At 49.0% G+C, this 71644-nt stretch overlaps 1 protein-coding gene across 1 annotated transcript; it reads left to right on the forward strand.

The window, feature by feature from the left end:
* Nucleotides 1–14057: 14057 nt before the first annotated feature.
* Nucleotides 14058–53444, forward strand: Ube2ql1 (ubiquitin conjugating enzyme E2 Q family like 1). The gene is made up of 2 exons (XM_038323668.2): nucleotides 14058–15180; nucleotides 52093–53444. Exons 1-2 carry the CDS (start codon nucleotides 14380–14382, stop codon nucleotides 52222–52224), a joined length of 933 nt encoding a protein of 310 aa, XP_038179596.1. The 5' UTR covers nucleotides 14058–14379; the 3' UTR covers nucleotides 52225–53444.
* The last annotated feature ends 18200 nt before the right edge of the window (nucleotides 53445–71644 follow it).

Here is a 71644-nt window from a genome sequence, read left to right on the forward strand (position 1 = left end):
GCTGACTTACACCAGTTTTTAAGTTTCCTCCTCTAAAGGGCATGTGTAGCAACCATGAGATCGATGACTGGAGGAGTGGGTCATGTACCTTGCAATGGGGGTGTGAGGAAGAACTTGGAGGGGTCGAGGGGCACTGGACTTACAGGTTCTAATGGGGTTCTTTTTGCTTCCCTGCCTTTATTGGCATTTCCAGTCCCATGCCTGATGTTATTGTCCTTACTGCCTTTGACAATGGTAAGACACTCCCTTTTCATCTTTGGCACTCACAGTTGTATTCCCGAAAGAGATGCCAAGCAAGGCAAGTCTAGTGTTTCTCGGCGCCCACCCGTCTTTACCTCTACACCTCTAGCTGGACTCACTCCTAGTTCCCTAGCTATAAAATATTTCATAAAAACAAGTGTCTTGTGGGTGTGTGAGGAAGAATGAAACCTACGCTGAAGGCTACATGCTGGATGAAATTAATGCATTGACTGTTTTTCTTGCCACGGTGACCAAATACGAACACAAAGTAACTTAAAGAAGAAAGGGTCCATTTCAGCTCATGGTTTGGCACTTGGCCAGCAGGACAAAAAAAAAAAAGGCAAAACAAAACAGAATGGCGATAGGAATGAGGTTTCTAGCCGTACTGCATCTGCGGTCAGAAAGCAGGACACAAACACTGGTGTTTAGATGGGTTTCTTCTTCGTGTTTGGTCTGGGATCCACCTACATTCAGGGTGGGTCTTTCCTCCCTTCAGGTAAAGCTTTCTAGATATACTTGCTTGCGCAGATGCAGTCTCCTTGTTCAAATCCAGACAAATTGACAAGGTTGGGGATAAGACAAGCGGGAACACATCAGTACCTCCCTGACAGAAAGGATTCGAGCTGTTGATGTCGTTTTCTGCTAATACACAATGTACTGAGAAGACCTGCAATGTGGCCCGAAGGAGTAAGTACCACAAGGCAGCAAGGACCGGGGAAATTCTGCTGGAGTGGGAGGTTCAGGATCATAACTGCTTCCTCTCTGCCTGGGCGCGCAGAGACAAGAAAGGAGCCACTGGCTTTGTTTGTGTCTGGAGCTGGTGACAGTGGGGTACAAGAGCAAGGCAAAGCGTAAAGCATGCTGCCCCTCAATGCATGCATGTGTACTAAAGATAGATACAGATGCTATAGCTCTCTTCAGACTCCTTGTACTTCCAATGAAGGGCTGCAGATCACCACGACCCCTGTGCATCTTACAGCCTACTGTGTACCTCATCTGTACAAAATACATTTCTTGCCAAGAGGTTTACAGTGAAAATTTGAATTTTCACAAAATAAATGACAAAAAAAATTAAGCTCAAGTATGGGCGTGGAGGACAGAGGTAGCTGCAGCTCAGGAAACCCAAGAGATCGTTTCCTTGAGGCCTCCTGCACACCTGCACACTACCATTTAATTGTTCTCGAGCTGTGGTAACTCTAAATGGGATGACACGGCCGTGTTCTAGAAAGCCCCTCTGTTCCACTGTGTCCACTGAAATCATTGCTGTGTTGGACAGACTAAGATTGTCCTGTCTTTTATTCCTAGTTAACATCTACTCTAGGTTGAGGCAAAACCGAGTTTGTTTTCCTCCCTCTCCTTCGTTTGAAAGGATTCTATCCTAGGCTCTCCTCTCTGCCAATGTGTTCATCTAAGAGGCTCTCACCCCTCAGGTACTGAACCCTTTTCTCAGTCCTGTGATAGGAATTCTGAGGAACACAAGCACCAAAGGACGCCATGGCACTGCTGTAGTTTCTTCTGTCCAATAGCAGCTGTTGCCTTTCCTCACCAGGGATTTTCAGTGGTGATTGCTCTACACTCAGTGCCAACTGACTGTGGGGTTATGTCTCCCACATCAGTGAGGGACTCCCAGGAGCTGACGGCCTGGACTGAGACACACTGGAGAAAGGCTGCAGAGACAACACCATCCATTCATAACCCAAAGGTGAGTCAGGTGAGCGCTCCGTGACAGCTGCTGACCTGCCTGTCTGATAGCCTGAACTGTAGGAGAAAAGCTACAGGGACGTGTGTCTGGAAAGTGTGCCGCAGGCTGAGGTGTGACCAGGACGCTGGTTTTCCACTGGAATATTTGTTCTTGAAATAGTTCATTTCCTCCAAAAAAGACTCAACGATTCAGAAAAGCAGCTCCAGCAAAGCTAACACACGGCATCTTTCCTCACCTCCCTTTTCCGTTCCTTCTTTGAAAGCCTTACACTGTACACAATGTATTTTGAACATGTGCACTCCTGACTGCCCTAATCTCATACTGTATACAATGTATTTTAAACATATACACTCCCAGTTGCCCTAATCTCATACTGTATACAATGTATTTTAAACATGTGCACTCCCAACTGCCCTAATCTCATACTGTATAGAATGTATTTTGAACATGTGTACTCCCGACTGCCCTAATCTCATACTATATACAATGTATTTTAAACATATATACTTTTGACTGCCCAAATCTCATACTGTATACAATGTATTTTGAACATATACGCTCCCAGTGGCCCTCAAGCCTTTCCTGCCACAGTCCCCTCCCAATTCCATGCTTTCTTTTCATGACCCACTGAGTCCAATCAATGTTGTAGCTATATTTATGCATGGGAGTCAGGTTATCCACAGAAGTACAATGTACCAGGGATCGCGGCCCCAGAGAAAACTGAATGCCTCTCCTAGGACACTTCAGCTGCCAAAGCTCCTCACACAAGGGTGGAAAGATATTCTTTCTCTCCCTTCTTCTTCCTCCCACCTACCCATTTAGCTCTGTTCTTCAGGCCTTGGATTGTGGTTCTTCTCTCTCAAATGTTTGGCACTATTTTGATTGCTCTTTTGTTCCTGAGATATTGACAGTTTGGGAGGCTTCACTCACAGTCTTTCTGGGGATGGCTCTGAGTGAGAACTGGTGCACTTCCAGAGGGGGCAAAGTGATATTTTTCCTGTGGGTGACCAATTTTCAGTTGCTGCTGGGTCATGCAGCTGCACCCATGTTTTCTCCTAGAATTGAATGCCTGACAGCCAGGGGACAAGAAGCCTCCTCCTCTGCTTTTGTTTGGTTTTTACTCTACCCACATCCTCATCTGTCCTAGCTCCTTTTCTACTGCTGTGATAGAAAACACCAAGGCCAAGGAAACATAAAAATAAAGCATTTAGTTGGATCCCCAGGTTCAGGAGATTGGCACCCATGGTGGTGGAGCAAAGGCGTGGTGGCAGGAATAGAACTCACATCTCAAACCCCAAGCTGGAGGCAGGAAGCAGGTTGGGAATGGTAAGAGGGTCTTTTGAAATGTCAAAAGCCCACCCCCAGTGACACACCTCCTCTAGCAAGACCACACCTCCTAATCCTCCCCAAACAGTTCCACCAACCGGGAACTAAGCATTCAGACATATGAACCTATGGGGACTATTCTTATTTAAAGAGAGAACTTCTGCTGTAGACAGTCTGGGATATGTTCTCTGCATTTCTAATTTTTTTTTCTGCTGTGGTCCTCCAGAGATTCCTCTGAGATCCATGCTCACAGACAAGCTTCTTTTCTGTTCTCTTGCATTATGTTAATGGGAATGTAACATGCCACAGTCACCTTGGAAGTGTCTTGAGTTTTCATACAAATTTAAATATATACCTACCCCTTTGACACAGTCTGGCCATGCTTTGCCAGCAATGAAGAGTAAAGATACATCCTTGAACAGGGTCATTCCAGGAGCCATAATGCACAGTAGCCCAAGCCAGAAGCAAGCCGAATATCCTCCGATAGCAAGATTGGTAAACAGTCTCTGGTGTCTGCATCCAAAGAACATTTCCAGCCGTGCAAGCAAACCATCCCACACCCAAGAGGGGCCAGTATCAGCACGAGACTATAGACTGGTTGAGAGATGCTAGGTGTGTGAGTGCACATCTTGTGTTGCCCCATTCACAGAAACAACATTAGGATGATAGGAACCAAAGCAGGGTGTCTATGGTGATGGGGGAGTATGGGCTTGACTTGATCTTTCTAGAATGATGGAAATCCTCCATGTCTTGATTGAGGTATTTCTTAAATTACATATGTGCCTAGTTTTAAAAACCCAGAGTTACGCAGTTCAACCCTGGGCCTCCCAGTGCAAGTAAATGATTGCTCTATTTTAAACCATTTTAAAATCAGAACTAAGCTACTAGCAGAGTTAGAGCATTTATTTTTGATTGTATTTTTCAGAGCTGACATTGTAGCAACAGACATAATGACAGCAAAATAAACAGCAAAAAAATCTATTCCATTCTAATGCTCTGAGAATATATAATATAACTAAGATACACATCCCTCGTTTCAACTAATTATGGGATTTCACTCACCACCCTCAGCAACCGGGAAGCCGAATCAACTTTCTTTTCTCAGAATACTACGTTAGAACCTATATTTAGACCTAGCATTGAAGGTGACATGGAAGAGAGACGCTATCTTGACACAATGTCAGCTGTCATCTTGCACTTCCACACAACCTGAGAGCAACTGTCTTTGCCGGAAGCAAAGATGAGAAGGACAGGAGAAATGAGACTATGCTTCTGGAAGTCTCTTTAGGATTAAGCCATTTCCTCCTCGGAAAAGAACGTGTGAGTCATCGCCCCACTCAACTGCCAGAGAGAAGCTACACTCCATCACGACAAAATCTTCTCAGATCCCTTCCTCCCCGCTCAAAAGCTAAGCACAGCCCACAAGGAACAGCCGAGAGAGCCACTAGATACTAGGTCCTCCAGGAGGCCACAGAGCCAGCTGTACTAGGACCTGACCGCTGGACATTTGTGGGTCACAGATGGACAGTGGGGACGTGGTGCTTCTAGCAGATGCCGCGGTAAGCACGAAAGGCGCCATCAACCCTGCAGTGCTCCATGGTAACTCCAGGGTCATGACCTAGATAGGGGCTTGTGTTCTGAAAGAGTGTCAGCGGAATTCTCAGGATTACAGCCCCGTCTACCTACTTCTTCTACATTCTTATTCTTTCTTTGGTCCTTGAACATCCCAGTATTTTAGGACTGGATTAAACTCCTCTATTAGAATACACAGGGTACCCTGTGTTCTTGGTTAGAGTCAAATCAATTCAGGGCTAGGCATAAGGAATGTACCAAACACAGAGAGCTAACTAGTTTGACTTTGAACCCAACCTTGGTCACTGTGTAGGTGCCATTTGGAGAGGGCAATAGTTAGGGAAAAGCAGCTGCCTCAAAATCCCATGTTTAGCACCAACTGTGGTGGCCCCAGGTGAAGGCTGAACCAAAGGGACGTTCTGGGAGTGAGTAGCTGCTGCCCTCGGCTGCTATGGAAGAAGGGATGTCGATATGGGAAAGTGTAGAATGCACAAGTTGAGAAACAGGCAGAAAATTTGTGATTGTTTATATTGGGGGAAGAGAGGAGAGAGAGAGGAGAGAGGAAGGAGAGAACAAGCAGAGGGACAACCTGGAATGTCCCTAAGAAATAAGCATAACTTGAAGCATTACAGCACAAACCTTGTTGAAAATCAGCATCTACAGATTTGAGTCTTGAGAATTTATAAAGTGCCTTGAAGCTGCAGTCTTGTCAAGCCAGTCATCAAAGGGGTAGGTTGTGACCTGGGAATAAGAAAGACACCTGAGATGGCTTGGCCTTTGAGAACGCACATCCTCACACTGCTTGCCCCCATGGACCCACAAGTCATCCCTTCCAACCTGGCAGGAAGAGACCTGGGGCTGTGTAGCTATTTCCTCCAGACGGACACATGCCCTCCTGGAGGGAAGGAGGTAGCTCATAAAGCTCACAGGATTCACCAAGCTGATCCTGGAGTTACAGTAGTAGGCACCTGCTGGGGAGAAAAGGTGAGTTTTGGAGGGTCTGCCTGTGAGTTACATGGAGGTTCCAGTGACGCAGCCTTCATGAATGACCACCCCAGCTGGCAGCATTCGTGAAGCCATCCCAGCTGGAATGGGGTTTTTGGTGATGTTCCCGCTCAGTTCGCCCCTGCTCCTGTAAGTAACAAACTCATTGGCTCATCAAGCCAGGTTTAGAATTGTTTCTTTGGCCTCCAGTGCCCTCTCTATCTGTTGTGAATAGGAATAGAATACCCAGTAAAGGAAACACATCACCCCGTGCTGACTGTACCCTCACAAAGGGTTTACCAGTTCTCTATTGTCAAGCCAGAATCCAGCAAACCACCAGGCAGCAATACTGCTTGTGCCTCAAGAAGAGGTAGCTTACCTCCTCAAGGAATCCCACTGCGGTGTCAATCAATCCTGGCAGGAACCTGTGTCCCAACCAAAGGCAGAGGGGGAATCGCTCTAGCGTAGGTAAGAGGAAAACCCAACAAGGAAAAGGCCGTGTGTGGTTGGACCCGCAGCTTCTCTCTCTGGAACGGAGCTGTGAAAATGGAAGAACACACCCACTAGTGATCCAATACCAAAATGCTCCACGCTGAAAACATACAGCCAAATGACATTATACAGACCGAGCAGGTTGTATCTGCACATTTAAGAAAACATATGCATGTCCACACATGTATGTAACAACAAATAAGGAAAAAGAAGCCATGAATTTTAGAGAGAGCAAGAAGTATATGGAAGGGTTTGGAGGTAGGAAAGGGGAGGGATAAATGACATGATTGTAATCTCAAAAAAAATACAAAAAATATTAAAGTCCACTTAGGACAGTCACAGGGAAAGACTGTTACTGCCACCCTATGTCCATGCCCCTGATTATTTCTGGTGAGAAATCATTTGGACTCATGCTGTCCTTCCCCAGGTGGCTCCATAGCTAGATGGAAGTGGAGTCCACCACAGGTGCCCTAGAAATGGCCAGGTTCTTTAATTACAGTGTTTTATGAAAAAGCCAGTGGCTGCGGTCTCAGGGAAAAGGGTTAACTACCTTCTCCTATTCGGTGGGAGAGAAACAAACTTTCTTGCTTGCCTGTTACTAAAGCAACAGAACATGCACTATTGAATATGAGATGATTATTGCAATGTGTGAGTTCTGCTAGGGAGCTATGTGTTACCTAAAGTCCATATGACTTATGCTAAGCACATTTTCTTCTAGATTCTGTTTAGTCACTTCAGTCCAAGTCCAGCCCTAGAATACACTCTCCTGGAAGCCTCCCTCACCAACAGCTGTTGCCACTTCCGCTAACTGGTCCAAACTGGTGAGGTGATAAATACCTTCCCGAGTTAAGCTTGGGCGGAAAACAGCAAACACATGACCACAGAGGTGAAGGTTTGGAGACGTTAAAAGCAGGTGATAGCCCCATGTACTGGGGAGGAATGAGTGATCGCTAGCACAAGGCATGTGTGAATGTACACCAACACTATTCCAAGCAGGAAACATCCGGTGCACACAGTAGGTGTGAAATAAGTCCTGGGTCATAAGCCATGGGGCAGAGGGTCCTCTCAGCCATTGTAACCAGAAAGGACCACACAAAAGTCACCTTAAGAATTTATAACAGACCTAGGTGTGGGCACACCTTTAATCCCAGCACTCAGGAGGCAGAAGCAGGCAGGCATCTGAGTTCCAGGCCAGCCAGGAGGCATACATAAGGCACTATCTCCCTGACCCCCCCACCCCAAAGAATTGTATAATAGGTCAGAAATATTTATCTGGAAACTATGAAGCCTAGAATGCCACCCAGGCTGATGTGGAGAGGATGCCAGAACCATCACCCCTAAACTTCAAAGCCCTGTGAGGACTCTGGATACTGCTGCCTCCAGAAGCAAGTGGTCCCCACCAACACCCCCATCACTCCTTTTGTACTCCCCGAGTTTCACTGTAGGAATCAGATTGGCCAAAACCAGATCACGTGTCTGCCTGTCTGCAAGGAGACCTGGGAAAGTGAGTGCTTGGCTTCTGAAAGGAGTGGCTGTAGCTATACACGCTCTGTGTGATTTACCCTCTATTTCATAGTGAATGGTCCCAAACACAATGGCTTACCCCGACAGGATTTCTTTTTTAACCTCTCACAGTTTCTGTGGCTGAGGAACTCACTACAAGATGAGGACCTCCTCTGGGATGCTCAAGGCTGAGGACTGGAGTCATGGATATGCCTGCCAAGAACTGCCTTGGGCTGTCTTTAAAGACCTCAGGGCTTGGGCTTGAGATTCCTCACACAATAACTGGGTTGCAGAGACAAGAGTTCCCACAGAAAACAAGTCAGCTTGTCGTCCTGTGGTGACGACGACCTCAGCGGTGGTCACCTGGCTTCATTGCAGACCTGTCCTCCGCTGGTTAGATCAGTCAGTCCCAGTCTGGAGCTGATTGAAGGGAGCCCAGAACCCACTTCTCCCCATCGAGAGCAGTGAAAGAAGGAACGAGATGGGGTGATATGTGGGTGTGTCCTCGGAAGATGCATCAGGGGAATTCTCCAAGGGTAGGAAGAATTGCTGATGACGTTCCCGGGGCACAAACATCGTCCCTGCCTAGTTCAGGCTACAGTAGCTGCCTCTTGAGCCTCTTCCTTCTCCTCTTCCTTCCTTTGCCCTTTACCTTGATACTCAGAAGCCTGCAGAACATGATACCACAAGACAGATTCGGAGAGGCTGTTAGGTCTGGGGAATCAACTCCTCCCTCCCTTGACCTCTATGTATTCCAGGCAGGACACAGTCTTCCCTGATCTCAGACATCTGTGTTGGGAAATGAAGAATTAGGCTCTTAATTCAACAACATCAACAAAAGTGATGTTTTCTATGTGTCCACCCCATTTTGAGCAAATGCAGAGCGACTGCATCACGTGCCCCGGAGTTCCCAGGGTCTCTGATGAAGCTGGGAAACGATAGAGATACCCCCCATGGGAAAGTAGCTCCAGAACAGCAGGGTTTTCCTCCAGCAGCCCCACAGTGACAGCTTGCAGAGGGCCTAATGGAGCTGTGGGTGCGAGCACCACCCCGAGCTAAATAAAGCTGGGGACTTAAATCCTGGCTCCCCTGGGACAGCTTGACGTCTTTGCATTTCAGTTCACCTGACTATAAAACCAGGGTGGACTCAGTGCCTACCCAGAATCATTCTTGGGGGAATTAAACAGGATCTGTACACAGTGCTTGGGGTGCTTAAGACACGGTGTAATGGCAACTAAATTCAGACTTTGCTGATGAAGTCATGAAGGATTTTACCTGTGACCTTGTAATACCACAGATCCATACAAAGAAGCATTTATGTCAATGTTCACAGTGACCGTAATACACGTCCATGAGAATAAACACCATGTGCAAATGTAGGGCAGGTATTTCTTGACATGATTATTGTTAATGTCTTACTGACCTTGAGATTGGAGCTTGCATAACCAAAAGCACAGGAAGGCAGTCCTTTTTATTCCTTATTGTCTGCTCACTCACTGAGATAGGCTTACCTTGTAGCTCAGGCTGATCAGGAACTCACAATTCACCTGCCTCGGCTTCTCAAATCCTAGGATTACAGACACATGCCACCACACCTAGCTCTTGGAGGCCATCCTTGTAGGCAAAGAATAAATGCACAAACCCTGCTCTGTCTCTTGTAAAAGCTTCCGCCAGAGAGATGACATCTGGGGCCACTGATTAAAGGCTCACGAGAAAAGCCATGGGCAGGTGCAGCTCAATTCTCAGATGCTCGGCCTGTAGGGAACCATCTCAGTTCCCTCCCACGTATGTTTTCACCCTCAACTGTTCTGTGCTCTGGCTGTAGACTCCCTAGCCACCCTTTCTCTAGCTACCACTGGAGGAGAACAGTTCTCCTTTGATGTTATTATGTTCAACTAGATGCATTCCGCTCAGCTCTTCTAAAGTCATAAGCTTAATCATTAACAGAATGGGTTTTTAAGCTTGTATTTGTTTTCCTTGTGAGTATGGAACTCCTTTCTGAAACGGCTGGAGTAAGCGGGGTCAACTGTATGTAGCAAAGTGAGTCTCGTCGCACATTTGGATGGAGTTTGAACTCTTCATTCCTCCTATAAAGTAGAGCTTTCTGGAATCTACCAGATTAGGAGAAAGGCAATGATGAGCCCCGCAGGCTCCCCTTTGCCTCCCTTGACCAGCCTCCTGCAGCTCACATCCATTGGCTGGAGGAAACAAAGAAGCAATATCCACCCTCTCTTACATAGTAACTTCTGCTCAAAGCGCCCTTCCTGGCCCTTTCTTCTCAGTATGTCATAGTGTGTCATTGTAGCTACTGTGCAACACTGCAGACCCAGATCTTCACTCTACTTGCTGGCTTTAAGGTTCTGTGTGAGCCGTAAACACTTCCATCCCCTATATAATCTGTGTGACTATCGTGACCCTGCTATACGGGAAGTTCCCAAATACAATGTGTGTGACTCTCTTAAAAATCTCCACTTACAAATTTTGGTTATTTTTATACTTTAACATTTTAAATAACATTTGGCTTTAGAGATTTTGTTTAAGATTTTGTTTTCTTTTAAATAGTGTGTGCATGTGTGCATGCCTGTGGAGGCCAGAAGAGGGCGTCAGAATCTCTGTGTCTGGAGTTACAGGCGGTTGTGAGCCGCCTGACCTGGATACTGGGAATCAAACACAGGTCCTCTGGAAGAGCAGCATGTGCTCTTAACGGCTGAGCCGTCTCTCCAGCCCTGGCTTTAGACTTTTATACAGTTGGTGGTCCTGGATTCTGCAAGTGAGGCAGATGACCCATGAGTTAACCCTGGTGTCTCTGAGTGCGCCGGTCCTGATTGGGCCTCTTGTCCCAGCATCAACATCAGTCCTGATTATTTCGCTCTCTGACAGTGTCCACGACCAGACATCTTATGTCAGTGCTGTACCACTCTGCCTCCTGCTGCTAGAAGGAAACTCCTGGGCCATTTGCAAAGAAAAGAAGCTGTTTGGTGCAACACTGAGCAAGCTGAAAACCCAAACAGCAAGGCACAGCCCTTTCATTCAGCCATACTTTCTCATCTTTTCTGCTGGGGCTAAGGCACAACAGATCAGTCTCGGGCCAGCTGGTTAACAGCAAGCCTGGACACTGTGGATTCTTATTATTTATCATTGATAATAAAAAAAAAAAAGCTGGTTGGATAGTAGCTGGACAAGAAGAGTTTGAGTGTGAGGGAGAGCCAGAGGAGGAGAATTTTGGGAAGAAGGGCAGAGTCAGAAAGTTGCTGGCAGGCACACAGAGAGCAAGATGGGCACACTGTACTGAGAAAAGGTGCCAAGCCATGTGGCAAAGCATAAATAGAAATGTGGGTTAATTTACGTGTAAGAGTAAGCTAGTAACAAACCTGAGCTATTGGCCAAGCATTTATAATTTATATTAAGCCTCCGAGTCAATTATTTGGGAAACAACTGCCAGATAATTGGTAACAGGCAAATGGGAGAGAAACATTCAATTATACCTGAAGGTCTCAGGGTCTGGGGATCTGGGGGCCTCGGGTAGAGGGCCACCATAATAGGGGTCTCAGCTAGACCATCCCTGTTAGCATATGGCATTGTGGAGCCAGCAGCTAGGAGTATTTAGAATTCAGTTTCTTTACCAATAAAATGTGTCTTTAAAAAAAAAACTTGGGAGGTTAAATCATACAAAATCATGAGGCATAGACCTGTGATAATTAATATTGATTATCAGCTTGGTGTGATTTAAAATCACCATGGAAACATACTTCTGGGCATGTCAATAAGGGCATTTCCAGAAAAAGTTTAACTGAGCAAGGAAGAACTACCCTGAATGTGAGTGGCATCATGCCATTAACTGAGTACATATGGGGGACAGCAGAGCAAGCTGAATTAGATCAGCATCCATTTCTGCTTTCCGACTGTGGATGCACTGTGACCACCTGCATCTGGCTCCCACCCCCATGCCTTCCCCCACCATGACTAAAATCAAGTTAGGGAGGAAATGGTTGATCTCACTCACAGCTCCATGTAACAGTTCATCATCAAAGAGCTTGAGAGCAGGGTCCCCCACAGGGCAGGAGCCTGGAGGCAGGAGCTGATGCAGAGGCCGCCATAGAGCAGTGCCGCTTACTGGCTAGCTCATCATGGCGTGCTCAGCCTGCTTTTCTTAGAGAACTGAGGACCACTAGCCCAGGGATGGCACCACCCACCATGGGCTGGGCCCTCTCCATCAATCCCTAAAGACACTCTAGGTTTTGCCTGCAGCCATATCTTACAAAGACGTTTTTTCTTGATCAACATTCCCTCCTTTTTGGTGACTCTAGCTTGTGTCAAGTTGACATAAAACTAGCCAGTGCACCTTTCCTGAGTTGCCTTACCAGGCATTTTGTCAGAACAAGGAGAAAAGCAGTTGGTACTGATGCCTGCCCAGCCTCTTTCAGGGTCAGCTTTTCACCATTCGATGCAGCCTGCGTGCTTGAAGGAACTCTCAGGTAGTTGCAGGCAGATACTTCTACCCTCTTGCCCTTCCTTAGTGATGAGGATGATGATGATAGCAGTGGTGGGGGCTGCTGCAAATGATAAAAATAAAAGAACGGTTATAGAATGAAGTCATAAACAAACCCATCAGGAGATCGGGGCAAACAGACCTTGGGTCCTCTTCGCTTTGATTTCACCAATAGTCGGAATTGTTCTTAGTACAAAACACGGTGTAGGTGCCGCTGAATCAAGACTCCCAGGGCCTCCCTGGAACCCCCCTCTCCTAGTGCAGTGCCAGGCGGGCATGTACCTTCTGCTCCTCTGTACCAGTTAGGCTGGCTCCCCCATTGCACATCTATCCTCAAATCTGACTTCCTTCGGGTCTGTGTCTTCTCAGTGACCTCACCAGTTATTTTCCACGTTGAAAATTCAAAATTTAGTAAAAGATGTCAGAAGTAGAAATGCAAGGTGCTGGCATCCAAAAGGAACAAGAACTGAGCAGCCCCAGCTCCTTAGCATCCACAAACCGGCAGCGGCAGTATAACCTGACGCCAGTTAGGACGGCATAGGGATATACTCTGCACTTGAGGGATTGGTTTCGCCTTCGCAATTGGGCCACACTCGCAGCACACTGGAACCTTCACAGTTCGAACTAATCTGGAATATCTTTTAGTTGAAATTTTCACCGGATTTCAAATGTGAGTTTCCAAGGCTAAAGGAAAAAAAGAGGCAGGAAGGTCTGGGAATCTGCAGGTGGAAGACGGATCCCTCCCTTATTCGAGCATTGGGAAGGTTCCTAACGGAGAACTGTCTTGGGGATGGGGGTGGTGCTGCTCAGAAGATCCTTTCCCGCCCTCGGCGCCGTTCAGCACCAGAGAAGGCATTTGATATGCTTCTCCGTAGCATTTTGAAAAGCTTCCACTGCGCACAGCCTGGCCACGGAGAGCGGAGAGTCTGTTGCCAGCAGGCAGGAGGGGAGCGGCCCAGTGAGAGCTGGGTGGGTTGGCTAAAAGGTTTGCTCCAAGTCGTGACTTGGAGGCTGTGCTTTTAGGTTTGGGACTGGTCTGGCCTCTCATCCCGCTCTCGAGTTGGACTCTTTGATCAGTCCTTAAGAAAGTGTCCCTCCTGCCATCCTCCGCTCCCACCCGCCCCAGAACTGTTGCGTAGAAACATTGGGCTCGTCCGTCCGATTGGAAGCATTAATAAAGAGGTAGATTTCCGTCGTTCCCCTCAACGTTGTCCTAAGGAGGTTAAATGGGCTATGAGACCGGGACCCCAGACATAGCATCCAGAATTGGGGACAGAGAACGCAGTGATTCCGAGACCCTATTAGCGTGCTCAGGCCAAGCCATCTCCGGCTCCCCAGCTCAGGCAGCTCGTGCGCAGCCCAGAGCCAACGATGCGGGCGCGCACCACTGTCTCCCCCCAGCGGCCACGCGTGTGTCGCCACAGGAACCCGGCGGCGGGGGTGGCACGGCGCAGTCAAACCCGCGGCTCCGCCCCGCGCCTCCCCCCTCCCGGACGGCAGTGCCGCCCCCTCCGCGCCGCGCTCGGCTCAGACGGAGCAGCCGCCTCTGCAATGTCAGCAGCCGCAGCGGCGGCGGCGACGAGAGCGGCAGTGGCCCGGGCCCCGCGGTAGCCGCCAGCGCCGCACGGCCCGGCACGCGCACAGCGCGACTCCGCGGCCACCTCGCGGCCTCCGGGGTGCCGTGAGCGGCTCTGCGCTCCTCGGTACTGCTCTTGGACACCGGGCCAGCCGGTCTGCAGCCACGCACAAAGGACCACGGACACCGGGCGTCCGGGAACTGCGCCCTGGGACCGGCCAGGGGAAGCAGCGGCTCCGCGTCTCCACGCCTCTCCTCCTTGGGCGGCCGGAGCCCTCGCCGGAGCGGGCCCGTCATATGACAGCGGCGACACAGCGGCCAGCGAGCGCCGGTGTTACCAGCTCCTCCGCTGCGCCACGGCCGACCGCTCCTGGGGTGGCCCTCGCCGCGCCCCGCTGAGCGGTCGCCTGCCGCCGCCCCAAACCCCGCGCGTCCCACCTATCCAGCTCCGGTGTCAGGAGACCCGGGGAGCCCCCCGCCAGAACCGAGCCTAAGATGGCCACGCTGCTCCGTAAAATCGGGCTCATTCGCCTGCACAACCGGGACACGGAGGACCCCAAGCACCACCATAACCACCGCGGCGGAGGCGGCGGCCAGCAGAGCGCTTCGCTGCGCGGCAAAGGCGGCGGCAAGAGCGGCGGCCACAAGCAGCAACAGCAGCAGCAGCAGCAGCAACACCCCGGGGGCGCGGGCGACGCCAGCCCCGGGCCGGGCAAGGGCAAGAGCAAGCGCTCGGCGGAGCTGGCCGCGCGCGACAAGCAGCCGCAGCCGGCCGCGGGGGCGGCGGGGGCGGCGGGGGCGGCGGGCGCCGGGGGGCCCCGGGAGCGGGCGGCGGGCGCCAGGGCGGGGCCGGGCCCCGCGGTGGCCGCGGCGGCGGCGGGCGGCAGCCTGGTGCCCGCGGCGCGCCAGCAGCACTGCACACAGGTGCGCAGCCGGCGGCTCATGAAGGAGCTACAGGACATCGCGCGCCTCAGCGACCGCTTCATCTCGGTGGAGCTGGTGAACGAGAGCCTCTTCGACTGGAACGTGAAGCTGCACCAGGTGGACAAGGACTCGGTGCTGTGGCAGGACATGAAGGAGACCAACACCGAGTTCATCCTGCTGAACCTCACCTTCCCGGATAACTTCCCCTTCTCGCCGCCCTTCATGCGGGTGCTCAGCCCGCGACTGGAGAACGGCTACGTGCTGGACGGCGGCGCCATCTGCATGGAGCTGCTCACGCCGCGCGGCTGGTCCAGCGCCTACACCGTGGAGGCCGTCATGCGCCAGTTCGCTGCCAGCCTGGTCAAGGGCCAGGTAAGGTTGCGGAGCCAGGAGCCAGGGGCCAGGGGTAGGGGTGGGTGGGGGTTCGAGGCTAGGCCGGAGATGGGAAGCAATGTCTGACCCCTCCAGGGACAAATGAGAGCTGGTCCATCTCATTCTGACTAAGTCTGCCTGGGAACACTTGGTCCCACCGCCTCTGCTTCTTTTCCCTAAGGAATTTATTTCTTCCTGTTCGTTTCTGCAGCCTAGCCCCCCTGATCTCCAGCGAAGGTCTCTCTGGTTTGTTGGTTCTCTTTCTTGCTTTCCATTTTCTGCTCACTGTCTTCTGCAGGATCCTCTCTTTTTTCCTCTACTTCTTCCCCTGGCTACACTTCACTCCCTCTTTCCCTTTCCCTTCTGATGGTCCTTCTTCCCTCCCCTCTTCCATTTCCACAAGTTCCTTTTCTGTTTTCCACCCTCCTGAGTTTCCCATATTCTCCTGCCCTTCTCCAATTCTCCTCCTCTCCACTGTCTAAGTCTCTGGTCAGCGTGATTACCACAAAGGTGCGAACTTTTCCTGAAGCCTAGGATCTAAGCATCCAACCCAGCACATCATACACAGGCACATGCGTGCACACGCGGGCAGACACACACACACAGACAGACACAGGCGCACACACATAAAAGCACATGTACTCATCCACTTGCACACATACACACACATATACAGGTGTACACACATAAAAGCACATGTATACATTCACTCTCACACATGTACATGAGCACACACACATATACACGCCCTCGCACACACTGCACGAGCATACACACACACACACACACACACACACACACGTTTCTTCTTCAAACCTCTCAGGTGGACTCTATTCAGACCACGCCAGCTGCCTACTGCTAAGTCCTCTCCTCTACTCCCTCCTTCCCTCCCTCCCAGCAGTCCACCCTTGTAAAGGTGAAAGTTCTCTGGAAAGCCTCTCTTCACACAGAAGTGTGGTCTTTCCTAGTGTTAGATAAGGCCAGACTCCATTCAAGGAAGGCTGCCCTGCCCAGCCCCCATCTCAGCCTGGTACTTGCCCCTTGAAGGAACACCTCTGGTGTATATGCTGGGCCCCAGTCTCTTTCAGTCCTCCTCTCTTCTCTTTGTTTACTTGTGCCCCCCCTCTACCCCCCTCCGTGGGTGTCAAAGCTAAAGATTCAACCAAGCACAGAAAGGAATGCTAGGCAGATCTGAGCCTCTCACATATTGCATCATGGGGCCACTTTACAGAGAAACAGACCCTAAACTTACAGAGATGCATGGCTTTTCCAAGATAAGCCTCCCACCCAACTGAAGGGAAGGACCTGCTGGGTCTGTTTTCTTATGTTCTGTGTTCTTGACCACACTCAAATCCATGGTGGGCATTTTCTAACATCGTATTATCAAATCACATTTCTATCTGGCTTGGATAGCTTCCGCATGTACAGAGAATTCTTATTTCCTTTAAAAAAAAAAAAGACCCCCAATGAACTCCACATGGCCTTTGTACAGCCAGCTTATCATAGTGAATCATTTCTTCCTCGATGCCTGTCACCACCGTTTGACTGTGGGTACACACACTAATTAAACACGCTAATCAAATGGGGCTTATTCTACCCATTTCCCTCACGGCGGAACGCCTGGGGTTTAGAAAAGAATGAGAAAGGAAAAAGAAAGGCATCCCAAGGCCTGCGAAAAGGTCGCTGCATCCTGAGCCATCCTGCCAGTTCACCTTTTCCAGGGGTCACAGTCCTGGTAGGAGTAGGCTGGGCATGAGGACCCCAGAGTAGGCGCTATAGCAGAGCAGCCAATACTTTGACAGCCTGCTTCCTTTCCCTCACCATGAGACACTGGCCAGAATACAGTGTGTATGAGATTGAGCGTCTGCCCCGGGAGATGAGGGCTAGCTCTGTTTCCCACTGAGCTTTATACAAGTGCGATGGGAGGACGGTCCCCAGAAATGCCGTGGTCATTTGTTTCTCAATCACTTCTCCTCAGGGAAGATGATGTGGAAGGTCAGAGAAGAGGAATGAAATTTGCTCCATAGACTCAAGTCTGTGGCACTATAGACTTGGGGGGTATTTAAGCTCCAGTCTGCGTTCTGAAGTTCAGGGAAATAATGATTTTGAATGAGGAAGTGCGATTTGTGAACTGAAATGCCTTGATAAATAGTTTTTACTTAATGCCGCAAACAATAGCAGCTCCCTCGGTGTCTGTCCCCTTCCAGGTCTCTGTGTGTATGTTCTATTTCCTTATAGAGAAACCGAATGGCATTGCAGATGAGAGGTTTTCTCACTGAAAACAAAGTTAGCCGCATTTTCTTCATTAGTTTGATAAGCAATCACACCCTGCCCTTCCACCTAGCAGGTTGCCTCGTATTATCTGATGAGACGTGGTACTTTTGAAGTGGTGGCCAAGACTTGGTGCTTTTGAAAACAGCCATTTACTCTCCCTGTATTTCCTATCCCCTGGTTTCAACACACAGTCCTCCAAAAGGGGTGACAATGTGGTACCCATGAAATATTCAGAGGCAATGAAAGAATTGAAGAGATGAATAGCCATTAAAATTTTAAGGGCCTGGGTATGACGGGACAGCAGCATCTCTGGTAACCTGAGGACTGTGACGTCTTGGTCCCTTTGCAGAGCCGTGGCCAAGGGCTGCTGGCCACACATGCGGTAGACGCCGACTATTTCCATAGTTACGGGTAACCTGCTTTGGACCCATCCAAACACCTGATTATCTGTTCCGAGGAAGCAGGACTGCTGTTCGCCCATAATCACCTAAAAGGACTCTTACCCCCTAGTGGCGCTGTTCCTCTGTTTGCATTTCAAATTTTTAGGGCTTGTGTCCTTAAGCTGCAGTCAGAAAAGGCTTGTTTGTCCCTTTCCTAGAGGAGAGTACTCGCTTAGCTTTCTGAATTGAGGAAACACCCTTCCGGTGTCTGCAGAAGCAGCTCAAGGCAGCTTTAAGAGTTTAACGTGTAACATTCAAAAGTATCTGGTTAATAATGTTGTCTGCAAAGTTAAAGCTCAAGTTTTTTCTGTGTGTGAGGAATTCAGGAACTTCACGAGGCTTTTCCTGTAGTGAATGTGCTTCTTGTGTTTCCAACGTGACCTTCACGTTGCACTGTGCATGACTCTGAATTAAATCAACATATTTGTTTCTTATATGCTATACTCTGTGTATAAAGAGACGTAAGCCTCTTACCTGTTTATGGCTAAATCAAGGGATTCTAAACAGGGAATTTTTTTTAAAGATAATACTGGACCTCGAGACAATCCTCTTGCATCAACCTCCTGAATGTTGGGGGTTACACTTGTGACCCTTCACACTCAGCAAGAGAGATTTTTGGCTAATGCTTAGTTCTCTACAGTTGGATGAACAATTTCTGGGCCTTTGAAATAATCCAGTGCAAATGTTAAAAGCTTTTAGAGCAGCGTTTGCCTTCTCTGTCGTGCACAGAGCCATAAGAACACAAGTCGCAGCTCCACGGTTGGCAGTGTTAGCTTTGGATAGCTTTCCGAGTTTTGCTTGAAACTGAAGGAAGCTGCAGTGCCAGCAAAGAGCTTGCACTAGCAGGCATCACCAACAGTTTGCACTAGCAGGCATCACCAACAGCTTGCACTAACAGGCATCACCAACAGCTTGCACTAGCAGGCATCACCAACAGCTTGTACTAGCAGGCATCACCAACAGCTTGTACTAGCAGGCATCACCAACAGCTTGCACTAGCAGGCAGCGCCAACAGCTTGCACTAGCAGGCAGCACAAATAGTGAAACTCAGTGTTCTGAGATCACTGAGAGCAGAGCCTGCAAGCCCAGGCCCACCGGCTCCCAGAGTGAAGAGGAGAGCCTGGTCGCAGCGTGCCTCCAAGCTCACCAGCATCTCCAGGTGGGGCACATTCCGTGGTTGCATGAGTGGCAGGCAGCCCTCCCATGGCTGCAGATAAAAGGCACTTGATTACGCCCTAACTCAGGACTCTCTTCCGATGCTTGCACACCTCCTGAGTGTCCCCATTTTAATTAATTAGCTATGATTGTCCTCAGAGAACCAGATGGCCCTGAATGACAGTTCCTCTCCCTTCTCCTGTCCCCCTCAGAACTGAGAGTCTGCCTTACAGACAGTAGTGACAGCAACAGCTAACATTTCCTGTTTTCAGTGCCACAGTCTGGCCAAGCTGAGCACAGCAGCCACAAAACCTTCCCGGGGCTACAGGTGTGGAAACCACAGCTCTTCGGAGCCAGCATGACTTAAGTCTCCATTTCAGCTTCTCCTAGCATCTCGCCAGAGGTCAGACTTCTGAGTCAAAGGTGAAAGAAAACACTGCTTACAGGTGGTCGTTCCTTCATTGTCACCTGCATGATCATCACAGTCGCCCACGCAGAAGCAGCAGTAGCCAGCTACCTGCAAAAGGTCCACAAACCCTCAGGACCAAACCATCCTCCAGTCTAGTGCTCGGATAACAACTGATCAGCAGCAGAAAGAGTGTCACGTTTCTAAGACTGTATTGATGAGGGAACCCGGCAGAATGGTCGCTTGTCTGCGTGTGACGCCTGGGGGGGAGGGGGGGGCTTTGCATCCCAGCTGGCCCAACGGCAGCCCTGGAAGGGGCCCAGGAGCCATATTAGAGCTTGCAGCCTGCAGCCAGGCCTGTGCAACCTTCTTAGAAATTAGGTATTTTATTAACTTTCTGAGAATTTTATACATGCAGCCAGTGTAACTCCTTCCAGAGCCGTACCCCCATCTCTCCCAGCTTCATATAACCAGCTCTCTAGTTTGTGTCCTATATACTCAGGGATGTGAACCCATCCGTGGATGACTTACCAGAGGTCTTAAATCGACTCTCCCTCCCGCAGAAACCATCAGGTGCCAGTGGCTTCCCGGGTAGATGTGTGAGTTCACAAAACCCCCACCCCCACCACCTTTGGTGGATTGTTTACCGGTTAGATCTGGTAACCAAAGTCGCTGCGAGTTTATGAGAACAGGAGCCCTGTCGTGTTTTGATCCAATCATCCCTGACCTATGGCTGCTTCTGCGTGGTCATCACATTGACTAAGTTTCTCTCTCTCTCTCTCTCTCTCTCTCTCTCTCTCTCTCTCTCTCTCTCTCTCTCTCTCTCTCTTGCATGCACACACACGCACACACCCTCTTGCAGCCGGCACAGGTAGGGACCGCCTATCTTGTGGGCAGTCATACAGGTGTCCCGTCTATAGCGGAGCCCTCCACAGTCACTGACTCTCCGCTCTGACCAGTTGGGAATTTCCCTTCTAAGCGCCCTCTGTCCAATCTTTTGACATTGTAATTACCATGTTGTCATCTGCAATACTCACACTCAAGAAGGGCACACTCAGTCAAGTTACAAAGGCAGGTGGGCAGATTCGATGTTGTGTTGGGTCGTGTTCAAAACTGTCCTGGAACATGTATGGCCTGTATGTAGACCTCAGGTTGGACGTACGACACTGGCAGAGAGTCCAAGTTTAGGTGCACACACAGGGTCAGAAGCAAGACCCTTCCTGAGACCTCCCTCCAGAGCAGCAGACCGACCAACAGCATTTGCACAAATCCACACCATCATAATGAGTGACCCAGGCCACCAGCCACTGAGCTCCTCGGCCCTATGGCTTCTAACCCGCTGCAATGGACATTGTGTGTCCAAAGCTTTGTTAATTTGCAAGAGTTGTCTCTTGGCCTGGTGGTTCCCATGACAGACCTTCATTTGCCCACGACTCTGAAAGCTAGACATCAATCAAGGTGCGACAGAGCCTGCTTCCCCTGAGGCCTCTGTCCTTGACTTGTAATGGCGTCTTCCCTCCTGATTGTCACCCCATTCTCCCTCCACGTGTGCCTCTCTTCTGGCCTCTTGGGATGATATAACCCTAGTGAATTAGGGCCTATTGAGGACCTCAACTTAACCTGATAGCCTCTTAAAGGCCCTATCTGCAGATCAGGTCATGTTCCCAGGGTCTGAGGGCTGTGGGCTCAACATTTAAACTGGGATGAGAGAGACAAACCCAAAGCCAACCCCTATGTGGATTTATTAACTAGTTGGACAACTTGGTTCCAGAGAGCCTGTGGCTGGTTTGTAAGGCATCATGAGTGAAGCCATGCTGTGAGGGCACAGGACGGTGAAACCTGACGGCAGTGCCAAGCCGAGAAGTGCCAGCATGCTCCAAGGGAAGCCAGGAAGTCTGCATCCTGCATAGCGTCAACTAGGGTTGGGGTAGCAAGTATGTCTGATTCACCCCAAGAGACAAGGGTTTTATTCTTATGAGTCACTGTGCCGTTCGGTCCTGTGCTGCAGGGAAGGGACAGAGATAATTACCAACGACGATGACTGTGCAGCTTGGAATATCGATATGCCTGACTATTTGGAGAAAAAAATAGCTACTTGTTCTCCTATCAAGTAGGGCAGGAGGAGGACACAGACAGGACTCTGCATCCTAAAAATAGCCCCACACGAACCCCAGTGCTCCGTCGAGAGCTCCCGCCCCCAGTACCTAGCACAGTTAATAATAGGAGTACCAATCTCCTGCCTTGGGAGTCAGGAGAATCAGAGTTTGCTAGGACAGGATGCTAGTGTTTGCTCGCCTCTCTGATTTAACTGATGAGGGAGAGACTTCTGTTTGAAGAGACGGCACACGGTTACTATTGTGTCATGAGATACTACGTTGAAATTCTGACAGTAACACAGCCTGAAGACTCCATTGTCTCCTCTTCATCTCTTTTATTAATCGCCAAGAATAATTCCTCTGGATCAAAGTTTGGAGGGAGAATGACTACCCTGGTACCCCAACCATGTTGGGGACAGATAAGGAACCAAACGTAGTGGTTATCACATGAAAATAGTAAAAATGATTAATAATAATAATAATAATAATAATAATAATAAGTAGAATAAATGAGCCACTTATATGGATTCTCTATGCCACATTTCAACTATACTTATGGTGGATTTTGCTGCTTGGTTGATAAGGGAAAAGAAGAGAGGTGGCCACGTGACTGTGTTTTCTGTCTGCCCGCAGTTCTCACACGTGGGAACACATGTGCCTGACGATCTTGACTCTTCCTGTGTCGAGGCCCAGCCCTCAGAGCTTAATGTCATGGTCTAGGTGCAGACCCTGGCAGAGGCTGCTGGTAAGCCTCTCTCTGGCCACTGTGAAAGCAAACCTTTCCTTCCCTCTGACCGCTTACACGGCCCAAGGAGGAGAAGGCTGGAGAGAGACTGTGCTCGGGTCAATCCACCCAGCATCCCCAGGTCCAGCTAGGCAGAGCTGGGGACAGGGAGGGGACACCATCTGCACACAATCTATTTGTGAAAGCATCCTCAAGGCTGTGCACACTGGGCCCTGGGGCTTCCAGGTTCTGTTGCTGGAGAAGTCTGTGGAGGACCTACCTCAGAGAGCTCCCCATCAGTTAGTGCACAGCCCGTTTGTGGCCCTGTTTGCCACTTGAATGGAAAGTGTCTCCAGCTACTCTAAGTGACGTTTTCAAAGGTAACATCCGACTAAAGGAAGCCAAACCTTGACGGGGAGCTGTTTATTCTTCCGGTGTGTTTGGTTGCTAACAGTCAGAAAGAGACATTTCCAACAACTGACCAAGAGCTCACCGTAATGGCAGCACGGGGCCACACTTTCCCACCCAGTCAGTGGATGTTGTGGCTCAGTTGACCTGCTAGTTCCTCACTGCCACCTGGTGAGCAGGTCAAGGTTTAATTGATTAGCTACTTCCTCCTTGCCCCCCCCCCCACACACACACACGTCAATCATGTCACTCCCAACATTCCTGTGGCGTCTTTTTTCTACTCTATGCATGGCCTCTGGTCCCCTCACGGCTTGTTAATCCTGTGAGTCTCAGGAACTTCTGTGAGCAGGGGCACAAGGATACCAGACTGGGGAAGCCAGGGGGAGCAGATTTGAGAACATCCAGGAGAAAAGGCTGACAAGTGAGGATGGGTGTGGCTGTGAGAGCAGGGACGGAGTTAGTGAGGTTTGCCCTTCTCCAGGTAGCAAGGCAACTGTCTTCAGGGGACACGGACAGGAAGGGACCGCCCTGTGTGTTCTCCCAGTCTCCAGTCTCCCAAGGGCTTCCCTCGACCTCACCTTTTTGCATGGTGTCTCAAAAAGGCGGACCTCTCTTGTTCAGACTTTGCATTATGAACTTTCTAGAACACAGCCGTAGGTCACCAGTATCACTCAGCACAGTGGCAATCCTCCCTGCTCCACGGCCCCGTTGGGGGTCTCACCAGCCCCTCATTCTGGAATGCCTTCTGGCCCTTTTCCCTGGAAAGGGCCCCTGTCCATTCTTCAGAGCTCTGCCAGCATGCCCTGGCTCCTTGGGCCCCAGCGGTGACTTCCTCCTCTTTTCCCATCTACTCTAACTGTAAAACACTCCCTTCCTGCATGCCCGAAGAGGCGCTATGAGTTGGCAGTCATATTTTCCTTCTCTTCGTGGCGTCCCACTCCGTGAGCAGGTGTCCGCAGCCTTCACAGCCCCCTTTCTGCAGCATAATCTAAGAATGAGAATATGCGTCAGGTGCTTCTGCTGTCAGTGGAGGAGGACTGTGGGTAGGCAAAAGAAAGCTCAACTTTGGCTGTCCTGGACTTTTCTGTTTTGAGGGTCCACAGACTTACAGCTCCAGTCCCTGAGAGCTGAGGGCCTATGGCTCCAAACCTTAGAAGCTGGAGACTTACAGCTCTCGCCTCTCAGATTGGAGGCGAGCAGTGGCAGAGCGTGCTTTTTGGTGTCCCAGCACAGTGGAGGCCTCAGATGCGGGGGCCCGCAGTGTTACAGTGACTAGCATTATGGCTCTGAGATCTAGGGTGTCACGATGCTCAACCCTTGAGAGAGACTAGTGTGGCCACTCCCAGGCCCGAGGTGCCTGAGACCTTTTTGGTCCTTGCGCAGCTTCACAGAGTTCTTCCAGAAACCGAGTCCCACGGCTTCTTCACCGCTCCCCAGTCCTCTGCCGCTTCTGTTCCCCGTATTTCTACCCCGAGAAAAATCGCTCATTTGTGCCAGCTGGTCTCTCATCACTACACTGATGCGGCTAGCTCTGCTACCACCTTCCTTTCTGCGTGTTACCAGCTCAGCCCACTGGACTAATGATAAAGATCACGTGTAGGTAAGGGAAGGCTGCTGGTAAATGCCTCTTATTGTCTAAGTGTTGCAACCCCAGAGGAGGGCACAGGAGGCTTCTCCTTGCTAGTTCCAAGGGTGAGGAAGCTGCCTGCGTTAATAACTACAAAGGGAATCGGGTAAGGGCACCGCCCCGTGGTCCTGGATGCAAATGAAAGATTACATTTGCCCCAGTTCCTGTGGTCTCGTGCAAATCAGCAACTGTGTGTACCAGCTACCAGCCTTCTGCTGGGCCCTTTGGGAAGTGCTTAGCCTCTCGCCTAAGCAAAAATGGACTGCCCGGTCATCTAGAGCTCCCCACAGCTCGCGATAGCAAGAGGTCTGGCGCGAGCTGTTTGGAAACAGTCTTTGGCAGCAAGCAGCTGTGATTGCCGTGTTGCTTCCTCAAGGCATCGCGGTGTGTTCAAAGCAGCCCATGCTGGCATGAGGAGAGTCCAGCTGGCTGCTTGGCTGATAATCCTTGGCTTCAGACACCTGCATCTGGGGCACAGATAAGTGTCTAACAGCTGTCAATGGGAAGTGAAACTGTCCCAGCATTTTAATTTATTTAAAGGAAAAATAAACATTAAGAGGCGTGCTTACAGTAAAGACGTCTCATCAACATTAGCGGTGTTTTGAGAGTGTTTGACGGTGCTCTGGCAACGCCTACATAATTATCATAGGGAGAGTGGGGTCCCTCTAACTGGTCCCCTTCCTAGGAAGCCAGCCCCTTGCACAGAGCTTCCACGGACCATTTCATTAAATCCTGGCAGCAGCCCGTGAGGTAGGTGTTGTTTTTATTCTCACGTCACAGAGGAGGAAACTGAGAACGTGCAGGTGAGGACTCGTGTGCCAGAAGCCAAGGGGGATTGAGAGACAGGGCTGAGGCCCCAGCACATGCCCCAGGACCAGAGCCATCCTTTCTAGCGTCCACCGAGTGCCATACAGAGCTGGCTTGTTCGCCATGGGTGATTGTGGATGACAGGGTGGCCTTCACACTCAGAGTGCCCGTGTGGCTTCAGTTCTCAGGTCTGAGCCAGGCGAGGGACCACTGTGTGTCCATCAAATTGGGACCACGGCTCTGAAGTGTCAGCAAAACCCAGATTCCATGGAGGCTTGTTGAATCTATTGTGAGAACGGAAAGCATGTTTTAATTCTTTGAAACTGTAAGAGAAAGATAATTATCACCATTTTATTTCTTCTCTATACAAAAGAGAAAGGAATTTTAAAGATTCTGAAAATAACTCAAGAATGAAGTGCTTTTTAAAGATAATTATCACATTGGCAAAATCAGTAAGATTGAAGAAATTACTACTTTAAATATAATTTCTGTAAAATAAATACCAATTTCCCGTCACAATATTTGGCAAGCATTTCCCCTCACCCCCAGAAAAATAGTTAGATTTTTGATGAGGGAGATAAGGAAAAGCTATCTCTATATTGATAAGATCACACCTCAAGTTAAAATGTGCTCAGCCCAAGAGTCCTGCAATTCAGGAATTGCAGAGAAAAATCTCCAGATAAATGCCATTAAGGGTACTTTCTGCTTTTAATCTTAAAAATCAGACTTCTCCCAAGTTCAGAATCTGGAGTTATAGATTTTCCTTTATCATGGCAGTGGTAACAACAGCTTTCAGGAGGGCAGGGACTCACATTGGACCTGCTGGGAACACTTCTGACAGCCCTTTGTGACTTCTAAGAGTCAGGAGCTGCATGAGGTGACTTCACAGGAAGTAGGATTTTGATGGGATTGTATCAAATACATAGCAATTGCTGCAAGCGTTCATTTGTTCAGGGATCCCTGGAGGTTAATGGCACACGTTATGCAACGTGCCTTCCTGGCAAGGGGTCGTGGAGGTGCAACAGGAGAAACCTACCAAGAATGGAGTTTGTTGCTAGTTTAACGAGTTGTGTTTGGCTGGGTAGCGCAAGACTATGAAACGCAGCTTTTTACAAGGCATCAATCAGCATATCCCTTTTTAATACTGTATGCTATTTCCCCTCCCTTGGAAGACAGCAGAACAGTGTATGAATCATAGTTGTGTTGTTGTTGGCTTCTGTTTTGTTGTTTTGTGGGGGGCACGTGCATCAGGCATTGGGGCACACTCCTTCTAACAGGAGAGACATAGGATCGATCTCCAGTGACACCCTTCAGTGTCCATGTTTAGAAAGAAAACAAAACAGCCTCTCTTTATCGCCTGGAACACCAAATAGTCACCAAATAGGCTAGACTGTCTGGCAAAAGAGCCCCGGAGAACTGCCTGTCTCTTGTGGGGGGTCTAGGGTTACAACGCAGGTCCTCGGGGTTGCAAGGCAAGGATGGTTCACAGTCAGAAGCGCCTCCTGAAGCTCTTGCCTGCAGGGGTCTGAGAACTTGTCATGGAGCAAGGGTCTGCCACCCTGTCTTTTTGTCTTTGTTCCCTTCCTTCCAGGTTGGTCTGGAGAAGGGAGGGGGGCGAAAGGAGGTTTGTCGCCCACAGTAGCAAGGCTGTGTTCACCAGGGACAGCCCCTGCACCCCACATACAGGCAGGCAGGCAGGCAAGCAGAACACTAAGGGTTTTCTAGCCCAGGCCTGTGCTTGGTGGCCTTTGACTGGCTTTTATGATGGATGTTAAAACAACATGGCAATCTGAGAGAGCTTGGATAAGCGTTTTTGTTGACTGCGCCAATCTATAAAATTACATAAAACTTTAAGGACATTATCTTAATTTATAAATAAGACTAACCTGATGAAAAGTGAGCTTGAACTCTACTGAATTGAATTAGGCTGATGATTTTATTAGCAATTCTGTTTTAAAGGGATCCTGGCATCTGCCTTTTCATTAGCAGGAGTGATGGAGGCCTTGTGGTTCTTCCTGAGGAACGCACAAGGAGAAATAGATTCCTGGAGCCTCTCCCCAAGCACGTGGCCCCCACAAGGTCACCTCCACAGAATGATGCTTTAGAAGCACAAAATAAAATGCATTAGAAGACTGTCATGGTTGGCTACAGTTGCTACATTTGTAATATGATGAGCTGAGCTGTAAGGTTAAATGACACTCTACTAACACACTATCAGGACCAAGAGGCACCGGCAGCGACCCCCACATCCGCCAGTCATGAGCCTCTGCCATGTTTACAAATGTGCACAGTTATGATGTGACTTTTTTAAGTGCGGAATTCCTTTTGTGTTTGTTCTATTATTTGGGTCAGCGTCTCACTCTCAGCCCAAGCTAGCCTGGAACTCACTGTGTAACCCAAGGTGGCATGAAGCTCATGGCTATCTTCTGGCCTCAGCCTGATGAGTGCTGGGATTGCAATGATGAAGTTGTGGGTTGTTATTGTGATTTAATTCAGAGCAAGTTAGGGAAGGTAAAGAAGCTTTGCCACTCAGTGTCCCAGCCCCTGAGAGTACTTGGGTCCCAGTCCCGGGGAGCACTCTGGTCACTGCCCTGGGGAGCACTCGGGTCCCAGCTCCTGGGAGCACTCGGGTCACTGCCCCAGGGAGCACTTGGGTCCTAGCTCCTGGGAGCACTCAGGTCTCAGACCCTGGGAGCATTCGAGTCACTGCCCTGGGGAGCATTTGGGGAAGGTAAGAAGCTTCAGGTAGCATCTACTTTGAGATAATGGCAGTCTTAGGAATGCCCCCAAAAAACTTATTCTACAGCCAGAACCCCTGGGAGAGAGGGTTACAACTTTCACACGTCTTGGTTCTGCCGTATTACTGTTGGGTCGGGTTAAGATGAAATCCTGAATCTGGAGATAGACACAGGTTCTAATCTCGTTATCCTTCCTGACCACACTTTACTGCTAAGCTTAAGGTGCCTCCCCTAAAGATGAAAAGCACCCAGCCCACCACACAGGGGAACCCACACTGGGGAAATAATGAGCATGGTGATACCTGGAGAAGAGGCGATGAGGAGACGACCCTTCTTTGAAGGACTAGAACTTGCTAAAATACTACGAAATGATAACCACAGGCCCAGCCATGAGTTTGCATGCAATACCCACTATGCAGAGTGATCTGCCGTTGTATCAGAGTCTCCTGCCCATACTGACACCCGGTTGGCTCAAGTTTCCCACACTCTGGCTCTCTCTGTCTCTCTCACTCTGTCTCTCTCTCTGTGTCTCTGTCTCTCTCTGTGTGTCTCTCTCTGTCTCTCTCTCTCTCTCTCTGTCTCTCTCTGTGTCTCTGTCTCTCTCTGTCTCTCTCTCTCTCTCTCTCTCTCTCTCTCTGTCTCTCTCTCTCTCTCTCTCTCTCTCTCTCTCTCTCTCTCTCTCTCTCTCTCTCTTCTATAACTCGGGATAAGATCTAAGCTCTCAGCTATATAATACCCCAGCCCTGTACCTGTATGCTGCCATGCTAACCCAAATGTGGGAGGAATTGCATGAAGGTTACCAAACAAGTTCCCCTCAGAGGGGTCAGGAAAGGAGTGGGGGTTTGACCCACAGGTGCTGGAGTCGTTAATTGAGGTGCTGAAGTCCAAGCCTCTGATTTGGGTTCAGCTTTAGAATAAACAGAACAACTGGGGGTTTCTGGAAGGGTTTGGTATAAAAAACAAGGAGCCGGCAGTCTTGAGAGGCAAGACGAGCTCATTGATTTCATGGGCTCCTAAGGGTGACAGGAATGAACCACGATATACTAGGCTCTCAATGATCACTGGGAAGCCTGGCTCACTCTCCTCTCTGTGGGGCACAAAGCCAGAGTAATCTTCTTCCCCCAACGTGGTCTCTTGTTGGAACATCATCTGACTGAACAAGTGAGCCCATCAGAGGATTTGGGAAGTACAAGACCACCCAACCCTCACTCCACTGCACCCAGGGCAGAACAAGTCCCTCCACAATCACAGCCCATGGATCTGAATCTGATGGGAATCCCTATACTTCAACATTAAGTTGGAATTCCCAGCAAGGCTCAGGGAAATGTCAAAGTTGCTGCCCTGGAGACGTGGCTGACATTTCCAGCTAGGAAATCCACTGAAATGCTACTTTGTAAACATTGGGTGGGTCTCAATAAAAATACCACATTGGTATCAACTGGTCCTGTAAAGCCAAGTCCAGTGGAACGGAACAAAGCACACATAAGCCATCGTGCCTGCACACCATGCAGTGGTATTTGCCTTTTCCTTGGCATGTTATTCTTCCTATACACTTATAACGAGAATTGGTACAATCCTAATTTTGTACTCACTATTAATTTTCTTCACTTTCCTTCAGTTTCTTTTATTTTTCTGCCTCCTGCTGTTCTTTTAAATCAATAAGTCATAACATTCAGAGATGAATAGTTTGTAGAAAACACTGCAGAATATTCAAGAAGGTTTAACTTTGAACCTGGTGAGTAAATCCTTTACACATAACTTTTGCACACCACCTCTTAAGTGTGGGGCATATGTAGGGGAAGATTATGAGTTTGGGGAGCAGAAACTATTGGAAGAAAATGAGCCACATGAGTAGATATAGGGGTGCTTCAGAACAGATGTGGAGCACAAGACACGTGACATCCCCTTCCCCGTTTCTCCTGGTTAATGGTACAGTGGTGCAGATTTGTGATCTTCTAGGAGAGTTTCGTTCTAGAATATTCTTAGGACTTTAAAAAACAAATGCCTTAAGTCGCACACTAAGCAAAGTTAGAAAAGTAGGCCTAGTGACCTAAGTTACATGCAAACCAAGAGTCCAGTGGTTTGGGTAAAGCTGCGAGGAGTTTGGCCCCATCTCCTCATTCTATGAAGATTCTCATCTTGTTCAGTAGTGAGTATTGCAGATGAATGACAAATCCCAACTACCTCATCCAAGGTGATGAGATGCTGTCTCTAGACAAAGAGAGCTCAGAAGCAGTGCCTGTCGCTTCCCTCAGACGACCACGCACGCCTCCTGCGTGTTTCTCCACTTGGCTGTTCATATTCCAAGACCTCATCAGAAGTGACCGCTTCCCTGATGCGACAGGCTGCTCACCCACTCCTGGCTGCATTGCCCAGCTAGAGAAGGCCTTGGGCAGAATATGGAGGTCACCCATAGGAGGACAAGATGACTCTTGGATCTGAGCTGCTTACAGTTGGCAGCAGGTGATTGGACTCTGGAAGGCACAGCAGGAGAGGCTGCCGTGACCCTGGAGACTTCATTGGTTGTATGAGAAACGTCCCAGGGAACTCCAGTGCAAAGCTAAACACACTAATGGCCTTTTGAGAATGGATTCAGCCTGACTCGTGGGGGGAGGGGGCAGATCTTTTTCCCTCTGAGTGTTTTAATTCTTCAGAGAGGAGCATTTAGGACTCTTAGGGGTCAATGTCTTGCTGCCCAGAGAGTAGTTACAGCTTTAAGTGATAGCTAGCATCACCCTTACAAAGGACTTTCAAAGCATCGTCACCAGAATCAGGGCACTTATTAAACACAACGACCAGTTTTCATTTTGTAGATTTTCCAGATTTGAGAGCTGAGGGGAGTGTCTGGTAATCAAAAGCTGCTGTCTTATTTCATTACAGGACGTCAGGAGGGGAATCAGAGCAAGGCCTACCTCCAGCCTTTCTTAGGACCCACTCATCTGTTATGGGAAGTCTTTTGCATGTTGCTCAGTGTATATGACTAGGTCACAGTCCTCTCTCAGCATCCTAAAGTCAGAGGTCCCTGTAATGTTCCACCCATCCACCCAGGCTATGCACTGTCCCGTTCTCCAGGAAACCTCATCCCTCCTCCTTCCAGGCTCCCGTGAAGTGGGTGCTTGCCTTCCATCCCCAGAGGGTTCTCTTGCAGCCTCCTTGAATAGCCGAGACGTGTGTCCCCACACCCAGGAGGAAGCAAGCCCTTAATGCATCTGCATGAGACTCACGAGTCATTGCGAGCTGTGTCTGTGAAGGCGCCCGTCGCTCCGCCATCTGTGTTTGGGCTCCATTCTCATTCGTCAAATGTAGAGAAATGCATGAAAATACTCCCCCGGGGGTGGGGGAAGACTGGCAGAGTCATGGGACTCCTTGGGCAAGCCAGGAAGACAGCCAGGCGATGTCACCAAATGAAGCAGAGCAGGTGTCCTTGGGGTTACAGCAAGATTATGAGTCACTAGAGAAAGCTGGAGGGTAATGGCAGTGTGGGAAGAGTGGGCATTTTTAGCAACGCAGCCACACTCCGTGCAAGGACACTCCGTGGTTGACACCAAGGACAACCGTTTCACTCCTAGCACCGAGAGCATTCCAAGCGATCTGAAGTTCCTGCTTCTCCCTGGGCATCGTGTCTGCCAGCCATGGTGTTTTGTGAGTGAGAACCCGCTCTGCAGGGTTTTGTTGGTGCCTGGTAGCCTTGGAAGTGTTCTGCTTTACTGTTTGCCTGGAAATCAGCCGATGGCCACTGGAGAAGTGAATGAGGACTCACTGTCCTCACCTTGCCAGGCAGCGTGTTCAGTGTGAAATTTAGTCGTGTCTGAAGATCTTTCTAATGGTCTTTTGTTTCTTCTTTAAATGATCTGATTTTTCTTACCTGGTTATAGTCACATCTGAGAACAATCAGGAACTGGTGGTAGCTTTAACAGTATTTGAGGAAGACACCGAACTGCCCCGAGGGAGACCCCCAGGCCAATGCAAGGCGCATCAGGAAGGACATCTTTGTTTATTGGTGTGCTCCTTGTGTCTGTTCTGACTTTACTAAAAAGTAGAGATGTCTGTTAGAATAATCCCCAAACATCACCACCAGTCTGCCCCCAAGGCCCATGAACAGCCTGCGATCACCCTTCCTTCTTGCTCCCAGCAGAGACCATTAAGAGTTCATTAAGAGTCGGGAATTCATTCAGCTGATAGCTTTTGAAGTCCTGACTCTTTGGGCGTGGTCTGAGGTGCTACGGTGCACCAAGAGCAGAGAAATGTGTTTGCTCTCTTGGGAGGTCGGAGCAGAAGCAAGCTGGTTCACACCTCCCTAGAGCTGCGGGACAGTGAGGTTTTTACCCTGTGCGGTGTTCAGTGAGTCTGTGTGTTCCCTTTGGATCCCTACAATAAAGACAGCTTTGTAACTCTCACATTATCATATGGGGCCCAACCCACGACCCTGAGATTAAGAGTCTTCTGCTTTAAGTTCACGCCTCCAGCCGCCCCACCCTGCCTCTGCCTCCCGAATGCAAAGGCGTGGGCCACCACCACCCAACTGGTACGTGCCTATTCTTATTGCGAATTACTATGTCATGTTTGGTTAATATTTCTATTTCCTTGGGAGGCCTACCAAAAAAATAAAAGGATAGCTAAGGTTTGGTTCTCTGTATGTGCATGCATGCATATATGTATGCAAGTGTGTAGATATTTGTAAAGTGAAAATTGATATTTAAAATACATAAATTTTTATTCATATAGATATTTGCATCTTAACTTCAGAGAAATGTTTGCAATATGACAATGAGAATTATCTTTAAATTTTTTCTTCTTCTAAATGTACCTACCTCTAAAAGGCAATTAAATGACAAATGACAGGTATGGATTTTGTCTTTTGCTGCTGACTTCAGCCATCTGCCCTCAGGATGGTAACTGTTTAACAGAGAAATAGATGGCTCCCCAATTCCATCTTCCAGAGATGCTTCATGAATAAGCTGGAGTCGAACCCAACCTCCGTCTAGCAAGTCAGGCGTGGTAGCCCATACCTTTAATCCTCCCATTTGGGAGGAAGATGCAAGCAGATTTCTGTGAGTTCCAGGCCAGCCACGGATGCATAGCAAAACACTGTATTTTTTTATTTTTTTATTGAACTATATATTTTTCCCACTTCCCTTCCTTCCTCCCTTCTCTCTTTCCACCCTCTCCCTTACTGCCCCCCAACCCCGCCACACACACACTCCCAATTCTCTGGAGCTGTGGACTGATGTCTGGTTATCCTTTGTTTTGCTTTATATCTTTTATCCACTTATCAGTGAGTACATACCGTGTTTGTCTTTCTGAGTCTGGGTTACCTCACTCAGGATGTTTTTTTTTCCTAGTTCCATCTATTTGCCTGCAAATTTCATGATGTCATTATTTTTTACAGCTAGATAATACTCCATTGTGTAAATTACCACATTTTCGTTTATCCATTCTTCAGTTGAGGGGCATCTAGGTTGCTTCCAGTTTCTGGCTATGACAAATAATGCTGCTAATAACATAGTTGATTGAACAAGTGTCCTTGTGATGTGATTGAGCATCCTTTGGGTGTATGCCCAAGAGTGATATCGCTGGGTCTTGAGGTAGATTGAGTCCCAGTTTTTTGAGAAACTGCCATACTGATTTCCAGAATGGTTGTACAAGATTGAACTCCCACCAGCAGTGGAGGAGTGTTCCCCTGACTCCACATCCTCTCCAACATAAGCTGTCATCGGTGTTTTTTATCTTGGCCATTCTGACTCATAAGATTAGGTATCTCAGGGTTGTTTTGATTTGTATTTCTCTAATGATTAAGGATGTTGAGCAATTCCTTAAATGTCTTTTGGACATTTGAGTCTCTTTTGCTGAGAATTCTCTGTTTAGCTCTGTATCCCCTTTTTAAATGGCATTATTTGGTATTTTGTTGCCTGATTTCTTGAGTTCTTTATATATTTTGGAGATCAGCCCTCTGTCAGATGTGGGTTTGGTGAAGATCTTTGTCCATTCTGCAGGCTGTCATTTTGTCTTGTTTACCATCTCCTCTGCCTTACAGATGCTTCTCAGTTTCAGAAGGTTATATTTATTGATTATTGCTCTCAGTGTCTATGTTACTAGTGTTCCATTTAGGAAGTGGTCTCCTGTGCCAATGTGTTCAAGGCTACTTCCCACTTTCTCTTCTATCAGGTTCATTGTAACTGGATTCATGTTAAGGTCCTTGATCCACTTGGACTTGAGTCTGTGGGGTAGACATGGATCTATTTGCAATCCTCTACAGGTTGACATCAGTTATGCCAGCACCATTTGTTAAAGAAGCTTTTTTTTTCCCAATGTACCTTTTGGGCTTCTTTGTCAAAAATCAGGAGTCCATATGTTCATGAATTAATGTCAGGGTCCTCAGTTTGATTCCATTGATCCACCTGTCTGTTTTTATGCCAGTACCAAGCAGTTTTTATTGCTATAGCTCTATAGTACAGCTTGAGTTCAGGCATGGCGATGCCTCTGGAAGTTCCTTTATTATACAGGATTGTTTTAGCTATTATTCTGGGTTTTCTGTTTATTCATATGAAGTTGGGTAATATTCTTTCAAGGTCTGTGAAGAATTGTGTTGGGATTTTGATGGGGGATTGCATTGAATCTGTAGATTGCTTTTGGCAAGATTGCCATTTTTATTATGTCGATCCTACATACCCAAAAGCATAGGAGATCTTTCCATTTTCTGATGTCTTCTTCAATTTCTTTCTTTAGAGACTTAAAGTTCTTGGCATACAGGGCAAAATATTGTATTAAAATTTTTTTCTTTTAAAAAAAGTGCTGACTCTGAGAGAGCTGATGGTAAGGGGCTGTGCCCCATTCCGGTTCAGTGGGTGAACTAGCCACAAACACAGAATTTCTCCAAAGACTCAGAATTACCCAGAAGACAGAACACCACATTTCATCAAGGACCTCTCGGAAGGCATATCTTCCCAGGGGTCCTCTCTGTCCCTGCATTGGCCCACAGTTGTCGGGGCACCAACGAGCCCACTCTAGTTCGGTAGGGCAGCCACTGTTGCTCTTTATTTCTTTCTGCCAGAGTGTGTTTTCTCCTGAAAGGGTCAGAAGACCCTGACAGGATGACATTGTGAGAGGCTGTGGTGGCCATGTCGGTTGCTCTCGGACTAGAGAACGCCCTAGATTTCTGTGTGAAGTCTACGTAGCAGAAAGTGGACGTTCTGAGATTCCGCTTCTCAGAGGTCACGCACTTCCTCAGCATTCACACGGGCTCACGTGACCCCGACACGCACTTACATGGGACCCGGGGCCACGCCTGCACAGTGGTATGAAGCTCACACATTGCTCTGCCCATACCCGCCAGGCTTCTTTCTGCTCAGTTACCTCTGTAGAGACTGCTGGCCCCGCCACGCTCCACTGGAAGAAGACGGAGCAGACAGGCAGGGTCCCCTGTTGTCAGCCGTACGTACAGCACATAGACCACACTTCAGATCCTTCCTGTGCTCTCGCTACCATACACAGAGTCTCCCAAGCGGGTGCTGGATCAAAGGGCGGCGTCACGCTGCTTACTGATTGCACACGCCAGCAAATTGCCTCGGGAGAAGTTACCCTGAGTGAGCTCTGACCGCTTCGCCCCCATAATCACTGGACCACCTACCCTCGCCGGTAAAACATGGCTGTTTTTTAATTTGTATTTTCTTATACTATTGAGACTTGACATCTGTGCCTTAAGTGTCCTGGTTGTATGGGTTTTGTTACCAGTTCCTTAGAAATCCTTCGTTTCTAGCTTGTTTTTCCCCTGTGGGGTTTTGACGCTACCGGTATTTCCTACATTTCCTGTGTTCTCCACCTCTAGTGTTTTAATGGGAAAACGAACCCCGGGTTGCGCACATCCATTTTTGGCGGTAGATGCTGTGTATAGACCGCCTCTCTCCCAGCTCTCACAGACCATTCTCCGTCTACACCAATGGCCTTTGATTTCATGTCACTTGGCGTCTCTCTCCATCGTGTGGACAAAGATCGGCTTCGCTATGCTACACACAGGGAATGGCTTTCTCGTCCAAGCTTTCGTAGCTAAAATATTTCAATTATTTGTCAAGAATTTTACTCAGAGCAGAAAAACTCTGGTGCCAACAGGTGAGCAGGCCTGGCCAGTGACCTGCACTTCAGAGCCAAGGCTGAAGTAGGTATGGCTCCTGTGTCAGGTCCGCAGCCCCTTCCTAGCTGGACCCACCAGGGGCTCACACCGCTTGCCGTGCAGTCACTGTGGGAGGTGCCCGTTTGCCAGTTCAGCTGTAAAGGAGATAGAAATGGAAGAGTCGCACAGCAGTTTGGAGGGGGCACCGATGTTCCCTATCTCAGATCACATTCCTCAAAAGTAGCCTAGCCCTTACCACTTCCATAGCCAGTTCTGCCATCTTCAAAAGCAAAGTCAGTGTGAGGCTGCGTCTCGGTGATAGCAAACCCTCAGTAACGCAAGCACAGGTGGAACCAAGCTGGAGAGGCTGGATGAAGCTGCATTTTGTTAGTCTTTAAATCATAAAGCAAGCCGAAGTCAATACCACAATCACAGAGTTAAGAGGAATTAATTTCTTTTGCTAGTGTACACAGTACACCTGGGTGACCTTTCTAGCTATGAGGAGACGGGCAGTTTGGTGGCTTTTCTCTTTAGCTCCTCTGGACATTCCCTGATACTCTCCACAGGAGCTCCTCCACGGCGACGCCCGGAAACAGCCAGCCCCTGCCCACTTTCAACAACATTGGTAGATTTTCCTGTGAAGCCCTGAGGGTTCTGAAGTTGCTTGCCTTGTGAAGGATTTTCCCAGAGACTCTAGATCAGAACCTGAGTGTGGCTGAAGGTCCAGCTCTGTGGGACCTTTAACATGGCATGCGTGCTAGATCAAACTCTGCGGGACCTTCAACATGGCATGCGTGTGAGATCTAACAATACATGAGGTTAACAAAAGAATAATCATTGAGGTCATGTTGGTCACCTGGTCAGCACAGTGTGGGTTCTCAGAGTGTTAACATGATGACCACGTGTGGCATGGTGAGAGCTGGCTGTTCTGTAGCTCAGTGAGGCTGCATGTCCTGGCTCTTTGAAAAGGGATTGAAGGATTCCAGGAGTCCACACGGATGAATTTCGTTCGGATTTCGGATGAATGTTCACGGATCAGCCCTGATTCTAGAAATAGACAAAGGTTTATGGTGCTATCACAGAGAAATGATCAGGCCCCAATTCTCCAATCATTCATTTGCAAAAGTACAGCTGTACTTAAAATTTGCCCAGCTCTGGTGTGTGAGACATCACATGGGGCACATTGAAAAGTGGCAATGTATGCACCAGCAGTAATATAAGGGCTACAGTTCAGGTAATAGGGGCGATTCTACAACAGTCATCGTGTATTGCTCCACAAACTTGCCTGAGCACCCGCCAGATGCCGGGCACAGAGCTGTGCCTGAGCAATGCGTGCAGATGTCAGGGTCAGCGCCTTTGCTGCAACAGAGAGGAAGACATGAACAGAACCATAAACTGCAACTCAGTGTTTCACGGTCTACAGATGGCTGTGTGACTCTGCGCTCCTTAAGCCTTGCCTCGGTTTCCCCCTTACCAGGAGAAACTATAGAGTTTTCACCTGGATATGAAGACTGGGAAGTGTAGACATGTCCTCAGAACAGCATCTGGCACAAGCTTTACCCACGCCAGAGTAGAGTAGGCCCTGTTTGAAGGTTTCCAGGGATGCTCGTAAATCAGGTGGGATTCTTTCCATTAGTATAATTCTTTCTCAGAAAGCATAGGCTACATTGCCACAAACTCATACAAAACAAGGAACCATCAGAACATACCCTCAGAGAGGACTGGGAAGTACTTGCAGCCACCCCACTTACTTATGGGGAAATGCTTCTCATTTTATTCAGCCAGGGAAAAATCAGTTCCTTGGTTTTCTAAGCTTTTCAAACGAGACTGGAAACTGGAATTTAGAACCAGCTTCCTCCCTTGATGGCAATCTTTAGTCTATTTTATTGTAATAGAACACTGTGTTTTAGACTGAGGTCCCCAACTTGTTTTGGCAACACGTACTAAGCTGTTTCCTGTCATATATCTCTGCCCTGTTTCACTGGCAACATTAAAAAAAAAAAAGTTTCGGGTCTCATTTGCTCTGGAGCCAGCAGCAGCTGCTCGGAGCACCTGTATAATGCCAGCAGGCTTGAAAGTGTTCTGAAGAACTTAGTGCAGCCCTCAAGTTGTATGGCAGCTTCTCCTCCTCCAGCTGGTCACAGCCCACAAGTGGGGTTGGTGTTGTCTTTGAACTCAGGGATCTGAATTGCACAAGACATCGTGTTAGTAGACAGTGGGGAGTAGGAAGACAATGTGGGTGGCTGTGGGGGTAGAAATGAAGGAATCATTTGAGGAGGCTGGGGATGGAGGGAGCTTTATACTCAGGCCATAAAATAGAATGTTCTGGTCATTACCAACTGGGACTTGGAACCCCCAGCCTTACAGGAGATACTTGCCCTGAAGGTGTGGAGAGAGCAGGTGGAATGATCTAGAAACACTAAGGTTCCATCAGGAAGGTACCCAGGCCTCCAGGGGCTAGCCTCTGCTGGTGGCTGCAGGCTTGCTCAGCCAGACCTGCCCTGGAGCAGGCTTTTGGAAATGGAGTGGTTCTGTAAAGCGTATTGGGATATGACCTGTGTGAAGGGCCTCGCGCCCACTTAAATGATTCCAAACAACACTTCGTGGCTTTTGAAATCAGGGTGGCGTGGCGAGCAGTCTGCAGAAGCACCTGGGATCCTAGGGATGGGAGACTCTGGGCTCCCCTCCCCCTTGCAGCCCTGAGTCCCAGCAGGGAGGGGAGGAGTCCTCATGCTTGCTGAGTGGATGCTAGCTCCTGCACCTCCAGCCTGCCACCTCATTAGCGCCTCATTAGCAGACACTGCACAAAACAATCCAGAGGGTGTTCTTGGGGCAAAAGGTATCCAATGGTTACAGCTTCTTATAGGGAGTTTGGTCATTAAAAGTTTTTCAGGGCCTGAAGGTCTAATTTTCCACAGGCGGAGGTATCTGTTTTTAAGATGGTGTTTGGAGCTTGCCCGCTGGGTCACAGAGCAGCTGCCTCAGATTGGACACCAATGTCGCTGAGCTTGCTCGTTAGGGAAATGGGCTGAGAAACGGCGTGGTCTAAGGGCGAGGCTCAAGGCCAAGGGCAGAGGCCTTGGACAAGTGTGCTCCTGAGCTCAGCTTTGTACCTGTGAGTGCACAACATGTTTGTGGCAACACTCGTCCGTCCCTTTGGGGTATGGTTTGGCCTTCAATCCACTTGCTAATGACACTGTTCCCTCAGCAGGAAGGCATAGTTGGGCTTGGTAATAGTCACCTCCCTTGTCCTTGATCCCCACCAACTCCAAGAATTACAAACCCCCACCTCCACCAGAGTCCACCTAAGGTCGCCACACAGCTAAGCCCTTAGACCAGATGGACAGACATGGTGTGCTCACACTCACGCAGCCCCCACATCCCTCTAGAGAGGCAGTTATAACCACCATGCTGCCTGAGGACTGTCACCGTCCCCTACTCACTAAACCCCACTGCCTGAGCTCAGCTCCAGCCGTCATGTCCTCTGTCTGGGTCGTGCTGATGTAGAAGCAGACCCTGCACATTCAGCCATGGCAAGAATTCTCAACACTCGCCCTGAAGCCCAGCGGTTTATGTTAAAGTAGACCTGGAGCAACGGGCTGTCTTTGTGAGGGACAGAAGTGAACGCCCATGGAAGTCCCCTGTGTCCCTCACCCAGGATAGCTACGGCTGCACGGGACGTGTTCTCTTGCCCAGAAGATGGAGTCCTCCACCAGGCGTCTTGATGACACTGCAGACTTCAGAGAGATGGAAGTTGCTTGAGCTTCCTTTACAATGAGGCATTAAAAGGGGACACTCTGGGAAGACACTTGATCATTTGGATCTTTAAGGTGTCTGAGGCAGGGAGCGTCACCGGGTGACACGATCTGGCAGTTGGGTAAGCAGTGACGGCTGAAGCTGTATCACATCCCTGACATGGGGTAAATGAAGTGGACTCAGGATAGAGAGTGGGCAGCTCTGGAAAGACCCCCGCATCCACTGTTCTTCCCAAGGCCCAACCCTTCCCCCCAGCATAACTTTGGTTGTTACCTGACACTGTATGAGAAAGCCACACGAGGGGCACTGTGCTCTGTCCCCAGAAACTATGCCACAGAACCTGGTGGGCGTCTGCCCAGCAAGTGCGTGGATATGCGTAGCAGCTGAAATCCAACTTCCTGTCCTCATGGACACATTTGGCGAAACAGATGAAGGGAATGGCCATGTAGTCTTGTTGCTGTGCTTTTATACCAAGAGCAAACTATTCTAAAAAGGAGTATTTTATGTAGTGTGTGCCCAAACCATAACGTTTTTCTTATTTGAATTGTCCACAAAACATATCTGAAGTTAGCTTTATTTGTTTAATGTTTAATGCTCTCCCCATCTGCAAATCCCCGGGCTGTCATATGCAAGGCGAACTTTCTGTGCCGTTACAAGTTCTGCTGTGAAAAGAACAGACTGAAGCCGCGAAATGTCTTAGCAAGCGCATAGGCAGACCTGCGCCTCAAGGTTAAAAACCATCTGCAGAGTGAACGCCAGGCTCGCCACCCTGGCTGCCTGAGAAATCCTGTTCACCTTCTTAATGCATTTTTTTTCCGGAACAAACGGTTTTCTTCCAAATCATGACGTTCTGCATGCAGGGGCAGACATCAGAGCGTAGCTGCCCCTCTCTTCTGACACACCAATCCCCTGGCACTCTCCGCTGTCACGTTGTCTAGCGCTGTCTTGGTCCTCCTCATTCGGGAGGGGTTTCTCTTCAAAGGCATTGCTTATTATCCGTGCCAAGGGAACTGAATAACAGGAGCGAGCTCTGAAATAAAAGTTCCGATTGCTCGATGGTGGACAGTGATCAAGCCAATGGCATCTGACAGGGGAGGGTTTCGGGTCACAGACAAACATGATCGTACGTGGGGGAGAGTGGGCCATGTCAGTGTCAGGCTTTCAATAGGAAAAGGGTAGAAGGCAGGAAGTGTGAAGGGTGTGTAACTTTTGTCACATCATGTCTCCCTGGAAACCATCACTCAGGTGTGTCCTCCCTGGCGACAAAGACAGTGTGTGGCTACCCATGGGTCTATCCACTTTTATGGGACACACTAGGAAAGCCCCTGGGTGAGACAAGGACTGGAAGAACAGATAGAGACACCCATAACATCGTGGGCTTGCAGCGGGTGGGCGACCACAGTCTGGGATGAGCAGAGTTGTCCCCAGACCAAAGAGGAGAACAGGAGTGAGAACAGATGGGAACAGACCTGTGTGCTTCTGGGCAATGGAAGCACGCTTCCATTTTCTCAGTGTGCCCCGAGGAGATGGAAAATGCTGGTAACCTAAGAAAATCCCCAAGGAAAATCTACAGGTAGGGAAGAATGTGGGCCAAGATATGAAGCAAGGGGCCAAACTGGCTGGGAGACTATCATTGTTCCTTGACAGCCCCTCTCAGAGTAGGCAGCCAGACCGAGTCATCTTTGACGAGGGCAGTGACAACGTGGATGTACGCTCCTGGAGCTGAGACCTGGCGTGAGATGTTTCAGCAAATGCAGAAATACAAATGCAGCGTAAACTGTAGGTCTGCCCATGAAAATGAGCTGGGCATAGATATTTCCATAACTTCCCATGTAGACTCTAGAACTATAGAAGAGAAAGCACAGCATTGACTGTGCATCCCAGCTTGGCGCATGTAAAGCTGTCTCTAAAGAAAGGAGAGGAAGGGCTGGGAATATTGCCCACTTGGTGGAGTGCTTGCCTGTCATACACAAGGTCCTGGGTCTAATCTCCAGAATCCATAAACCAGGGTTGGCAGTGCATGCCTGTAGTCCCAGCACTTGGGAGGTGGGGGCAGGAAGGTCACTCTGGGCCATTCTTTACTTCATTTTGAGTTTGGGGCTAGATTAAGATACATGGGGCCCAATCAATCAACCCATGGATAGGAACACAGCTCGATAGTACAGTGTTTGCCCAGCATGCATGAGGCCCTACGTTCAGTTCCTTGCACAGCACAAAAGTAAAAATCCAAAACTCTGCCAGTCGCTCCTTATCTGGGAATAAGACTGCCCTAGCCCATTGTTAACTGTCAACTCGGTGCAGCCAGCCGCGAGTCATCTGAAAAGTCCTCTGCCGGGCATGTCTGTGGGCGTGTCTTGGAGACTGACAAGCAGAGTCCCGCCCAGTGTGGCATCTGTCAGGCGTGTCAGTGGGTGTGTCTGTGGAGACTGACACAGCAGAGTCCCGCCCACTGTGGCATCCACCTTGCTGGGTGAGCAGTGCTGGCCTGTAAGAAGGAGCTGGCTAAGCGTGAGCCTAAGAGCCGGCTAGCAAGCAGGGTTCCTCATGATTTCTGCTTCAGATTCTCGCCTGTGTTTCTGCCCACAGTCCCCTCAGTGATGGAGTGTGACCTGGAAGTGTGAGCCAGATAGGCCATTTCCTCCCCTCAGCTGCTTTTGAACAGTATTCCATCACAGCGGCAGGAAGGAAGCTAGAACAGGTACCATGAATTGATCGGATCTCTGGGAAGATGGGGAAGCACTGGCAATAAAGACAGGGCCGGTGCCTGGGCAAACTGGCAAAATGCATAGTGGACATAATGAGGTTCAAGCTCCAGGACAAAAAGGAAGTGACCAATGATGAGAGAGAGCTCCCTGGGGAGGAAGTCACAGAGAAGCCAGGGAAGGAAGTATATGGAGAGCGGGTGTCACTGCCTTGATTGTCCTCTGTTCTCTGGGTCACCCTAGCTGCACAGTCAAAGGTTCCATTGTGAGGATCTGGCTGGGGGTGTACTGAGTTTAAACACCTCACTGATCTTTCTGTGTCTCGGTTACTTCACATGTACAGAAGGTCCCTGAGCCCAATTGCTAGGGTGTCCTGGCATAGCTCATGTGAGGACTGCTCCTTCCTGGAGACAGTGTCTGGCACATGGTGGCCCTTGTCTACCTTCGCCAAAGTCTTGCTGTCTCTCCACCGTGCTGAGACAGACACTTCTGGGCCCCACCCCACCCTGAGGACCTGACTGTTCAAGCAGAAGCTTGCCAGTGAGGCCCACACGGCACCTTTAAAATGATCATCTGATAGCACGCACTTTTTTTTTTTTTTTTAGCAGAAATGTTGCTTTTTCTATGCTTGATTCTTCCAACAAAATACCATCTGTTCCAACACAGACTCAACAATCACTAGAACTTTCTTCAGGCTGGAGAAGAAAATGATGTTCTGGAAGTTCTGTGTTTGTGAAAATCCATGAAGTATGCCTTTGGCATTGCCAGTGGCTAGGGAAATTTTATGGCATTGTTCAATAAAAGACTTTCGCTTTGAAAGATTCCCAGTGAACACCATCAAAATGTACACAAAACCAATGGTGTGTTTGCCCTTCCAAGAAGCTTCACAAAACTGAGCGTATACCTGAATCCATAACCTGCTGAAGAACTGGGAGAGTATTTGGGACTGGGTTAGATAATCTGTCATCACATAAGATTTCTCCGTGAGGTTCTAATAAGGAAACATTTCCTGTTGAGTGGTGTGGCTTTGCATTGAGATACTGTTCTCTTACCTTGCATAGAAGAGTCGGATTCTTACTAAACTGGTCTATGGTCCTCCCATCGCTGGGCTCCTTGATCTGCTGTCACATCTGTTCACTACTTATTCTTTATTTCCTGTACTTATTCTTTCGACTGAGGCCCCCTTCACCGGGCTTGCCAGCTGTGGAGCGGGAAGCGCCATGCACGTCTAGCTGCCACTGGAGTGACTGGACCTGTCCTTGGGGACTCTAGGCTGCCCACTCTTGGCTCCTTCGTGGATAAGCTGCACTTTCTGTGAGAGAAACATATTTCTTCCCAAACGCAGCAATTGCTAAAGCAGTCGACGCAGGAGAGTTCTCAGGCTTTGATGCCCTGTAGCTCAAGCAGCCATCTGCACTGGTTAAACTTTTCTTGTCTTAGTGGCCAGACACCTGACCCAAGAAGGCACTTGGGTGAGTAAGGATGTATCCTGCTTTGTGGGTTAGGAGGAGAGAATCCATCATGGCAGGAAAGACATACCAGAGTGGCATCTCAGTAGAACCAGGAAGCAGAAACAGCCCTTTGTACAGAACAGTCTTACAAATTGCCCCCAACAATCTCCTTCCTCCAGCTCAAATTGCTTCCTACCTATTCCACCCCAACGCTGGGGACAAGTGTTCACATGCATGGGCTTGTAGGGGACATTTCACATCCAAGCACCTTCACACATCTAAGGCTCCTTAAGAGCTGGCCCTGAGGATGATTTGGGGGTCACATGATCTGGGTGTCCTCACTGCCTCTCCCCATGCACCACCGAAGTTCACCCCTATAGGGGTTATTACACTCATGACAGGGAGAGTACTAGGGCCAGGGGAGAGTGACTTCTGAGAGGCCTGTAGTCCACTAGAGAGTAGACGCAGGCTCCTTCTCTCCCTCCCATCCGTCCTGTGTACCATCCTTACAATAACTGTTTAGATTCATTGGTGTGAGAGTCCAATCCAGCCATTCATATCCCTTCAGCCTGGAATTCTGATGCACATCCCAAACTCAGCCAGCACAGACTTACTTAGCACCTAGCCCTGGGAACCTGTTTTCTCCTTGAGCCACTTTGCTCTCCTGTCCCCCAATCGCTCCCTAAGCCCTGCTCACAGGTGCTCTATCGGCTGGCACAGCGTTGCCTCTGCCAGGTCTTCACCATCTTCTCTACACTGTGACAGTAGCAAACCTGACCAAAGACCACACCCACTGAATAACCTCCCAGGAAGCTCATGTTGAAGACAGGCTGACCCAGTGCTCTGTCTAACCCTGTGTTCTTTCAGGCTTGATGCACTGTGTCCCACTGGGGCTAGGACAGAGGTCACTCTATCCCCACCACCCCCCTTTGGTAGGCAGAATTACATCCTCTGAAAACATAGAAGTGACTGTTATTACCCAAAATGCTCGGAACATGAACCGCTTCAGATTTCAAACCATCTGGAGCATCATGCCAGAGAGGGGTTTAAGTGAATCTGTTATGGGGTGTCTGAACTGTGAAAGGAATCCTGAGCCACACTTGGCAGAGACCGTTTGATGAAATCCCATCTGAGAACACAGGCACCTGAAGCCCAGGTGCTGGAGACTGGCGCTGAGCAGATGGGCCGATGAGGATCAGGGCTCACTGGAACACTCTGGGTCCCTGAAGGTGATCCATCACGCTCAGTAAATCTCCCTCCGGCCTTTCCAAGAAGCCCTTCTTCCTGGTGTGTCCTGGGCCTCTCCAGAGGGCCCGACCAGCATGTTCTTCCCTAGGTCTTGCCACAGTCTCCTGGGGTACGGGGCCTCCAGTCTCAGCAGCCCTGGCTCCTCTGTAACCTTTCGTGAGTCAAGGCATACAATATCCGGCTCCATACAGTCCCGGGGGTTGGATGAAGTTGCTGAGACGGCCCGTGTGAAAACAGCCAGACAGCAGCTGTTATCCAGTGACCATGTGTCCGTGACCACCCCTACAGAGGCATGAGGCAAGTTAGCAACCTGGGATTTTCTCTTCAGGCAACCCCCGCTGGCATTCCGAAGCAGAGCATCTGCACCAAGGGCATGTTCCCATGGTCTTAGGTCCCTTGGTCTCTGTCCTCCTGTCCTGCAGTGTTGTTGCAGCTGGAAAGAGCGACTTAGCCTCTGCCTGGGCACAGAACTGACTGACATCCAGACTGATCCATGCGGCCTGGGGCTATTGATAGAAGTTTCTGTCCCACCGGGTCCCACAGCCATTCAGTCCCAAATAAACACACAGAGGCTTATGTTAATTATAAACTGTTTGGCCTATTGCTCAGCCTTATTATGAACTAGCTCTTACAACTTAAACTAACCCATAATTCTTTGTTTAGCCACATGGTTTGGTACATTTTCTCAGTAAGGCTTTCTCATCTTGCTTCCTCTGCATCTGGCTGGTGACTGAATCTCTGCCTTTCCTCTTCCCAGAATTCCCTTAGTCTGGTTGCTCCACCTATACTTCCTGCCTGGCTACTGGTCAATCAGCATTTTATTAAACCAATATGAGTGGCAAATCTTTACAGTATAAAAGAGCATCTGTACAGCAAAACGCTGGTCTTGAGGTCACTGTAGAATTCTCTCTGGTCACATTGCTTCAAGAAGCTTATTTGTCCCCACAGTTTGAATGCCACAACTATGGGGTCACATTTGCCCAGGCTCACATTATGACAAGCTATGTGGCTGTGCACATTGACACATGTGTGCATTTACAAGTACATACTCACGTATATGAATTACATGCATTCACACACGCATGCACACATTCTCAGGTCATGCTAATGACTGCGTGTGCTCCAGGCCCTTCCATCTGATGCCATTATCCAGAAAGAGACCTTTCTTTCCTAAGGTTTAAATGTCCTTTGCTGTGACCGGACAGCTGGTTTCTTTGAAGCCGTCTTGTCTGGGTTGTGTCTTACCTGTCCTCTCGGAAATGTACAAATGGATTTTTCTTAGGCCTTATTTGAATTTCCAACCTTAGAAGAAAGTGTACCAGTGTGTGTGGGGGGGTGTCCTTTCAAGTTTCCAGGTGCCTGGTGTCTGTTTCCTTCAAGCCAGGAGCCTGTGGGGTTTGGATGTCTCCCCAGGGAGTCGTGTGACAGAAAGCAAGGCTGGGGAAGGGCTACCTGTGCTGCAGGACAAGGTTTCTGGATGCCTTAAATCAGCAATTAAACTTCCAAAAGTTTTGAAAGGAGGGCTTGTCTCTGAAATTAGGGCTCAGAAGAATGTTCAGGAGCCCAGAAAGTCTACGGGAGGAACCTGGAAACATTAGTAGACCCTCGAAACTCACAGGCAGATGGCACACAAATACCAAACAGGGTTATTTATGAATAAAAACCCACGGAAGTGAGCGATGCAGGACTGAGGTGTTAATGTCCCACAGCTCCAGTGGACACGAGAAGTCTGAGGAATTAGATAGCGAGATGTGCCGGAATCTCGGTGGAGACCTCCAATTTCCGCGCACTTCACCCCTGTGTCTGCGTTCGGTGCGCTTTTACCCAGTTACCAAGCTTCAGGCAAGGGGCAGGAGGTTAAAATACACAAACACATACAGAGAGACAAACAACACGAGTCATCCTTGAATTCCCCAAGAATGCCCCCTTTATTGTGTTCAGGGGCAGATTATATAGAGATAGCCACGCCCCAGCCAAACCCACCAGAAACCACTCTCCTGCCATCAGGAACTCCTGAAGGTCTCGTGCTCAGAGCAGCTGTAGGCACTCAGATCAGGGGATTACAAGAAATTCAGGATCTGGGGTCTCACTGCTCCCAACAGAGATGCGTCCTGCTTGCCTGAAGGCAGCTTTAAAACAAACAACCTAAGTCGTAATATCCACTCTCAAAGGCAGTATTTCCGTGAATTTTTAAAAGAGGGCAAACTAGCATTACCTTAAAGGGCATGCACGACATGATTACGACAGTAGCAACCCGGTCACTGCTTTGCGTGTCCAATCCTTTCGGAGGTCCAGCCATGCTTCTTTTACCGGCAGTGAAACCGAGAGCCAGCAGCTTGCTTACAGCCACACACACAGAGTGCAGGAATGAGGATTTAAAAGCAAATCAGTTGAATTCTGCCCCTCCCCCACACGGTGCATGTACGCATGCGTAAGCGTACACACACGTGTGCATGCGTGCACCACACAGCCTAAAAATTCCCTGTGTGAGCCCACAGAGCATCTGGCCGTGGCTCCCAGAGTGCAGCAGTCTATTTTAAGCTTTTACTTGGGGCTACATTTCAAAGCTAATCCCAGCACCACCAAGAAAACACTCTGGGGACACAGGTGCCACCTATCACACCCTTCCTCCTATGTTTTCAGTTGCGAGCCTAGCCTTAACCGCTGAGCTGCCTCCCCAGCCCCACACCTTTCCTTCCCTCTCCTTTGACAAAGCTGGGCTGGGAGACATTTAGGATCTGATTCACCCCAGCAGCCAGCACTGCTCCCACTCCAGGGACAGGGCCACGTGTGTCTGCTGAATGGCAAGGATAGGCCCAGCCCCTTTGCTTGACCCTAAGCCGCGTATCAGTTGGTAGTGACTGTTCTTCCAAGACATTTGACATTGCCTGGACAAGTGCAGCGTCGTACCGAGCACCTAACAGAATGAAGCCAGACACAACACGTATACATACTCTGTATAGGATAACCAACAAGCGGACATACCCCAGCCGAGTGTCACTTCTGCCAACAAAGCCACAGCTCACTTGCACCCTCACGGTGTCCACATGATGGTCCCACAGCTCCCAAAGGCAGTATCACTTTGTGTTTCCTAAGCCAGTGCCCAACACACGGAATGAATGAAGCCACAAGGCAGCTGAGGGTGCCTCTGACAACTGAAGGCCAGCGTGTAGGTGGATACACTGGGAACTGTGCCGAGTCAAGAGAGGACCAGTCTTCAGATTCGCCTGTTAGCCTGTTAGCTAACATGGGGATGGCTTCGTGGTTAATCACGTGGCTCTCTCTCTCTCTCTCTCTCTCTCTCTCTCTCTCTCTCACACACACACACACACACACACACACACACACACACACTCATATTTTTTTAAAACCTCTGGCAAAGCAAGATCAAACAAAGGCATCCCTGATGGTTTTGTGCCACAGGTGCAGGCCCAGCTCCTGTGCTCTTATTAATCCTCTTTTTCATCTCTGTTGGGCTGAACCCCTAAGCACTATGTTTCCCTGGTGCCCCCCCCACCCCCCGTAACAACCTGCAGCTCCAGAGATGGAAAGGGCACCAAGAAAGTTGTCGTAAACTCTGGAGAATGGCCCTAAGTTCTCATCAAGGCGGAAGAGTCACCTCCACGTCTTTTCATGAAATACAAGTAAGGCCAGTCGAGGAGAAAGGAGAGTTGTTGGGAGAAAGTATCTGAGACTAGACTCTGGTTACTGTGTGGACACAGACAGGGAAGATGGATACTCTGAGAATAAAGCAGCTGGACCTTAATTGTATCTCCTTAGACTCTGGTTACTGTGTGGACACAGACAGGGAAGATGGATACTCTGAGAATAAGGCAGCTGGACCTTAATTGTATCTCCTTAGACTCTGGTCACTGTGTGGACACAGACAGGGAAGATGGATACTCTGAGAATAAGGCAACCGGACCTTAATTGTATCTCCTTCACAGTCCTCATTGCTTCCAGTTCATTTCTTGTCTCCGTGAATCTGGAACAAGTGCTTAGTTAACTTTCTTGTTGCTCCTACTGAAATCCTGACAAAGGTAATGTAAGGGAAGGCGGGTTATCTGAGCTCGCAGATCTGGGGTCCAGCCTATCACCACAGGGAATCAGGCCACTAGGAGTGTCGGGTGGTGCCACATCCCATGCTCTGTGAAGAAGCAGGGAAAGATGAATGCCAGGTGCTCGGCTGGCCTTCTTCTCTTAGTCAGGGACCCCAGCTCATGGAATGTTGCCAGCCACATTCATTGTGAGTCTCGCCACTCAGCCAATGCAATCTAGAAACTCCCTTATGGGCTCAGCAGTGGCCGCAGGACGTGTGGGAGAGGGGTGTCCTCTCCCTGTCTCATGGCACTGCAGGGCAGACACATCAGTGAGAACAACTCGGCCCCCTGGCAGGACTGGGGAAAGAAACGCTCCTTGCTAACGCTGACCTGTGCGATCCTGAAGCGGCCCATCTGAAGCCGGCAGGCAGTATGTGCTCACTGCAGGGCTGAGGGCCTCTCGCTGGCTAGCTCAGTGGGGAGATGGCACTGAGCTGCTGGCTCCTGGCAACCTCTCTCCTGCCATCAAATTGACTTTGCACTGGACTCTATGTTCATGATCCTCCCGGGAAGAAAAAAAAAAAAGCAACAAAGGGCCACTTGTCCCAGTAGGGGTTTGTTGGTTGAGTCTCGTAACAGTAGGGACTTGGACAAAGAATAGGCAAAGCTTATGTTCCTGACAAAGCCACTGAATATTCCAGAATCATTGCGAGCCTGATTGTCTGGCTCCTTTAATTCAGAATTCTCAACCACACCAGCAGTCATCAGTATGGTACAAAGGGATAAAACACTCACATTATCCACAACCGGCCGCTCTCATGGATGTGTAAACCATCATCCCTACACAGACACCTTCCTCTACGTCTGATGCCAGAGCTTCGGGCTTTGACCTCAGGAACGGCTGTGCAAGTTCTAAATCTTGGTGGCCCCTTGTTATAAGGTATAACCACCCTTCATAAAATATGGAAGTAAATAATTAAAGATGGGGCTCATGCCCTGGCGAGACTTGGGGACATCATTACAGTCATCAGGTAGCTGCTGCCTCCCCTCCCCTCAGGTCCTCTTTCTCCCTTTGAAAGCTCACTTGTTCTGACTGAGAGCCTCTATAAAGGGTGTCAAGTGTTCCGGAGAGCAGGGAGGTAGCAGGAAGGCAGAGGGCCACTGGACATGCAGAGCAACCCTCCCTGAGTTTCTGCCTTGTGCATAAGAAGGCCCCCGTGGACTGGAAGTACGAGCTCTGAGTTCACACGTGCAAGCTGTTCTTCCATCGTCAGGTTTCTGGGATCCAGCACCACTGGCCAAAGATTCAGGAGCCAGTCCAGCGTCTCTCACTTGGTTTATCAGAGAGAGCTAGGGTTGCAGCAAGCTTGCAGCCTCAGGTCCCATAGCCTGGGTAGATTCCCACCCTCAGTGTGTGGGTGGTGGTGGACCCTAGAGACCTGAATCCAGTTCAAGGTCCAGTATATGCACACAGTTGTGCTGTGACATCCATGTGAAGCGTCCCAGAATGCAGAGAACCTGCTCAGTAACCAAGAAGTGGTGGGCGACCAGACGCAGGCACTTGCTGGCTGATTGAAGGCAGCTGTGTCTCTGGGTGTCTGGGCCGCATCTGTGTATGACATGTACGTGGTTCTACATGGTCGTACATGGTTGTACATGGTTACTCGAAGAGAGCTAAACTCCAGGAAAGCATGACCCTGGTTAGGAGTGAGCAAGTAAGTCCACAACGCCGAAGGGGCCAATTCAGGTGAGCAGGCACTTAAAAGGCTAGATGACTAAGAGCCACAGCAGGCTATCCAGTAAGGGCCCACTGCCATCCCACTTTCTGGTGACAAGCCACAGGCTCTCAGATATAGTCTGTTTCCATTGTGACACATCTTTTCTCGCCTCTGAAGGTCTAGCAGGCATGTCTACCCCTCTGCCTTCAGGCTGCATGTGGCTGAGGGCAGCTATGAATTTGGCCCAACACCAAAGTATAAACTTACTGAAAACATGATGGGGCTGGAGAGGTGGCTCAGCGGTTAAGAGCACTGACTGTTCTCCCACAGGTCCTGAGTTCAATTTCTAGCAACCACATGGTGGCTCACAACCATCCATAGTGAGATCTGGTGCCCTCTTCAGGCCTGCAGGCAGACATACAGGCAGAACTCCATATACATAATCAATAAATAAATAATTTTTAAAAAGAATGAAGACTTTAAAAAATGAGATTTTTTGCATTCTTTTTGTTACTCATTTATGTGGTTTTCAAGAATGAACTCTGTAGATGAGAACATGTTGTCACATACCAAACAGTTGAACACGGCCAGCTTCTCCTCAGAGTCTTCTCAGCCACCTTAAGATGGACCAAGTCCTCTGGTCCACTGCATGACCCGGTCTTCAGCTTCAGCACACGCATGGTTCTGACCTCTGACCCCTACCTGCCTCCCAAACTGTATGAACTGCCAGGAGTTCATACAGTAATAGCTCCCAAGCTTGGATTTTAAAATTTAGTCTTTAATTGCACTGTGAACACATAATATACACATCTATGTATAAATGTTTTTATTTCCATGCCTATCAAAGCAAACCCAAAAATTAGACTTGAGGCATTCGGGCAAGGAGGCTCCTCTCCTAAGGGATCCTTCAGCTTCGTCTCAGGAAAGCCTTCCAGTCTCACAGATTGAACCAGTTTGGATAAAGCTGAGGCTGTGGTTTGGGGAAAAGTGCCTTCACCCCAAAATGTTTACAGTATGTGGCTCCCCAGTGTGCTCTTTATCAAAGCTCCATATCTGCTCTGTGAGCATGTCCCATCATCCTTGCTGGTGGTCAACACATCTCCTAGATTCAGACATCAGAACTACGCCCACCTCCGTATGTCCCTTTAACAATCCTATGAGGAGACGAGTCCTCGGCTGAGCCTCTAACCTGGGGTCTCTTTCCATCTCATGCAGGGGCGGATCTGCAGAAAAGCTGGCAAGTCAAAAAAGTCCTTCAGCCGCAAGGAAGCGGAAGCAACCTTCAAGAGTTTGGTGAAGACTCATGAGAAATACGGCTGGGTCACCCCTCCCGTGTCTGATGGCTGATGCCCGCACGCACCCTCGACGCTTGAGCCGCCCGTCCACACTCCATCCTGCCATCTTCTCCCACCGCTGCGCGTCTTCTACCCTTTTCTACTCCAGCCAGAACTGTGTCCTGAACGCAGAGGACACGCTTAAGTTATTTATGAACTGATGTGTTTACGGAGAGAAAGAGCAAACCGTTGGGGATTATGTTTCCATAATAAATGACCGTCTCTAAGTCACTTTAGAACAAAGGTCGAGATGGTGATGTTTTCCCAGCCCCACTCCCCACCCCCTACCCACCTGTCGCATTGCCCTTAGCTTCTTTCCGTGACAGCAGCCCTAAGCGGCCGGCGGGAATCTCAAAGCCCCGCCCACTTCATTTCCATGTACAAGGCTCTGTTCCCTAGTCAGGAGCACCACACACCACCGGGCTCCCCGCTGGCCCCTGTTCGCTGTACTCTGTATCTGTTTCTCTTCCTGGCAGGTCAACATAACTTGAAGACATATCTTTCTTTCTGTAGCCTGTGGTCTGCTGTGATGATATTTAGACCTCATTCATGCTATGACCTTTGGCTCATGAAAACAAAAATCTAACATTGCCAGGCTCTAGCGCTGACTTAAAACTACAACTGCCCTCTCTATTAAAATGTCCTCCCATGCTTATCTTGTGCTGTGCTGCTGTTCAGATAAACCAGTGCCATTTGATGAGAGGCAGGGGGTGCTGCGGCCACCAGGGAGGTTCAGGACATAAGGTGCACGCAACCCCCTGGGGCTCAGAGCTGCAGACAGGCCAGAGGGAACATTCTCTTCAGACGTTAGGGAATGTTCAGCGGCAGGGCGTCTGCGTCCATCTCCTCTCAGCCACCACAAGACAATTGCCCATTTGCTGAGGTCATCGGACTCATTTTGTCTTCCGTGCTAGTGACAGGAGACACCAGAACTGCCAAAGGACACCAAGTGACTCAAGGAGGACTTGCATGACCCGGTCTGTTACTTCACCCGCTAGTCACTTGTGCGTCCCCGAGGTTGAGGCAGGAGCACCCTCACCGCGGTGTGAACTTCCTGTGATTTAATCTCCCCACACTTTCATTTTGCTCTTCTGTTAAATTACCTAGAACTTCCTAAGAAACTCCATGAAATGAGGAGACAATGTTTATGAGAACATGCAGAAAGAGGTAAAATGTTCATTCCAAGTGGAAAATACTATTGGACACATTTTAAATAAAACCATGCATACCTGATAGCCTGCCTCCAGGATCAATCATTGTGAGCTAACCTACTGAAAGTCTTTCTTTCTTCCTTTCTTTCTTCTTGATTTCCTTCTCTCTTTCCTTCCTGTCTGTCTATCTGCCTGTCTGCCTGCCTGACTGTCTGTCTGTCTGTCATCTCTTTTCATCTATATAGATGTTTGCCTCTGTGTATGTCTGTGCACCACGTGCATGCCTGGTGCCTTCAGAAATCATTACAGAGCATCAAGTCCCTGGGAACTGGACTCGCAGATAGTTGTGAGCTGCCATGAAGGTGCTGAGAATCGAGCCCAGGTCCTCTGGAAGGGTAGTCAGTACCTTTAACCACTGAGCCAGCTCTCCAGCCCCACTGGAAGTTTTTCATCTGTATGAAATGTGTTCTTACTTCAGACACTGCCAATACCAAAACACATGTCAGGGGCAGCATTTTACAAGATGGAGGCATATCTTAGGAGCCCATATTGTAAACATCTGGTTGACAGTTCCAGGGAGCTGTCTCGAATATACCAGAAAGCATGGCTGTATGCCTAGCCATCCTCAAATGTTGACACTTTGGTTTTCCAACTATGAAGGAAGTACCAGTTTCTTGGCTGATTCCATGCAATTACTTGGATTGTTTGGGCTTCTTGTTGTTCAAAGATGCTTAGGGACCCAGAAAAAAAACTCATCTCAAAGGTAAGGGGGCCAGCCAAATAGAGCCAGTGTTGTCATTTGCTTCTTATAAGTTCTTCTTTTGAGACAGGGTCTCGTGTATTTCCCAGCACTCCTCAACCTCACAACATAGGTGAGACTAGCCTTGAACTGCTAATCTTCATGCTTCCAACTTCCAGGTGCTAGAACTACAGACACACATCACTTTGGCCTGTGTATTCAGAACTGGGGCTTGGACACAGCTTCACGTATACCAGGCAAGCACGCTATCAACTCAGCTACTTCCCAGCCTTACCACTTGTCCTACTCTCCCTGCATACACAAAGCAGCGGCTGGGGTTAAAAAGATGAGATACTAAGAGTGATGTGCTTGCTAATGTAATGATTTTATTTATGCTTTAATAAATAAATTTTTGCTTAAAGATCAAAAGGGCAAACCTAAGCCCTGACCTGGAGGTCAGACAGTGGTGACTCACACCTTTAATCCCAGGATTTGGGAGACAGGGGCACATGAATCTCTGTGAGTTCAAGGACACCCTGGGCTAAGATCAATGCAGAAACAAATCCAGGTGGTGGTGGCCTACACCTTTAATCCCAGTGCCAGGGGAATATAAAATGAGAGGAAAGAGAGGCTTAGGATGCTGTCTGTGGTAACCCAGCATTGGTAGAGACAAAAGTTCTATAGTGGCTTGGCTGCTTTGCTTTTTCTGGTTTTCAGGTTGAACCCCAATATCTGACTCTGGGTTTTTATTATTTGTATAATAAAAGTTCCTCCAAAGCAGCCATGATCAGTAGATACTAGGTGGCAGTAAGCGTGTGGACATTCCCACCCTGAATACTAACTTTTGGCTCACAGTCTTTGCACCTGTGGCTGTTGGTTGGTATGGCATTCCTTCAGCTGTGGATCTTGAAGACTCAGGACACAAACTGTTCCCCAGATACTGAGGGGGGACAATCTCTAGACAAGCTCCTCTTCCAACCCATGCTTTCAGGAGAAAAGAATGCAGATGCAAAGCCGGGTCACTCACTTTTGTTTATTGGCTGAATGAAAAATGTTCCTTGCATTGTTCCAGGGTGGGATATTCCAGAGGTGCATTCAGGAGACTTGGTGGCACTCTCAGTGGCCATGTGACTTCCAGCTACCAAGTGGGAAGGTGTCACACTCTACTTTTACTCTTTCTGGCACCTGGAGTTTATTTTGCATGGCATTATGTTGGTAGAGGCTGCTTGTTTGTTTCCCGGCTTTCCTGACCCAAAATAACCACACAGAAACTGAATTAATTAAATCACTACATGACCAATATCTTAGGTATCTTTCTAGTTAGCTTTTATATCTTAAATTAACCCATTTCCATTATTTTATATTTTACCACTAGCCTCGTGGTTTACCAGCAAGGCTCCAGTGAGTCTGTCTCCTGTGGCAGCTACATAGTATCCCCCTGACTCCGCCTACTCTCTCCTCTATCAGCTTAGAACTCCAGCCTTGCACCGGGTATAGGCCCAAAGCAGCTTCTTCATTAACCAATGGTATTCACAGCATACAAAGAGGAATTCCATCTCACCATTAATCTTATTTTGTATCAATCTATGGAATAAATCAATTATTTGCTTTCAAAATGCCAGTTTCAGGTAGGGAGATTGTTCAGTGAGGTTGCCTGCTATGCAAGCTTGAAGAACTGCATCCAGATCCTCAGAACCCATATTACTATAGCCTAGGAGGGAGTGGGAGCAAAACAGGCAGATCCCCAAAGCTCGGTGACCAGCCAGTGTAGACGGTTAATCATCGAGCCTCGGGTTCACTGAGAGACCTGGTCGCAAAGCAATCAGGTGAACGGCAATCAAGGACAGACACCAAACATCAGTCTCTGGACTCCGCACGAGTATAGCCGTTTCTACAAGCCAGACCCTTCCTCAGCAGGAGGCTGTCATTGCACAGTGGGGTTTATCCGTGACTGAGTGAAAGAGAGATGGGTCTCTAGTAGATACAGAAGAGGCTGTGCCCATCCCCGTGGAGGCTCTGGTTCACATCCTCACTCCCACATGGAGGGTGCTAACTCCCTGCTGTTCCCATCTTCAAGGACTTTGTTCTTAGGTCTCATCTCAGCGGAAGGACACAGCCCAAGCAGACTGTCCAGCATGTCCCGGGGAGCTACCCTATGTGTAGAAATTGCATGTCTGTGTCTCATCAGAGACCTCCAACAGCATGAGGAATCTCAGTGGAATTAGCTTGGTGAGGACGCAGAACTTGTGTCCCAGATGTGTGAGGACAGTCGCTGCTTCTCCCTGATGCACACTTCACAGAGAAAGAGTCAAGGCCAGGGAATCAGTGACCTGGCCAGGCCAGCACCAATCAAGTCAAAGCCAAGGTCATCCGTCCCTGCTGTGGCTTTCTGCCACTTTGTGGTGCTTCTCATGAGACCACTCGCTATTTCCCATGGGCGCACGCGAGCACATACTTTTTTCCTAACATGAGATCAGCGCAGCCACCAGTCTTCCGAGGTGTCTGGGAAACATCCGGGTTAATCTATTCCACGCTAAAGCAGGAGGGCGCGTGAGTGGGTCTTCCACTGCTGCGGCTTTGGGAAGCTGCTGTGAGGGGCTTGTCAGTACAGTCCTGTGTTTGGTTATTTGTTTGTTTGCTTATCTATTTATCTGTGTTTTACTACATTATGCCTCAGTATGTCTCACAACATTAAGGATCATTAAATCCTAGGACCCATCTCATCCACAGCATGTGGCCAATGAACTAGGAAAACAGGGAAGTGTTGACACTCGGGGAAAGCAATGAGTGAGGTTAGCTTAGTTCTTGAGCAAACGCGGAGATAAGTGTGCCAGCCAAACAGATGAAATCAAAGTTTTCAAAGACAGGGCAGATCCAAGAGGAACAAGATTGCAGTCAAGATTGTAACAGTCTAGACAAAAGCTCAGTGGACTGAGGGGGTGTGCTGGATGGGTTTATGTCAACTTGACACAAGCTAAAGTCATCTGAGAGGAGGAAAACTCAATTTAAAAAAAAGAATGTCGATCATGCGACCAAACCCGTCTCTCTGAATGTGGCCAACAGTGGGGGCTGACTGAGAAGCAAAGGACAATGGCGCTGGGCTCTGATTCTTCTGCATGGACGGGCTCTGTGGGAGACTTCTCAGCTTGGTCGATCACCTTCCTGGACCTGGGGGGAGTTGGGAGGACCTTGGTCTTAGCATAGAGTAGGGAACCCTGATGGCTCCTTGGCCTTGAGAGGGAGGGAGGGGAGGTATGGGTGGAGGGGAGGGGAGGGAACGGAAGGGGGAGAAGGACGGGAGGGAAGGGGGAGGAGGAGGGAAGGGTAGGGGGAGGAGGAGGGGAGGAGATGGAAATTTTTAAATATAAAAAAATAAACCATGAAAAAAAATGTCTTTATAAAATCTGGCTGCAGGCAAGCCTGCAGGGCATTTTCTTAATTAGTAAAGGATAGAGGATAGCCTGGTCCATTGTGGGTGATGTTCTGGTGGTCTTGTGTTCCGTAACAAAGCCATGGGGACCAAGCCAGGAAGCAGCACTCCCCAATGGCCTCCGCATCAGGATCTGGGCTCCAGGTTCCTGCCCTGTTTGAGTTCCTGTCCTTCCTCCCTTCCTCCCTTCTTCCCTCCCTCCCTCCCTCCCTCCCTCCCTTCCTTCCGCGATGAACAGTGAGTGATACAGAAGTGTCAGCTCCATAAACCCTCTCCTCCCCAACTTGCTCTTTGGTCCTGGTTTTTCGTCACAGCCACATTTGCCCTAACTAGGACAGGGGTCTTCTTGGGTCTCTGGGGCACGCACAGTGAGATGGGGAGCCCTTAGCCACTTCCCTTGCAGACGTGAAATGGTCCTGCTCCGTAGACCTGCAACCAGTGTCACTAGATCTCGGGCAATGGCTGTGACGTGAGATTGGCTGAGATCAGAGTCGCCCTAATCTTGCTGCTGGGTTTGACAACTCTGTGAACAGAGTTACCATCACGGCCATGGTGGAATGGGGTGCTGGCTAAATGTCACGGGTTCCTGTGAACTTTTAAACCAGCCCCATAATTCACTCTGACATTTTAGTGATTGCTATTTTCAAATGTATTCTGCAGTCCTCGGAAAACAAAACGCATGAAGCCCTAAACTACAGAAGAAAATGTTTGTCACCGAAAAACAGCGAGTGCATGAGTGTATGTAACTACCCCCACCCTCCTGAGGAAAGTAACAATTTTTGGAAAGCAAGCCTTTGAAATCAATAAACAAAAACGTCTCTGCCTGAAACGTCTGCTACACCCCTGGTGCTCTCTGCCTGGCAGTCATTGTGGTTGGGATTTCTTTGGGCTTCCCTGCCTGTCCTCCTCTGAGATGCACTGTAGCCACTTCCTGCTGTGTCATGCCCTTGGGTTTTCTGTGCTTTGGCTTCCTTGTGATTTGCTAAATGGAAAAACTCTGAAGCACACAGGGGTCCGCTCCCTACAAATTGATGAAATACAACCGAACCGAATCTAACCGCGCCTCCACGGGACGTGGGAGGATCTTTCTCCCGCCACATTCTCGCTGTGGAGATGTGCAGACGTGTGTTCTGAAGAGCTGGGTACAAGTTTCCTCAACATAAGTGAGATACTGCGCTCAGCACAAGACACAGCCTACCACAGCACTGAGTTACAGAGACGACGCTTCGGGTGACGGAGGGAGCAGCAGTTCCAAAAGTGGCAGTTTTAAAATATCTTAAGCATAATTTATTTGAAAGTCATTTGGGCTCATTTTTACATTGGTATATAAGTCAAGTCAGGTTTTATTTTAAACTCCTTAATGGAGGGGTTTCTCAATCCTTGACAAAATTCATAGTAGGTTGGGTTTTTTCCCTAATAATGAGCTTTTTTTTTTTTCTTTTAAGCTCTGAATGCATAGTTTTTTGGTCTACTGGGCACACCCTGTAGAGTCAAACACTATCTCTATAGAGTTTGTTGGGGAACAGAGCCCCTGACTCAGGTTCACGCTTTCTGACTGAAAACTTGGCGTGAGCATCTCTTCTCTATGACAAATAGGTGTGCTGTGGGGATCGGGAAGCTCACTGCCTGGTATGTAACTCCTATGACCTGGTACAGCCAGGAAGGTTCCCAGAGACATCATTTTCTTAAGGCAAAAAGGATGGACCCTGAACACTGACAACAATTGCAAGTGTGTTGAGTGCCATTTTGGTGCAGCAAAATGTTGTAAGATAAATGTTCTAGACCCTTCCTTGAGTGCCCTTTGTATGCTGTATAAATGAAGTCTGTTTCCCCGTCAGAGTGCCTGCCATATCTTATTAATAACAGGAACAATAGAGGAAGAATCGAGGCCAGGCTACACACAAACTGTTCACCAAGTGCAGTTAAAGTGGTGGCTTTTTGTTTGTTTGGGGAACAGGTTATACATGTGACCTGAAGCGATGGCCTGAGCAGAGGCCACAGGGTGGCAACCTAGACAGTGCAGAAACAATGTCTAGTTTAGAGACAAGCCTCAGTCTGCCTCTTGGACTGCCTGACTGTAGCCCAGACTGGCCTTCACCTCGCCGCAGTCCTGCCTCAGGCTCCTGGGTAAAGAATAACTTTTAAATCCTGTTTCTGGTGGCATACAAACAGCTTTTCGGGTGATTGCTTCCTATAATTTTGAGTGTCAAACCCAAGTATTCTGAGCAGCATGCGTGAACATTTCTGTAATAAGCATTTCTTTTTGTTTTCTTTTCCTCTGTTTGCTACGACCCATTTCCCACTTCCGCAGACAGCGCAGGGAGGGAGCTGTGGTCTCAGTGGCTCGCAGCCTTGCAGGAACAGACGTTAAGTGTAATTGATTTTTCTAATCTGATTTTCTTTAAACATGGTCAATTACTTTCCCTTGTCACTGAAACATTGCATGATGACAATCCGAAAGCCAGGCGGTTCTGAATCTAACTTCAGGGGACATGTCAAGCTAAAACTTTCCAAAGTTTTATTCCCTTTCAAATGGCACTATTTCCCACCAGCAGTTCCTACTTAGGCCATATCCTATGTGATACATGGGTGCACACATGGCTTGTGTGGTTTTCCATAATATTTCCAGTTAGCAGACAAAGCCAAGGGTTCCTTGCAGCATTTGCATAATGTATATCCTGATATGTCGTTCCTCTGGGTCATTCCCATTCCGGAGTCTGTTTTTGGCTTTTGCTCCTGCACTGTACAGCGTCTGGGGACCCTGGAACTCACCTGCTGGGCGTCTGGAGACCTCTGCCACGTGTCTGCAGAGCCCTGGACATTTTGACATCCAAGAACCAGACATCTTGACATCCAGATGGCAGGAACAGAGACTGCGTTTGTCAAAACTGATTCCATCCTAGGAAACAAAGAAAGTGCTTATAGTAAATGAGGCACCTGGAAGAGTCTTGAAGGTCACTGGGAATGGCCTGGCCATTGGTCGTTGATCATTTTGTCTGCTCTCGGCCGAGGCCTCAGCTTCCAGCTAACTCACACTCATTTCCATTCTGGATCAGGGAGACTTTCAATGTTTTTCTCTTGTTTTTATTTTTGTTTTGTTTTTTGACATTATTTTTATTTATTTTTCTCTCATACCTTGCAGCCCGACCAAGGTTTCCCTTCCCCCCTCTCTTCCCAGCCCTCCCCACCTCTCACCTCACTTCTCCCCCAGATCCAGTCCTCTTCTTTCCCTTCAGAGAAGAGCAGGCCTCTCAGGGATATCAGCCGAGCATGGCACAAAAAGTTACAAGAAGAGCAGTCACCTCTCTCATATTAAGGCTGGAAAAGGCAACCCAGTAGAAGGAAAAAGGTCCCAAAAAATGGCGACAGAGCCAGAGACTCCGCTGGGGTGCCACTGTTGGGGTGACCAATAACACCAAGCTACACAGTGGTAACATATACACAGAGGACCCAGGTCAGACCGTATGGCTTTCAGAGAAGCTGAATCTGACAGCCTCTCTCTGAGAAAGAAGACTCTGCAACAAAGGAAGAAAAGCCCAGGAGTCCAGCTTTCAGAAGGGTAGTTACAGCAGAGAAAGTTAAATTCAGACTCTATGGTCCTCACTGCAAAGCTGGGAACTGATATAAAGCCTGCTGGTTCTGGTCATGCCAGCTCAGAATATGCAAACATCCATGCTAATGCATACATGGGTTGCAGCTAAAGGGTGCAATTTTAGAACATGAAGGACATTATACATGCATGTATAATATGGCATGCTACATGTATAATATATAGGTCGTACATGTGCATATATGGAAAATCTATATATACTAAATAGTGGTTCCTGGGGAGACGTGTCCAAGTCCTAACTCCTGCAACATATAAATTAATATCTGATTCACCATTACAGACACATTAAGTAATTTGAGGTGAGATCATGCTCGGTGTAGGCAGGACCCACAATCCAGTGACTGATGTCTTTCCAAGAGCAAGCCAAGGTGAGGTTTGACTTGCTTCTCTGAACACACAGAGAAGCCCGCAGACACTAGAAAGTTGAGTCTACAAGCCAAGGGCTGCAAGGAGGGCTGAGCAAGGGGAGGCCAGTAAAGCGGCATCAATGAGCATGCCCTTAGTGCATCCAGGAGGGACTGGCTCTGGTGAGCCCTCAGCTTTAGCCTCTGGCACTGAGAATACAGAGAACAAAAGTCCATTATTTTAAACCACCAAGTCCATATTAATGTGTTATATGGTGAAAAGTGCCTCTTCCCTTAGTGAGAAAGGGGGGAAGGGAGGAAGAGGGAAACGGGGGAGTGGGAAGGAAGAGAATTTCTTCTGTCCCAGAGGAACTTCATCTGAATCTACTACATCTGTACTACTACCAGGATCTTGTCAGATGTTGGCATGTTGATTCCCACAGCATGCCTAAGTGCTGACTTTCAGAGGCTCTCAAGGGACCCACTTTACCAAGAAGGAATGAGAGTTGTGAGAAAATAGGGATTATTGTCCCATTGCTTGGTCAGAGTTAGTACTGCGCCCCCAGGTTATTGTGCTAGCTTTGGGGGGGGATGCCCTAACAATCACCACTAATTGAGTAAATTAGCAAACACCAGCTTGGGATGTGGTTCAGTAGCACAAACTTTGCCTAGCACAGACAAGACCTGAGTCGAATTCTCAACACGTCCCTTTCTCTTCAAAAAACAAAAAACAAACAGACAAACAAAAGCAGTAATTGAAGGGCTGGGGAGATGGTTTAGTAGGTAAGGTGTCTGCTGCCGTAGGATACAGACAAGAGTTCACAACCCCAGTACCATGTAAAAAGCCAGCTACACCAGTGCACCTGAAACCCCAGTGCTCGGGCAAGGAGGATCCGAGGGCTTGCTGGCCAGCCAATCCAAGGGGTGAGCTCCAGGTTGAAGTAGAGACCCTGTCTCAGAAAATAAGGCAGGGATTGGCAGAAGCAGACACACCGTGTTGAGAGGAATTATCTTCATCAGGTTAGTCTCTGGGAAATTGTTTTGATTGGTAACTGATGTAGAAGACTTAGTCCGCCATGGGCAGCAACACTCCCTTAGCAGAGTCCTGAAACAGTGTAAGAGAAGAGAAAGCTGGGGGCTGGAGAGATGGCTCAGAGGTTAAGAGCATTGCCTGCTCTTCCAAAGGTCCTGAGTTCAATTCCCAGCAACCACATAGTGGCTCACAACCATCTGTAATGGGGGTCTGGTGCCCTCTTCTGGCCTGCAGGCATACACACAGACAGAATATTGTATACATAATAAATAAATAAATATTTAAAAAAGAGAAGAGAAAGCTGGCTAAGAGCAGCGAGGATATGCTTGTTCTCTCTTTGCTCTCAGCGGAGGGTGAACCATGACTAACTCCCCTGTCTTGACTTGGAATTCAAGACAAATAAGCGTCTTTCTCCCTGTGTTGATTTTCATCGCAGCAACAGAAGTGAAGCGGGAGCACTTGGATTGGGGATGCATCGCTTCCAAACCTGCCCGTCTTCACACGGCCTCCCCTCCCATCTTCCTCGATACATCAGCCCACTCCAGACATTGCTTTGGGCGTGGACATTTGCTTCCATGCCCACATCCTGTCCCCATCAGCAGGGCAATGCCCTCCCCTGCCCTGAGATGTGCAGACCACCTCTGAGCAGAGTGGTGTCCACGCTCAGAGCTCCACCAGCCTCTCACCTGCACCCCAAGAGCCTATCAGGCTCCATCCTCCAAGCAGGTCTGTGCTGGGAGGGGATGCTGGAGGCAACCCCTGGGACAGCATCCAAAGTAGTACCAGTTTCCCAGGAGGGAAGCCCAGCAACAGGTTGGGTTAGTTGATGGGAGAGAAAAAGAGGAAGCAGGACCGCCATGCTCCTTGTTCTTCTGAGGCACCCCACAGGCATCCAGCCTTTCACTAGAAAATCAGTTGACTCTTTGGGGAACTGAACAGTTCCCAGCTTCTGAAGAGCATTTTTCTGTTAATTGACTTTCCCTCCATCTTGTTTGCTCTAAGTAATTAAATGTTTTCCAAGTCACCAGCTGATGACCCCAAGCCTGCCACTCGGTGCTGAGCCCCTGACTCATCCGACTGTTGTGTGCTGTCCCCTCCTGGCTGGGAGCATCATCTTGTTGTGGTTACAATGTCGGGAGAAAAGGAACAGGAAATAAAGCTAATCTGGGTATAAAAAGATCAATGTTTCTCCATAAAGGCAATGATCCCAGGAACAATACCCAAACCCCGAGGGGTGGTGCTGTGTTTGGGGGGGCCACCCCTCCCTGTTGCCCCACTCTGGCTCTGGAACTTATACACTGACACTCTGAAAGTCGGGGAGGAAAAGACTCCCAGCAAAGATCACCACTGTGGGCAGCACATACAGGGTTTGCCGGAGGCCGACAGCTGCAGATTCATTGTTCTCCCGCCTACCTGCGGAATCGAGCAGGCACACAGCTCACAGCTAGCCTGCCCGTCTTCTGAATAACTGGCAGATTCAGTAAGGCTTGCTGAAGGGTTAGGCAGAAAGGCAAGGGGACAATTTACCTGCAGGAAGCAGGAAACAGCCACCAAGGGAGCAGATCTGAGAAGCCAGACACCGCCCCCTTGTGGCCATACATCTCTGACTGCCCAAGCATTCCCGAGACTGTTGATGGACCATGGTGACTAGACACCGTTTCCCAAGTCCTTACAGGCCAAGGAAAAAGAGACACAGGCCAAATGTTGGATAATGAAGAGCAGTGTTGCCAATTCTCTCCTGATACAGATAATTGCTGGCCTTTCTGCCAGAGAACCCCTGCTTGGAGACCCAGGTGAGGTGACACTGGTTGGTCTTTAGGAGCCAGGCTTCAGTCAGACAAACCTACTGCCGCCTTCCAGCCCTGGGCCCAAAGAGAAGACCCAGAGTTCTCAACCGCAGACAGCACTCAGATTAGTCACAGAAGCAAGGCCTGGGTAAAAATACCCATCTAGGAGCCGCGTTATAATTTATTTTCTTTCTTGGTTCTTTGTGTCTTTTCCATACTCCCCTTCTTTCTAGCCTTCATGAACAGTGGGTTGAAATAGTGCATACATCAATAAAAGATGTTTGATCCTGCTTTGGGGTCACTCGGTCTCTATCTGCATTTCTCGTGGGGCCCAGCAGGGACCCTGGCAATAAAGACGCCCTGGAGGGAGTGGGTTGTGTGGGCCCAGAAATGAGTGACTTCACACTAAATGGGCCCAAATGGTCCGCTTGAGCTTCCTAACATCTTATTTGTGTGGGTTCTTTTTTCCACTTCAGTAGGGGGGGAACAGTATATTCGCTGTATTCTTTCTTTTTTACTTAAAAAGAGAAGGGTGAAAGGGACCAAGAGAAAACAGAACTGGAAAGGGGAGAGGTGATCAAGTGACGGGGCTTAAAATATCCAAGGAGCTTCTGCGTCCGGAGAATAAAACGCTGGAGGGGTGGGGTGACCTGCTTTCCACAGGGCTGGTCTTGGTGTGAGGAGAAAGGATGGAAGCAGAAGCCTTCAGGGTGGGCTGAGGGGCTGCAAGTGTGAGATGTGAGGTGTGTAGGAATCTACTGGATGCTCACATCAGCAACTCAGGGCCCGTCTGGGCACTGCCAGCCAGGGGAGCTATTTACCAGTGATAGATTCTAGGAAGATGTATCTCTTCTAGATGACCAAGGACCAGACTGCTCAGTGGTGGGGACCAATCCAAAAGATTTCTTACAAACTCCACTTGAGACTAGTAGCAGCTATGTGGTTGTCCAAGAGCAGGTCAAGGTAAAATAACCTCTCCCGTGAGTGACAGGTGGGGACGGTGCGCCCGGTTCCTGGCATACCACTCAGATCTCCTGTGTGTCCATGCTGACTGTGAGATACAGACTGGGTCACAGCACTACCCATTGTGAAAACCCCATAGCCAAATCCAAAAGATTAATCTAAGCTCAGCCTCAAGAGTCCATGGGACTCGGAATCCTATTCCATTCACGGTGTTCTCCATCTTCTTGAGACAGGATGAGCCTGGGTGTGGCGGTGGGTAAATGAAACAACGTGGTTGGAATACTGTAAATATTGCATCAGGCGGTGCCTTGGCTGGTGACTGGGCTGGTATCTAGATGGGCTCCTTGTGAGGATTTCAGACAGTCAGTGTTTGGAGAGAGTGACAATATTGCACGGGAAAGAATGACGGCTCGGGGACCAAATTCAGGAAGCCACAAGGTTGGGCCCCAACAAGCAAGCACAACGAGATGAATGCCATGCACACGGGTTCCTGCAGGTTAGAGGACGAACACTGGCTGCACAGCTCTTCCTGTCACTCACGGAAGATGCAGCTCTGATGGTCAGCAGTGGCATGCCGCTACCAAGCCAAGGCACGTATCCACCATGACTGTGTATCCACCTGAGCAGGGCTGCAGGCTGCCGGCATCTGCTTCAAGGACCTCACAAAGAGAAGTGAATTTCATCCCAGGCTCCAAGACCAGTTCCTTGATGGACAGCCTCTGGAGAGTTCTGAAAACACTTCTCTTTCAAAACACCAGCAGAGGGTGAGGAGGGTAGCTACTCTCTATGTTTGCAAATGCACCATCGGTGACTCACAAGCACAAAAGGCAACCCTCACAAGAAAGAAGGATGGATCCCACCTCTAGAGAAGCCTCTGTAGACAGAAACTATCTAGGACTTTAGGGGCTCCCTGGACCCTAGAGCTGTTCATGTGTAGAAAACCTGCAGGAACAGGAAATATACTCTTGAAAAAAAACTACTTTCACTGCAGTGTGTGTGTGTGTGTGTGTGTGTGTGTGTGTGTGTGTGCACGCGCGTGTGCATTCCATGGTGCATGTATGCAGGCCAGAGTAGAGCTTGTATGAATCAGGCATCTTTCTCCACCATGAGGTCCTGAGGATGGAAATCAGATCAAGCTTAGAAGCAAGCGCCTAACTCACAGAGCTAAATCCCACCCTGAAAGGACCCAATCGTGGTTGCAGAAGGACGAGGCACAATATGCTCTGATGGATGTAGGTGTGACAGGCATCCTTGGAGCAGTATTTGGGTCTGAAGGTGACCCCAGACAGGAGCAGAGAGATTGCACAAGCCTTGGATGGTACATCCCTGACGGCCATGCTGAGCCTGGGGCATCACCTCTGGCATCTGGAGCAAGCACAGATACAAAAGTGGGGAGTAACAAATTCCAGTCCATGACTGGCAAGAAAGAGTCAGCCAGAGGTAGGGGTACAAGAAGAACTTGCTGTGGGAGGGGGGACAAGGGGTTAGTATATCCGTTACTTATCTCACTGCTCTGGCCGAAACAAGTAAGGGGAGGATGGTTTCAGAGTACCTTTCATTGTGGAAGGAAAGCTGTGGTCGCTGGAACTCAAGCAAGCTTATCCCAAGCATACAAAGATGGAACAAAGACTGAATATTTTCTCCTTTTTATTCAGTATGATAGGACACTAGCCCGGAGAATGGTGCCACCTTCTGTTAACCTAAGCGAAACTCCTTCTTGGAGCTCAGAGGTTTGTCTTCTAAGTAATTCTAGATCCTCTCAGGCTGACAATATTAATCATGGATCTCCTCCCTTTGTCAACAATATTTACACATGTCATTTCAAGCTGCACCTTTCACCACTTGTCCCCACAGGCTCATGAACGTCTCATTAGGCAAAATGCACTCGGTCCAACTTCAAACATCCCCATAGACTTCAATATACCAACACTATTTAAAACTCTAAAGTCTCGCCTGAGACTCAAGGCAATCTCTTAATGATGGGTACCTGCACAATCAAAAAGCAGGTTACATACTTCTAGAATACAGTGACACAGACTGGCAGTCCAAACAAATGGCATAGCAAGGAAAGATGAGACCAAAACCCATCAAGGAAAACACCAAATCCTGCAGCTCCATGTTCAGCATCTAGGACTCATAATGGTTTCACCTGGGCTCCAAAGGGAGGTAGCTCTTCTCTTCCCATGCAGGTGGAGGTCCCAGGTTGCTAAGCACTCTGTTGGGAAAGCAGTGTATAGCTCAAGCTGAGTAGGGTCCTCAGATTGCTGAATTCCCAGGGCTCTCCTGCCTTGGTGGGAGGATGTGGATTTTCATCAGTGTTGATGACTTGCTAGGAGGAAAGAAGCTAACATTCCTCACCTTGTGAACGGAGAGCGTCTATCCCTCAGGAAGTGGCTTCACTCTCTTCCAGTATTTGCAAGTCCTGAGGGTGTCGTGTGAGAGTTTTAGTGGTATCTTAGTCAAGATTTCTATTGCTATGAGGAAATACTGTGACCACAGCAACTCTTATAAAGAAAGCATTGAATGGGTAGCATACAGTTCAGAGGTTCAGCCCATTGTCATTACGGTGGGACACGGCAGCACATAGGCAGACACGGTGCTGGAGAAGTAGCTGACAGTCCTGCAACTTGAACCAGAGGCAACAGGAAGTGGTCTGAGACCCTGGTCATATCTTAAGCATAGGAGACCTCAAAGCCCGCCCCTACGGTAAGACACTTTCTCCACCAAGGCCATGCCTACTGCAACAAAGCCACACCTCCTGACAGTGCCCCTTCCAATGAGCTTATGGGAGCCAATTCCAGTCAAGCTACCACAGGTGGGTATAAAGCAAAACTTTAAAATCTGTGCTCTTTCATTACCAAAGACTTCCAAGCTCTTGAAGTCCCTGTCTGCTGTAAATGGCCTCTTTGCACCTCTTGCTCATCTTCCTTCTGGGGTTTGCATTCTTACCTTGCTCGTTTCTGTTTTATCTGTTACTTTTCTCATTGTTGTGACCAAAGGCCTGACAAGAGCAAGCCATACAGTCTCAGGTGCAGAAATTCTCATATCCTTGACAGACTCTGGGCCCAGGGCACCTAGGCTCTGCTGTAGATGTTCTTTGCTTGTTCAATGCTTACATCTTCCCAAAGGCAGTGTATCGTCTGTAAGGATAGAGAGGGTTGGGCTGAAAGGCCGCTGATTTCCTTCAAATGTTTTCAGCTGGATATTTATGTCCCTGTGAGTCATATATTGAAACTGTAAAACCTATGTGATGTTTGGAAACAGGATGTTTATTGGTCGTGGGGGGGGGGGGAGAACCAATGGAGTGAAAATATAGAAAGATACATATTATAAATATATGTTGGCATACAGATACACAGATATGTATTCATAGTTACACACATAGACACTAGACACACACACATACAGATAGAGAAAGCTGGTTGGGAGAGGATTTACTAATTGAATTGATTGGCGTTATATGGAGGCTTTTAGCTAGGACAGACAGTCTGCCAGGTGGATTCCCTGGGGTGCTGGTAGTGCAGCTTGGTTCAACACCAAAAGCAGTAGACACCAGGAAGAAGCCTGAAAAGCCTGGGGATAAATCTCAAAAGCCATGGAGACTGGCATCCTGTCCCAGGATATGAGGAATGTCCAAGTGCTAAAAGAGAGACAGCATCTTCCTCTTTTTTCTGCCTTTTTGTTCTGTCCAGAATACTAGGAAAATTAGACCATTTGCCCACACTCAGGGTGGGCTTTCTACACTCATTCGGCTGATGGTGATCCTCCAACTCTGAGTCCCAAATTCCAGGACTGGGAAGGATATATGTCTGCTGTGTGAGCCACCATCTGTGTGGCACAATGCCACAGAAGCTGGGGCAACTATACAGACTGAAAGGTACCCCCAGCCCTCAGCAAACATACTGGACACGTGTCCCCATGCTACACTCAAGTACCATCACAGGGGAGGGACCTGTCCTGAAATCCCCTGCCAGGCACAGCTTAGAGCTTCCTGCTTGACCCAGAAGGAAGTACAGGCTGTGGCAGTGAACATCTGCTCCCACCCGCAAGAGTGAGGCTGCCTGGGTCCTCCTGGGACTCTGTCCTGTATGAATTTATGTCAGCCATCCAGAGGCCAGCCCTGAAGGCAGGTGCACCAGTAAGCCACACAGCCCTGCTTTACAGAATCAGTGAGCTTCCTAAAGGACAGAGGCCCAAGCCGGGCGGTGGTGGCTCACGCCTTTAATCCCAGCACTCGGGAGGCAGAGGCAGGTGGATCTCTGTGAGTTCGAAGCCAGCCTGGTCTACAAGAGCTAGTTCCAGGACAGGCTCTAAAAAAGCTGCAGAGAAACCCTGTCTCGAAAAACCAAAAAAAAAAAAAAAAAAAAAAAAGGACAGAGGCCCAAATGCACATAACTTTGGGGACCACCTAAAGCCTGCCACTGCTCAGCAGGGATGGCATCCTCCCTCCTCTCCAGGTGTCTATCCTGCTGTGTGGGTGAGTGGAAGAGGGGTATCAACGTACTCCAAGGGCTGGTACCCATCTCCAAAGTGGTCAAGGTAAGCTGTATACACTATCTTTTCGTGCATATACCAGTAGCAGAGCCCTGCCTGCCGTGGCGTGGAGTGCTGCCGTTGTGCTGGGTACATTTGTCCTGAGATTTGGTACCTGTGAGTCAGTGGGCACCATTTATCCTACAGCACAGTGGCCTTGGTGAGAAGAATGCTGACTGAAAGCCAAACCCTGTTTCACATCTGATAGTTTTGTCTGTTTTGCCTATTTAATTTTTTGTCCTATTAAAGGGCCAAGGCAGTTTTTTCTTATTAACCAATGAAAGTAACACACAGACAGATGACCCTCCTCCATCACATAATCCCTGGTTTCGTTTCCCTTCGGGGGGGGCCCCAATCGCACCTAGAGCAGGGCTTCCCAGCACGGTCTCTGCTGATGGAAAGGCTCTGTCTGCTGGCCCATTTGGCCGCCCCTGAGCGTGAGGCGAAGAGCAAAAGAGACCAAGGGACTTGGGAGCCAGACCCCTGAGCCTCATTCCTGGTGCCCAGCACTGCAACCACCAAGCCTTGAGCCTTTCTCCTCCCTCCACTCCCTGCAGGAGGCCATTGCTCCAACAGGTACGTGCTCCCCTCTTACCCACGCCAAGCCAATGGGCGCACCGCCCTTCCAGCCTCCGACAGATTGGGGCCCCAAGGACACCAGTTCTCTCTGGCCCAATAAAACATCGCCAGGAATCTGAATCTTCCCTCATTCTCTCTGGGTTGTCAAGGCTTAGCTTCTTCTCTCTGCCCTCAATGCCTGAGACCCAAGAGGGGATCCAAAGCTCTCAGCTGCCTTAGGGAACTAAGGGCCCATTTCTCAGGCACGTAAGCCTGCCTGCACCTGACCTTGGTGCTCCCGTGCTCCAGGAATGCTCCTTCCCATGCTTGCTGCTGTGCCAGTGTGGTCATGTCCTCACCATGTTCTTCATTTTGCATCCTCAGTCCCAAGCTCCCTACCCCAGCCCCCCAAAACCATCTCCATGATGAAAAGCCTTGTGTTTCCTTTTCTTCAGGTCCCACCATTTGTATATCTGATGTTCTCGTGCCTATGCATCTGTGGCTTCCTCTCGGGTCTCCATCCTGGGTTGTGCTGATCATTTGTAGACATCCTAAGAAAAGAGGAGAGATGCCCTGGGAAGGCAGAAGCGCCCAGCAGAGGCATCAAGAGGGCATGGTTCAGACAGACTGATTACCAGAATGTTCTTTTTCACCAGTTCATGCTTGTGGCGTGCTTCGCCAGGAATCTAATCCAGACTATTGGTCAGCAATCCTAAATGTCCCGAAACCTCCCTGCCTTGCCTAATTTACAGAAGAGAATTCTTACACCTCCCTCCTGTCTGTATCGTCACGTATCACAATGGGAATCGATATGGGAGATGGCCCGCAGGGAGGCCTGGGCAGACATCACCTGCCCACCTCAAAGGAGCCTGTCTCTTAACTAGCCTTGCTGTTTTCCAGTCTCTCTGGGCACCAAGGGGTGTGGATGCACCTATTGATCCAGGCCTCAACATAAAAAGGGTGGGAGAGAGAGCAGCTCAGATCTGAAGCAGCTTTGCCCGAAGGAAAGATCGTCACGTGACGGACAGCACCTCACCACCACGGGAACACTTGCAAAGTAGGAAACATGGGGCAGGAGGGGGAGGGAGGGGAATGTCCCCGCCTGCCCGCCTGCCCGCCTGCCATCCTGTCCCCCAACCCCCCAGTGTCCTTCTTCTGTTAACACTTTCTTCTACTGTGTCTCCTGAGGGAAGAGGCTGTGTGGCCTCTGCAAGGCTGTTTCCTCAGCATTCAGCATTTTCCAAAGGTCTGACAGGCATGCTGGCTTTACAATAAGTCTTGCTGT

The sequence above is a fragment of the Arvicola amphibius genome, chromosome 3, assembly GCF_903992535.2.
Source record: "Arvicola amphibius chromosome 3, mArvAmp1.2, whole genome shotgun sequence".
NCBI classification, from domain to species: domain Eukaryota; kingdom Metazoa; phylum Chordata; class Mammalia; order Rodentia; family Cricetidae; genus Arvicola; species Arvicola amphibius.

Coding starts and splice junctions, on each gene's coding strand:
- Ube2ql1 (XM_038323668.2), top strand. CDS start 14,380: ATGGCCACGCTGCTCCGTAAAATCGGGCTCATTCGCCTGCACAACCGG. Junction 15,181..52,092: donor CCAGCCTGGTCAAGGGCCAG/GTAAGGTTGCGG, acceptor CATCTCATGCAG/GGGCGGATCTGCAGAAAAGC.